At 35.4% G+C, this 72,089-nt stretch overlaps 4 protein-coding genes and 1 non-coding gene across 11 annotated transcripts in view; 2 read left to right on the top strand and 3 right to left on the bottom strand.

Moving 5' to 3' along the window:
• Positions 1-849, bottom strand: part of LOC147407305 (anthocyanidin 3-O-glucosyltransferase 5-like) — a 2,172-nt gene extending 1,323 nt beyond the window's left edge. Inside the window, exon 1 of the mRNA XM_086435792.1 lies at positions 1-849. This exon is cut by the window's left edge and continues 1,323 nt beyond it. Coding sequence (XP_086291918.1) covers positions 1-309 — 309 coding nt within the window. The 5' untranslated portion in view covers positions 310-849.
• A 23,308-nt stretch (positions 850-24,157) lies between these two features.
• TRNAA-UGC (transfer RNA alanine (anticodon UGC)) lies at positions 24,158-24,230 on the bottom strand. Its single transcript has one exon. It is a non-coding gene; the product is annotated as a tRNA-Ala (tRNA).
• A 3,606-nt stretch (positions 24,231-27,836) lies between these two features.
• On the top strand, positions 27,837-32,672 carry LOC147407303 (DNA glycosylase superfamily protein). 2 transcript variants are annotated; one of them, XM_086435789.1, is made up of 4 exons: positions 27,837-28,439; positions 31,557-31,698; positions 31,797-31,938; positions 32,127-32,672. In XM_086435789.1, the coding sequence occupies exons 1-4, from the start codon at positions 28,112-28,114 to the stop codon at positions 32,463-32,465; spliced, it is 951 nt and encodes a 316-aa protein (XP_086291915.1). In that variant the 5' UTR covers positions 27,837-28,111; the 3' UTR covers positions 32,466-32,672. The 2 variants fall into 2 exon arrangements, with proteins under 2 accessions (XP_086291915.1, XP_086291914.1); XM_086435788.1 differs by having other exon boundaries at positions 31,536-31,698.
• A 1,486-nt stretch (positions 32,673-34,158) lies between these two features.
• Positions 34,159-40,059, bottom strand: LOC147407302 (NEDD8-conjugating enzyme Ubc12-like). 2 transcript variants are annotated; one of them, XM_086435791.1, is made up of 7 exons: positions 39,902-40,040; positions 39,376-39,446; positions 36,735-36,847; positions 35,450-35,558; positions 35,174-35,252; positions 34,957-35,073; positions 34,159-34,678 (listed from the first exon to the last, which is right to left on the bottom strand). In XM_086435791.1, the coding sequence occupies exons 3-7, from the start codon at positions 36,841-36,843 to the stop codon at positions 34,541-34,543; spliced, it is 552 nt and encodes a 183-aa protein (XP_086291917.1). In that variant the 5' UTR covers positions 36,844-36,847; positions 39,376-39,446; positions 39,902-40,040; the 3' UTR covers positions 34,159-34,540. The 2 variants fall into 2 exon arrangements, with proteins under 2 accessions (XP_086291917.1, XP_086291916.1); XM_086435790.1 differs by lacking the exon at positions 39,376-39,446 and having other exon boundaries at positions 39,902-40,059.
• An 8,704-nt stretch (positions 40,060-48,763) lies between these two features.
• LOC147407301 (geranylgeranyl pyrophosphate synthase, chloroplastic-like) lies at positions 48,764-66,594 on the top strand. Of its 5 annotated transcripts, XM_086435785.1 has the most exons (8): positions 48,764-50,674; positions 51,747-51,848; positions 51,991-52,060; positions 54,190-54,716; positions 61,078-61,155; positions 61,269-61,344; positions 61,554-61,621; positions 65,520-66,594. In XM_086435785.1, exons 6-8 carry the CDS (start codon positions 61,314-61,316, stop codon positions 66,456-66,458), a joined length of 1,038 nt encoding a protein of 345 aa, XP_086291911.1. In that variant the 5' UTR covers positions 48,764-50,674; positions 51,747-51,848; positions 51,991-52,060; positions 54,190-54,716; positions 61,078-61,155; positions 61,269-61,313; the 3' UTR covers positions 66,459-66,594. The 5 variants fall into 5 exon arrangements, 3 of the variants coding, with proteins under 3 accessions (XP_086291911.1, XP_086291913.1, XP_086291910.1); XR_015176747.1 differs by lacking the exons at positions 61,078-61,155; positions 61,269-61,344; positions 61,554-61,621; positions 65,520-66,594 and adding an exon at positions 59,491-59,511; XR_015176746.1 differs by lacking the exons at positions 61,078-61,155; positions 61,269-61,344; positions 61,554-61,621; positions 65,520-66,594 and adding an exon at positions 55,871-56,209.
• The last annotated feature ends 5,495 nt before the right edge of the window (positions 66,595-72,089 follow it).

Here is a 72,089-nt window from a genome sequence, read left to right as displayed (position 1 = left end):
AGATCGAAGGGCTGGGAGAGACTCTCTCATGATGTTGAATATATTGGTCTCGACATTTCTAGTGGGAGAGACTAGGTCAGGGATGTTGACTGGAGAAAGGTCAACGATTTGTAGACCAGATGAGGGACAGGTTGAGGAGTGGAGGAGTTGGGTTTGAGCGGTTGAGGTGTCGGTGGAGACGAGGAAGAGACTGACGTGGACGTTGTGGATGGTGAGAAGGCGTTTGGTGAGTTCGAGGATTGGGATGAGGTGGCCCATGCCGGGGCTTGCGAGCACAGCTACTCGAGTCTTCGAGGTTGAGGTATCCATGAAAATTGTTAAGGGGATGAACACCAAATACAAAGTACAGTAGCTAGAATTTATCTATCCACTTTGTATAAATTAAATAGTCAATATAGGAATAAAATAATTCAATCAGAGTGCAGAAAATATAATCAAGTATGACACTAGAATTTTTACGTGGCAGACCCTCCAAGGAGAAGGGAAAAAATCAAGGGATATAATCTAGTCAAAACTTCTACTATGAATAATAATGGGATAGACAGGATTCTCTAGAGAAATATATCTAAAGGCTACCAGTTTATCAAGAATATATTTATTCTTGGATTAAAAATAAATTCATCACTATATAAAATGGATTCCAACATGAATAAGAAATATCTCACCAAACAACTGAAGAAGAAAATCAATGATCGACACCAGTTGATTCATATCACTTGTCGTCAGGAACAATATGCTAGAATTTGATCAAGATCGGACCACAAATGATCTTTCAATCTCTTATAGAAGGATTATATAAAAAATCATAATTCTCTCTTTAAAAAATGGCGGCTATTTCTCTCTTTTTTATTTTATTTTATTTGCTTGGATAGGAATTGAGTGGACTAGGATTTTTTTTTATTTAAAAAAAAAAAAAATTTGGCTCACGTGGTCCCCACATAAGAGGGACCACCTAAAAAAATAATATGAGAAACTGAGTCAAACTCAAAAGAGAGTGAGGGGAGCGGATCCTTTGTAGTAATTCTTTCCTTTACTTCCCTGTAGCGATTTGTTTTCAATCGTGATTGAGTCACTTTTGACGATTAATAACACCCAAATCCTCTAGTTTTGCAAGGTTAGATTAGATTTGAAAATATATATATATATCTAAAAAAAACTTTTCTAAATCAAGATCAAAGTTTTAAAAACTAACGGTCACTGAACTCCTAAATCTAGACGGTGTAGATATAATGTTGTATTGACGTAGTAATATTTCAACCATTTAAAACTACTACAAGGAACTGCAAGGAAGAAGTACTATAGAGGATCTACTCCTGAGTCTCGAAAAGGAGAGAGAGTACCAATTCTTTGGCTATTAGATTGTTGATTACTTAAAAGGTATACTAATTTTTTGGTGATTTACATATGAATTATTTGGGTGACATTAGTAAAATTTGGTGTGGTAATAGAATCTCTTACTTAAAACAATGTATTCAATTAGAAGTAGGTGAATTATTGTATTTATCATTTTCGGGAGTGATTCACTAATATCATTTCTAATCACAAGACTAGAATATTATTCCAGATATATGTGATATGTAAGTCAAAAAAATATATGAATAATGCTGAAGTGATAAAATCTCTTACTTAAAATAAGGTATTCAATAAGAAGCATGTGAATTATTGTAGTGATCATTTTCGAGAGTAATTGACTAATATTATTTCTAATCACAAGGCTCGAATATTAATCCAGATACATGTGATAGGTAAATAATAATAAATAAAAAAAATTTGAATAATGCTGAAGTGATAGAATCTCTTACTTAAAACAAGGTATTCAATTAGAAGCAGGTGAATTATTGCAGTTGTCATTCCCGAGAGTGATTGACTATCATTTCTAATCACAAGGCTCGAATATTAATCCAGATAGATGTGATATGTAAGTCAAAAAATATATATGAATAATGTTGAAGTGACCTTAAGATTGGAACTCACATCGCACACCCTGACGTGAAAGTATATGGGAATGTTTTTCCTAAAGATATGAGTGAAAAAACATATATGGTTCCTGTAAAGGGTAAAATCAGTATTAGAAATGTGGCATAAATAAGGTGAATATCGATGATCGATCACACGACAATTAATAGTATCTAAATGAATTGATTGATATATCTTGAATTAGATTTTATTTGATTAAGATTGTAATCTTATCCAGAAATAGAGAGTCTCCTAATTGAAAAGATAATATCTATTTCTAAATAATGATAGATTTTGTATACTTTCTTTTTAGGGTTTGATTTTTTATTTATATAAGAGAGTTATTAGGTAGAAGATGGAGGACTCTTCGGGGAAGGAAAAAGGAAGAAGAGGCTAGGTTTTTGTATATCTTATAATGGCTTCAAAAATAATGGAATGACTCTTTAGAATCCAGGGACATAGTCCGATTTTAGAATAAATCTCATGAACAAATCTTGTGTTTTGTCTTCTATCTTTTCATTCTCTTTGATTATTTTTATATGTGATTTTTTATCATTTGTGTGTATTAAGAACAATGGAGATTGATTGTTAGGAGTAAATCTTGAGGAATCAACAATATCCGAGATTTTACCTCACAAATTGGCATCACTGTCAAGGAGCAAATCAAGAACACTCATGAAAATCACAATGTGGGATTGAATAAGAAATCACTTTTAAGATGATCTCAAACTACATTAAAGACTATGGTGCACGTTCCAAACAATTAAAAGAAATCAATGGGTATGGTGGATTGATGAACAATGGGGGGTGAGAGGGGGGGGGGGGGGGGGGGGTGGGGAGGATTTTGGGCACCCCACCGGGTTTTGATTTGGTTGTTAGACCCTTTGATCAACATGGGTTTAATCATATCAAAAGTGATGGCACATCAACATGGATTTAATTGAGTCGCAACGGTGGCAATGGTGGCAACGATCGGTTAGTCATGATCAATTTAGAGTCTTTGTCAAAGATTGGTTGTACAAGATGATAGGTTAGTGTTGCTTTGGGGTAGAAGTCATTGGAAAATGAACAAAAGAAAGAAACGTCAAATTATGGAACTGAAAGCGCCCTCGATCCTCGGGGTGCGCGGATCCGCTTTTGACCCTTGAGGTTTGGGAGTCGCCACCTAGTTGTTAAGGTCTAGGAACCAAACTGACTCTAAAAAAGGCAAACTAATCTATGAAAGAGAAAAAGAGTCTGGGGATCACGTTACGGGGTTGGAAGGTGTTAGGCACCAATCCCGCCCGGCCAAAGCCGGTCTCTACTAACTTCCCAAATAAATCACATTACTAAAAACCTAGATAAAATAAAAATAAAAAATTTCATACCTTTCCGATAGTAAGGATTTTGTTCCCTCAGATCTGACAAAAATAGCTCCTTGTACCGTACTCCCTTACTTCGTTCTGTCTCCGGATTTGATTTCGGATCTCCGAGGCAAGGTATCTCCTTATTTTTGGATCTGAACTCTTCAAGTTTGTCGCAGATTTTAGGATGTTTTTTGAAGGCTTTTAGGCGTTTCTTATGCTAAAATCGAAGGGGGGATGTTAGGTAAGGAGTTGGGGCTCCAAAACTAGGGTTTATGGGAGGCTAGGGGGCTTTTAAACCTACTTCTCTTAGGGTTTATGATTTGATACGAAAATAGGGTGTGAGCACCTCTATTTATAGATTTTTTTAGGGGTTGATTTGGATAGAGTTAGTATTTAATTAGAGTTCTTTTAATTAGAGTTGTGTTTTAGTTAGACTTGTTTTAGGTAGAATTGTGTTTTAATTAGAATTGTTTTAGGTAGAATTGTTTTAAGTTAGAACTCTATTTGATTGAGTTATTATTTAATTAGAACTCTATTATGACTTTTGGTCTTATTTAATTGACTTTTAATGTTTTGACTTTAGTCTTAATTGATTTACTTTTAATATCTTGACTTTAGTCTTGCTTAATTGACTTTAATTTTGACTTTAGTCTCACTTGATTGACTTTAATACCTTGACCTCAGTCTTGCTTGATTTACTTTTAATTTTTGGAGAACCCCCCTCTATTATATCTTTAATTCTTTGGACCCCCAAATGGAGGGGTCCTTAAAGAAATATCTCACGAACTCTCAACAATTTTACTTGAAAGTCCGATTGATCGATTTCTTCAATTCAAAATTTTAAATTAATTTCATTAATGTTTCACTTTAATTATTTAATGTTTTATTTATTAATTTCGAAAATTTTAATTATGAAAATTGTGAAATTATCGTTTTGCCCCCGGAGAGGACTTTTCACGTTTTAAGTCGATTTTTAATGTTCTAGGATGTTTTAGAATCGATTTTTCGTAAGGAATTCAATGAAAATATTGGTTTGTGTCATTTATGAAATTTTTTGTGTGAAATGATCATGAACTTTATGAAGGGCATTTTCGTAATTTTGTCAAATTCTGTTAAAATTGGTGAAATGATTTATTTGGCTCCGATTTGTTATTTTATGTGTTCGAGAGAGTTTTCCTAAGCGTAACGTAGGCTCTAGGGTTGTTTTGAGGTTAAGGGTATTTTGATAATTTGGTCAATTTTTAGTGATTTTTATCGTGAAACTTCTTTTTGGTCTGCAAGATGATGATTTCTATATTTCTGGGGTCGTATTTTCCTAACGTAGCGTGGTTTCTAAGATTTTATCAATTCGAGATACCTCATCCAGATTTTTGAAACATATCGGATAACAAAATAAAGCAATGGAATACACATCCATCGTTGGGAATCATTGCAATCGGGTTGACGAGTTGATTAATCAGGTGGATGCAAAAATGGGGTGTCTACAGGAACAAAGTTTGTAAGGACAAAAAAAGTATCAATTAGTGGGCCCATCACAAAAAAAAATGAGCTGAGTGTTGGAGGTAGGTTTGTTTGTACAACTTTTAACGTAATGCTAATGATACTACCAAACTATTCTAACATGACTATGTGAAAGGTATGATGTACAAACAGGGTAAAAGTTAAAAAAATAAAATAAAAAAAATCAATGCATCTAAGGGTGGTGATATAGCCATGGCTATTATTGATATGGCCAAGTATATGTGTCATTCATGTATTGCACGTGGGGATGCTCACAGGAAGATGTAAAAATTTATGAGGTTGTTATCAACAAACTACTTTGGATATGGCTAAGCTTATGTGGGAGTGGTTTACATTGTGATATACTCCTAGAGGGCATGCATCATATGGAAATCACTAATTCGAATCGGTTAGTGTCAACTCACAAGAGTTGTCTCAGTTTATCTAGCTCTACTTAGTGCCTAGTGCCTAGTTTTGCTCAGTCTACCCAACCCTACTCGGTTTCTGCTCATGATGATTGGTTCATGCATAACATAGAGGCATAAAATAAGGCATGTTTTTATTTAAGTCATGAACTTGGCCGAGTCACAACACTCCATTGAGTTGAGTTTATAGTTCAATAATTCGATCAAGTTAAGAAATTATGTCAAATCACGTGACTAAATTGGGGACTCATTTTGTCTCCAATTTAATCAAGTAAAATGATGTACATTGGGGTTCATTTTTAATCCAATTTATGAGGTACAATTATTAAATTACCACTTGAGGGCTAATAATTGCGTTATATTCCATGTATATGCTATTATTTTTTGTTGGTGTATCATAAAAATTTCAAGTTGCAAGGAAAGCACTTAGCAAACCAATCTCATTGAGGAAGTTTGATTCATATTCTAAAAGGGTCCCAAGAAATTAAGTTTTTATCCCGAGTGACAAAATCGTCCTAAGTAACGATGGGTCCAAATTGACCATTTTTTTTTTCTTCTGAGTGGTAGAGTAGTCCCAAGTGGATAGGGGTCATGAGTGACTAAGATATCCTAAATGAAATAGTAGCCCTGAGTGACTTAAGGGTCTTGAATGACTAATGTCCCGAGTGACAGCTCTATAGTGAGAGAATGAGGACCCTGAATGACTGCTCTGTCCTGAGTGAGCACAAGGTTCCAAGGGACCATCACCTCGTTAAAGGAAAATAAGATGACAATATTTTCGTAAGATACAGAGGAGATACGAAAATAGTGTAATATTCTCATTGGGGATTTCAGCCTTATTAATCTCCACTTACGAGAAGGGGCTAATTGTAGAGGGTAAAATCGATATTAGACAAGTGAAATAAATAAGAGGAATATCGATGATTAATCACATGAAAATTAATGTGTATCTCAAGACATTGATTGATATATTTTGAAGTAGATTTTATTTGGTTACGATTATAATCTTATTCAGAAATAGAAAGTCTCCTAATTGACAGGAGAATATCTATTTTTAAATAAAGATAGATTTTGTAGAGAATCCTCAATGATTTTACTCTCTTTTTAAGATTTGATTTTTTATTTATATAAGAAGAGCTATTAGGGAGAAAATTGAGGGCTCTTGGGAGGAGGAAAAAAAGGAAGAGGAGGTTGGTTTTTGTAGATCTTGTAATGATTTAAAAAATAGTGGAATGGATCTTCGGAGCCCAAGGCCGTAATCCAATTTTGAGACAAACCTCGTGAATAAATATTTTGTTTTGTCTTCTCTGTCTTTCCCTCTTCTTTCATTATTTTTCTGTGTGATTTTTGATCATTTGTGTGCATCCAAAATAATGAAGATTGATTGTTAGAAGTAAATCTCAAGGAATCACGACATCTAAGATTTTACATGTACAATTCCTATTCACTTTTATGTCAAGATGTGTGATATGAGATCCAATCTTGAGGTCATTCCAACATGACTCAAAAAAATATATGTATAAAAAAATATGAATAATACTAAAGTGACCTCAAGATTGGATCCCACATCACGCACCCTGATGTGAAAGTATATGGGAATCATATATGCTTTTTTTTTGAGATACTAGTGAAAAAGCATCTATGGTTTCCATCCTCTTTCATGTTAACATGTGTCATATGAGGTCCAATCTTGAGGTCGCTCTAGCACGATTGAGAAAGTATACCTGAAATTAAGTACGTAGCTAGGATTAATTATTACTAAAATATTTGAAGTGTTACTAAGTTTATCGATCCAATTAAGATTAATCAATATTTTTTTTTTTCAAGCTCTAAATAGTATCTTCTTGAACTTGATTTTCTATAAGAGAGTGACGTGAATGTTCTGGATGGTGAGAAGGCATTTGGTGAGTTCAAGGATTGGGATGAGGTGGCCCATGCCCAGGCTTGCGTGCATCACTACTCGAGTCTTTGAGATTGAGGTCTCCATGAAAATAATGAGAGAGAGAGAGTGAGTGTGTAATGGTGAAGAAAAGGTTGAGACTTGGGATTTGGATGTTGAGCTGTTCATTACTTAAACAGTGCTTCTATGTATGGTCACAACAACTTTTACTAATGCCACCCAAAGATGTGTGATTTACATATGAATTGGGGTAACATTAGTAAAATTTGGCATGGCAATAGAATCTCTCTTAAAATAAGGTACTCAATGATAAGCAGTTGAATCATTGTAGTGGTCATTCGTGAGTGATTTGATTAATAGCATTTTTAATCACAAGGCTTGAATACTAATCCAGACTATATATACATATGAACAGCGTCCCGAAGACTCATATTGCGACTCACATTGCGACACACCATTTTGTCTTATATGGGCAAAAATATTTGGAATGGGCTGATTTTTTGTGAGGATGATCTCTATGGTGAGGAGATCATCCTTGCCAAAAATCAGCTCATTATGAAACTTCTAGACCGTCCAATTTTTGTTGAAAAATTATAGACCGTCCAATTTTTGTAAATCAATTTTGATGGGGTTAGAAGTTTTGGAATGGGATGATTTTTTTGCCAGGATGATCCCCTCATCACAAAGATCATCCTCACAAAAAATCAGCTCATTCCAACATTTTTTCCATATAAGACAAAACGGTGTGTCGCAACGTGAGTCGCAATATGAGTCTTAGGAACGCGACCCATATATATATATATATATATATGGGAAATGTTCAGCAACAAACATTTTGACAAACATTTTGGCATAACATTTTTCAAAATATGGGTTAGAGGTTTTGGAATGGGCTGATTTTTGGTGAGGATGATCTCTACGGTGAGGAGATCATCATCACCAAAAATCAGCCCATTCCAAAACCTCTTACCCATAAAAAATGGCTTACAAAAAATGGACGGTCCACGATTTCCCAACTTGTAAACATGGGGTTAGAAGTTTTGGAATGGGCTGATTTTTGATGAGGATGATCTCCTCACCATAGAGATCATGCTCATCAAAAATCAGCCCATTCCAAAACCTCTAACCCATGTTTTGAAAAATGTTTGCCAAAATGTTTGCCAAAATGTTTGTTGCTGAAAGGGACCCTATATATATAGGGAAATGTTCAGCACCCTAAGTTTTACCACACACTTTGACAAACGTTTTTTGTCCTACATGGGTTAGAAGTTTTGGAATGAGCTGATTTTTGGTGAGGATGATCTCTATGATTAGAAGATCATCCTCCCCAAAAATCAGCCCATTCCGAAATGTTTAGCCCCATGTTTACACGTTGAAAAATCGTGGACCGTCCATTTTTTGTAAATCAATTTTGATGGGGTTAGAAGTTTTGGAATGAGCTGATTTTTGGTGAGGATGATCTCCTCACCATAGAGATCATTCTCACCAAAAATCAGCTCATTCCGAAACTTATAACCAATGTAAGACAAAACGCTTTTGTTAAAGTGTGTGGTAAAACTTAGGGTGCTGAACGGGACCCATATATATATATATATATATATATATATATATATATATATATGGGAAATGTTCAGCACCCTAAGTTTTACCACACATTTTAACAAACGTTTTTTGTCCTACATGGGTTAGAAGTTTTGGAATGAGCTGATTTTTGGTGAGGATGATCTCTATGATTAGAAGATCATCCTCCCCAAAAATCAGCCCATTCCGAAATGTTTAGCCCCATGTTTACACGTTGAAAAATCGTGGACCGTCCATTTTTTGTAAATCAATTTTGATGGGGTTAGAAGTTTTGGAATGAGCTGATTTTTGGTGAGGATGATCTCCTCACCATAGAGATCATCCTCACCAAAAATCAGCTCATTTCGAAACTTCTAACCCATGTAAGACAAAACGCGTTTGTTAAAGTGTGTGGTAAAACTAAGGGTGGCGAACGGGACCCATATATATATATATGGTCCCGTTCGCCACCCTTAGTTTTTACCACACACTTTAACAAACGCGTTTTGTCTTACATGGGTTAGAAGTTTCGAAATGAGCTGATTTTTGGTGAGGATGATCTCTATGGTGAGGAGATCATCCTCACCAAAAATCAGCTCATTCCAAAACTTATAACCCCATCAAAATTGATTTACAAAAAATGGACGGTCCACGATTTTTCAACGTGTAAACATGGGGCTAAACATTTCGGAATGGGCTGATTTTTGGGGAGGATGATCTTTTAATCATAGAGATCATCCTCACCAAAAATCAGCTCATTCCAAAACTTCTAACCCATGTAGGACAAAAAACGTTTGTTAAAGTGTGTGGTAAAACTTAGGGTGCTGAACATTTCCCTATATTATATATATATATATAATATATATATATATCTATATGTGAGTAGCGTTCAATGGCCAACAGTTTGGCAAACATTTTGGCAAACACATTTTTCAAAACATAGGTTAGAGGTCTTGGAATGGGTTGATTTTTGGTGAGGATGATCTCTATGGTGAGGAGATCATCATCACCAAAAATCAGCCCATTCCAAAACTTCTAACCTCATCAAAAATGGTTTACAAAAAATGGACGGTTCACGATTTTTCAACTTGTAAAATGGGGCTAGAAGTTTTGGAATGAGCTGATTTTTGGTGAGGATGATCTCCTCACCGTAGAGATCATCCTCACCAAAAATCAGCCCATTCCAAGACCTCTAACCCATGTTTTGAAAAAGTGTTTGCCAAAATGTTTACCAAACTGTTGGCCACGGATAGGGACCCTCTCTCTATATATATATATGTATAGGGTCGCGGTCCTAAGACTCATATTGCGACACACCGTTTTGTCTTATATGGCAAAAATGTTTGGAATGAGCTGATTTTTTGTGAGGATGATCTCTGTGATGAGGGGATCATCCTGGCAAAAAATCATCCCATTCCAAAACTTCTAACCCCATCAAAATTGATTTACAAAAATTGGACGGTCTATAATTTTTCAACAAAAATTGGACGGTCTAGAAGTTTCATAATGAGCTGATTTTTGGCAAGGATGATCTCCTCACCATAGAGATCATCCTCACAAAAAATCAGCCCATTCCAAATATTTTTGCCCATATAAGACAAAACGGTGTGTCGCAATATGAGTCTTCGGAACGCTGTTCTATATATATATATATATATATATATATATATATGGAAAAACATATGTAAAAACAATGGTATTTCAAAATATGGGTTAGAGGTTTTGGATTGAGCTGATTTTTTACGAGGATGGTCACTATGATGAGAAGATCATCCTCACAAAAAATCAACTTAATCTAAAACTTCTAAATCCATCAAAAATGACTTACAAATTATTGACAAAAATTGACAAAAAAAATCAACGGTCCACATTCTAAATTATTTTTAATGGGGTTAGAAGTTTCAAATTGGACTGATTTTTTTTCAGATGATTTTTTTTTCATATGTCCCTTGATCCTGACCCTTTATATATATATATATAGGGGGGGGGGGGCGTTCAATGGCCAACTTTTTGGCAAACTTTTTGGCAAAAACATTTTTCAAAACATGAGTTAGAGGTTTTGGAATGGGCTGATTTTTGGTGAGGATGATCTCTACGGTGAGGAGATCATCCTCACCAAAAATCAGCCCATTCCAAAACTTCTAACCCATGTTTACAAGTTGAAAAATCGTGGACTGTCCATTTTTTGTAAACTGTTTTTGATGGGGTTAGAAGTTTTGGAATGGGCTGATTTTTGGTGAGGATGATCTCTACGGTGAGGAGATCATCATCACCAAAAATCAGCCCATTCCAAAACTTCTAACCCATGTTTACCAGTTGAAAATTTGTGGACCGTCCATTTTTTGTAAACTGTTTTTGATGGGGTTAGAAGTTTTGGAATAGGCTGATTTTTGGTGATATTGATCTCCTCACCATAGAGATCATCCTCACCAAAAATCAGCCCATTCCAAAACCTCTAACTCATGTTTTGAAAAATGTTTTGCCAAAAAGTTTGCTAAAAAGTTGGCCATTGAACGCCCCCTTATATATATATATATATATTTATATGGGAAATGTTCAGCACCCTAAGTTTTACCACACACTTTAACAAATGTTTTTTGTCCTACATGGGTTAGAAGTTTTGGAATGGGCTGATTTTTGGTGAGTATGATCTCTATGATTAGAAGATCATCCTCCCCAAAAATCAGCCCATTCCAAAATGTTTAGCCCCATGTTTACAAGTTGAAAAATTGTGGGCCGTCCATTTTTTGTAAATCATTTTTGATGGGGTTAGAAGTTTTGGAATGAGATGATTTTTGGTGAGGATGATCTCCTCACCATAGAGATCATCCTCACCAAAAATCAACCCATTCCGAAACTTCTAACCCATGTAGGACAAAACGCATTTGTTAAAGTGTGTGGTAAAACTTAGGGTGCCGAACGGGACCCTATTTATATTTATATAAAGAATACTTGAAATTAAGTATCCAGCTCGGATTGATTATCAACAAAATATTTAAAGTGTTACTAAGTTTAACAATCTGATTGAGATTAATCAAGATTTTTTTTTTCAAGCTCTACTAATATCTTCCTGAGCTCTATTTTCTATAAGAAACTAATAAAAATGACCTAAATTGGCTCAAAATGAAAATGAAGAAGATCAAAGAATCCAATCGATTCGGAAGCACTTTGATCCCACAAAATGTTTATTCTAATTAAGAAGATGAATTTTAACTTTTTTCTAGTAATTTTCAGTTGTATGGGAGATGAATTTTGGAAATTTTAAAAAATTCAAAATCTTAATTATTTCATCTACTTGTCAACAATATGTTGAATTTTGGTCAAATCCTACATTTGATGGGTAATATCACGTTCCCAATCAACATGAAATACAATGTTCAAGATTTATGCATATCACAATAGGAAGGGTTTGGAGGCCCCAAAGAGAGAGCCAAACATTTTGCCAAAAAACATTTTTCAATATATTGATTAAAAGTTTTGGAATAGATTGATTTTTGTGAGGATGATTTCACTTTATCTAATCAAAAGTGATTTACAAATAATTGATGGTCAACGATTCTTCAACTTGTAAACTGAAGTTAGAAGTTTCATAATGGACTGATTTTTTGAGAGGATGATCTCCTTACCATAATCATTACTCTCACAAAAATCAGACCATTCCGAAACTTCTAAGCCCATATATTGAAAAAAAAAATGGCACAATGTTTTAATCTCTTTAGGGCATCTGGACACTCTCCTATCAGAATATATCTCATCGATACTTATTTCAAAGATAAATCACAACCTTTGAATTTCTTATTTACACAATCAAGATCAAGGATTTTTACATGAGTCACCAAATCTACCTAACCCTTATAATTATATCATTTAAAAACAGATATTTAAGAGTTGTACTGAAGTAACCCTTGGGGGGGACCTCGACTTAATGGTGTGTGTATGTCCGTAGATGTTTACTTTGGAGAAAATGCATCTATAGATATGCGTGTACCACCACTTCAAGATATCCTCATATGTCTCCTCCCCCTCCCCCTCCCCAAGTCATTTTCCATGCGTATGCAATCACCTTAAAGATATCCTCATATGTCTCCCCTCCCCCTCCCCCTAATTAATGTTTTATGTTGGACGTGTCGAGCGTTCTAGAAGTTAACACCATCTTTTGTCAAGAAGATTGTCCTGGACAATAGCTATTGTGACAAATGACTTGACGGTAATTTTGTATTTACTTGGAGTGGAAGCCAATGTAGGTGGATGTTGGATTGTCTGTGAGAGTGAGACTGATGCGAGTAAAGTCATGCTTAAAAAAATTAAAAAATCTGTTGTCATTCTTTTGAGTCAATTGAGAGTTTTGACTCGCTCTTCAAGCTTCCAAATTCTACACAAGTGTGTGCGAAAATTCTTTTGAGAATGTGCGCCTAGGTGAGTTGGGGTGACTCGTAGGACATGAGAGTGGGTTGACTTGAATTAGATCATGGGGATTAACTTGAGTGTCAGACAATATTTCTTTTAGAGAGCTTCTATTAACACACCAACTTCTCTGTTTGATCTAAAAACATAGAAAATGATGAAATAATATGTTTGGCTGGATTCTTTTTCCATAGAGAAAGAAAATGATCCCATAATGACTCGTCTCTTTCGTAAGCCAACCATTTGTCTTGAAGAAGAATCAAAAGAGAAATTTAATTAAATCAATTCAAATACCAAGTAACAATAACAACGAAAAATGGAAAAGAATTAGAAAGTATTTAAATATTAAAACAAAAGGAATTCTTACCTGATCTTCAAAGCCTCCAACACAAACCTCAAAATTCTGAAATGGCTAAAGAAAAGTAGATAAAAAATGTGGGTAGTTCTTATTTGGCAAACGTTTTCCACCGTTGGATGTTCTCAAATAAATCTTACACTGTCCAATATATTGTGGAGAGAGAGAGAGAGAGAGGGAGAGAGAGAGACTGACTTGGATTGCCAGACAGAATTTGCTTTGGAGGACCACAGGTTTGTTCTTAATTCTCTTCCTCTTCTCTCCTCACTCTTCCTCTTCTTCTCCTCTCCCCTTTCTTCTCTTTATTTATTTAGAGAAGAGAAGGTGTTTTCAAAAGAGTAATGCTGGGGTGACATAGGCGTTACACTGTGATTCTCACAGTTCTGACGTGGCTTAGTATCCACGTCACCCACTTAATGAGTCAGCTGCCACATCATTAAGTGAAACATTTATAATAATAATAAGGGCACGGTTAGAAGTTTTGGAATGGTTGATTTTTGGTGAGGATGATTCTTAGGTGAGGAGATCATCCTCACAAAAAATCAGGTCATTCTAAAACTTCTAGTCCCATGTTTACAAGTTGAAAAATCGTGGACCATCCATTTTTTGTAAATCATTTTTTGATGGGGTTAGAAAATTTTGAATGGGCTGATTTTTCGTGATGAAGATCTCCTCACCTTAGAGATCATCCTCACCAAAAATCAGCCAACTCCAAAACTTCTAACCTATGTTTTGAAAAATGTTTTACCAAAATGTTTGGTGCTGAACATTTCCCTAATAATAAATAAATAAAAACATCTTCTCATCTTCTCTCCCTGTTAAGTCTTCTCCTCTTCTTCATCTCATCAAACATTCTACGAGCAGAGACAATGTCCCCTGATTTTACAAACCCATCAATCATAGAATTTCAAGAAACAACATTCTCACAAGACATTCCTTCAAACACCTTACGAGCACTCTCGATGTTTCCACACCGAAAGTACATTTGAATTAGATAATTCTGCACAAAGTGATCAGACCCAAAGTTGTTTTTTTAAATGAAGCAGTGTATCTGTTCGCCTTTTTCAATGGAGGATAGTTGGGCACATGATTTGAGGACGAAAGGGAAGGTGAATTTGTCGGGAAGAATTTTTTTAGGGTCGTGGAGCATCAAATAGAAGAGCAAGAAAGCTTGTACAGGTTGATCAACTTGGGTGAGGGCTCTTATGAGTGTTATAGAGAAAAGAAGAGGAATCAAAGGTTTGATGGAAAATGAAAAGAAAATAATTAACATCATGGATGGATTTGGGAGGAGAAGATTGGAAGGAAGAACAACATTATTCAACGATTTTTGTCGAGATGAAGGGGTCGTGATGGAAGAGACCAGTTTTAGTGGTGAGAGTGTGGAATGTAAGATTAAATCTGAAACTTAAATATTGATTCTCAAATACGGAAATAAAAATAAAGAGAATCAAAATCTGAAAAAAAAAATGCCCAAAATCCGTACCTCCGGCCATTGATTTCGCACACACACCTTCCACTGATTTTCTGTCTCGTTTGGCACTTCCAAACTCGGATACACTCACGTTAGATGGTGTAGACTGAAGGAGATAAAGGGAGAGTGTAGAGTTTGGGGACCAAAACTAAGCTTAAATAACCGATCTTGAATGAGGCTTCCATCAAGCACTCATTCACGATCGGAGTAGTTGCCACATCTAGATATCTTAGTGGGTCACGTCTCTAAGCCTTAAGAGACGTGATGAAGAAATCGTGGACGTGGACCACCTAAAGAGCTCCGAAAAATGGGGTTTTATGCTCTGCCGAGAAATTCGGAGCTAACATTCTCCCACTTGGTCCACAATGCGAATGTCTTATCTTAAACCCATCGATAATCTGTATTAAGTAATGAATACATGAATCATGGCGATAAGTCCTCTAATGACGAGTATTATCTTCCATGTATTACAATGTATTTATTTCTTAATATTATACTTAATGTGGAAACATTTCTTAATGAATAAACCCTATGTTTATTCTGTTCCAACACAAATGAAGTTTCTCAAAATAAATTAAGGTGCACATAAATATGAGAAACATTACAATTAGAAGAGTTTCATTAAATAACATTGTTTATACAATGAAAAACTATATAATGGAACCAAGTCCCATATTCACTACATGATCCTTGAATTTCAATGGTGACATGCCTTTAGTCAAAGGATCAGCGATCATCAATTCAGTGCTAACGTGCTCAATGACCACTTTCTTTTCTTTGACACGTTCCCTTACAGCTAAATACTTAATGTCGATATGTTTACTTCGACTTCCACTTTTGTTGTTTTTAGTCATGAAAACAGCAGCTGAATTGTCGCAATACATTCTCAATGGCCTAGAAATAGAATCCATAATTCTAAGCCCAGATATGAAACTCTTAAGCCATACACCATGCGAAGTAGCCTCAAAACAAGAAACGAACTCGACTTCCATAGTGGAAGTGGCAGTCAAGGTCTGCTTGACACTTCTCCATGATACAGCTCCACCGGCCATCATAAAAATGTAACCTGATGTTGATTTGTGTGAATCAACACAGCCAGCAAAGTCTGAATCTGAGTAGTCAATTACTTCTAGATTGTCCGTCCGTCTATACATAAGCATGTAATATTTAGTTCCTTGAAGGTACCTCATCACTTTCTTTGCAGCTCTCCAGTGGTCTAAACCTAGATTACTCTGATATCGTCCCAACATTCCCACAACAAATGCAATGTCAGGTATTTTATGCAGACCTAAGCATATATTAGGCTTCTGACAGCAGAAGCATATGGAATGTTTTTCATTTGTTCCCTTTCAAGATCGTTCTTCGGGCATTGGTTCAAATTGAACTTATCACCCTTCACAATGGGAGCAACATTTGGTGAACAATCCTTCATCCGAAATCTCTCTAAAACCTTATTGATATAGGTTTCCTGCGACAGACCCAAGATACCTCGAAATCTGTCTCTATGAATCTTAATGCCAATGACATAAGACGCCTCACCCATATCCTTCATATCAAAGTTCTTAGAGAGGAATTGTTTCACCTCATGCAGCAAACCCTTATCATTGGTTGCTAGCAAAATATCATCCACATATAAAATAAGAAAACAAATTTTACTCCCACTGACCTTCTGGTATATACATTGATCCATAATATTTTCAACAAAACCAAATGAAGAAATTACATTATGGAATTTTAAATACCATTGGCGGGATGCTTGTTTTAAACCGTATATGGATTTCTTGAGCTTGCAAACCAATTACTTACCATCACTAGAGGGGAATCCTTCAGGTTGTTTCATGTAAACTTCCTCCTCTAGATCTCCACTAAGAAATGTCGTTTTCACATCCATTTGTTGCAACTCTAAGTCAAAATGGACTACTAATGCCAAAATAACACGCAAGGAATCTTTCTTAGATGCAGGAGAAAAAGTCTCTGTGTAATCGATTCCTTCCTTCTGAGTGAATCCCTTAGCAACGAGTCTTGTCTTGTATCTCTCAATGTTACCTAATGAGTCTTTCTTTGTCTTAAAGACCCATTTACAACCAATGGCTTTTGCACTATTAGGCAACTCAACAAGGTTCCAGACTCCGTTACTCTTCATAGAATTCATCTATTCCTCCATGACATTGTACCATAATTCTGATTCTTTGCAACTCATGGCTTGCGAAAAAGATTCAGGATCATTTTCGACTCCAATGTTGTAGTCAGATTCTTGCAGATACACAACATAATCACCAGAAATTGCTGACTTCTTAGTTCTAACAGATCTTCTTAATGTCGCACCATCATCTTCCTCGGAAGTATGATGTTCAACTCGTTGTTCAGAAGTCTCAGGCAACTCTTGAACAACCTGATCTACCGGAATGTTGTCAACAGCTTGTGGAACTTCAATGATTGGTTGTTCAACACCAGTTTGTACTTGAGGGGCGCTGTGAACAATAACCAATCTATCACCTGAAGTGGAAGGTTGAGACTCTGAATGATCATTCTCAGAACCAATAGTCCTGATTTGATCGCTCCCACTGATCAAGTCATTTTCAAAAAACTTTGCATTTCTTGATTCCACAATCCCAGTGTTGTAAGATGGACAAAAAAATCTGTAACCTTTAGACCTTTCAGCATATCCAATGAAATACCCACTAATGGTCATTGGGTCCAGTTTCTTTTCTTGTGGATTATAAATTCTTACTTCAGACGGACATCCCCAAACGCGCATATGTCGCAAACTCGGTTTCCAACCTTTCCATAATTCAAATGGCGTTTTAGAAACAGCCTTGGTTGGAACTCGGTTTAATATATACACTGTCGTCTTAAGTGCTTCAGCCCACAAGGAATTAGAAAGATTAGAGTTGCTTAGCATACTCTGCACCATGTCCAATAATGTTCGGTTTCTTCTTTCTACTACACCATTCTGATCCGGTGAACCAGACATGGTGTATTGGGCAACAATTCCATGCTCTTGAAGAAACTTTGCAAATGGCCCAGGTGCTTGTCCATTCTCTGTGTATCTACCATAATATTCTCCACCTCTATCTGATCTCACGATCTTAATTTGTTTGCCGCATTGTTTCTCTACTGCAGCTTTAAAGATTTTAAAGGCATCTAATACTTCGTTCTTGTTATGAAGCATGTAGAGATACATATATCGTGAATAATCATCTATGAAAGAGATGAAGTATTTTTGACCATGTGAATCCATGTCTGGACTACATATATCAGTATGTATGATTTTTAATATGGCCGAACTCCTATTAGCATATTTCTTTGACTTGTTGGTCTGCTTTCCCTTTATGCAGTTCACACAAGTCTCAAAATCAGTAAAATCTAGAGTACTAAGTACCCCATCATTTACTAATCTTTTAATCCTCTCTATGGAGATATGACCTAATCTCCGGTGCCATAATGTAGAGGAATCCTCATTAATAACACATCTTTTATTACCAGTTTGAACATGCATAGCATTATAAGTGGTATTATTTTGTAAATTAATGCAGTAAAGACCATCAGACAAAATACCATTCCCAACACAATCAGATTTATAAAATAAATTAAATGATATTTCTGAAAAATGAAAGGAATATCCAAAAGGTACAAGTCTTGAAACTGAAATCAAGTTTCTAGAAAAACTTGGAACATAAAAGGTCTTTTCTAATTCTAAAACAAAACCACTACTTAAAGTTAAACAGCATGTCCCTACAGCCTCCACATGTGAGCCCATCTTGTTTCCGGATAAGTTGTTTTGCTCACTTCCCACTGGCTTCCTTAGATTTTGTAAACCCTGCAATGAATTCGAAATGTGGATTGTTGATCCAGAATCAATCCACTATGTGTTAAAATTTACATTAACCATATTAGATTCATAACAAACAAATGAGATTGAATTACCTTTATCCTCAAGCCATTTCTTAAATTTGGCATATTCCTTCTTCACGTGTCCCATCTTTTTACAGAAGAAACACTTGAAATTTTTCTTGATATCAGCTTGGGAAGGTATTTTACCTTTCCCTTTCTGATTAGCCTGAAATTTGCCATTTCCTCGCGTAGCCAGCATTGCACTCTCTCACAGTTCCATCATTAGCATTCCTTCCTCTTAAACACACATGTCATGAGTTCATTAATTGACCATTTATCTTTATGTGTGTTGTAAGAGATTTTGAAGGGCCCGTATTGATGCGGAAGGGTATTCAAAATGTAGTGCACCAGAAAGGACTCTGACATTTCAACCTCGAGATTCTTTAATTGAGTCGCAATATCCCTCATATGCATGATGTGCTCACACACACCTTTGACATTGGTGAGCCTTAGGGATGAGAACTTTATGATTAGGGTACTTGCGAGTACCTTCTCTGAAGTGACGAATTGATCATCAATGGCTTTCAGCAAGTCCCGGACATTATCATGCTGATCTACAGAACCACGAATACCAACAGAGATTTTTGTCTTAATGAACATTACGCTGAGGCGATTAGATCGCTTCCATTTTTCATATAGCGTAATGTCCACTGTAGAGCTGGTATCGGAAATTGCAGGTGGTTCGTCTTTTCTAATAGCATAATCAATGTCCATCCATCCTAAGTGAAGGAGAATTCTCTCTTTCCATACTTTATAGTTATCACCCTTTAATTCGGGAATATCACATCGGATATTAGAAAAATTCGCAGTTTGTGAAGCTGCATAAATTAAAAATTACATATTTATGTTAAAATTGAGACCTAAATAATTTCATGTTTTACCAATGCAAATCATGCTTAAAAATTGAGTCTAATGATTAAAAATTACCTGTGGACTAAATTTTTAATTCAAAAAATCATTCTTTATGATAGAATAAATCAAATTATTTACTTAATTCATAATTATACAATGTATATAATTTGATATATATTCTATCTTAGATTAAACTTTATGATAAAACTACAAAATTATTAATTCATAATTCTTGTGGGTAAGTTATGAATAATTTGATATTTTATCCTAATTAATTATATAAATATATTAAAATTTTCTGTCGGATAAAATTTATTATATTAAGTATAATTAATTACAATTAATGTCTAAATAAACTTTATATGATCCTAATTAATTATAATTTTGTTTAATTAAAGATGCTGTGGCAATTCTCTAATTAACTAAAATTATATGGATCACTTAGACATTATTCATTTATGCTTAAAAATTATTTTGCATAAAAAAATTAACTGAAACTAACATGTCATTATTATGCATAATTAATCCTATAATTTTAAGCATAAATTTTCATCTAAAATTTTGCATAATTAATTTAAGTAGAATAATTAATTCATGCAAACACATATAAATCTGAATAAATTGCATACAATTAAACAAACTGAAGATCATATGCAAAAATAAATAAATAAATAAATAAAAGATAAGCATGTTACTAAATAAATGCCTAAACAATTATAGAAATTATTTTATTTATTTATTTTATTTATAGAAATTTATCTTCTTCAATTTTCAGTCTATCCGAAATCTATCCGATTTGTATCCGATTTAGATCCGATTTCGATCCGATTTGGATCCGATTTCTATCTGATATCTATCCGATTTCTATCCGATATCTATCCGATTTCGATCCGATTTCTATCCGATTTGAATCCGATACAATTCATCAGATAAAAACCCCAAAAGATTATTTAAAAATTACATAGAAATTAGAAATCTAATTTCTCAACTGATTTCTATCCGATTTCTATCTGATTTGTATCTGATTTCTATCCGATACAACTCAGTAGTCAAAATCGGTCTCCAAATCAACATTTTAACACCAAAATATAGTTTAAAAATATAGAAATTTTAGAAATCCATTATCCTTATGATTTCTAACATTAATAAGCATTAAAATAGAATTTTCATCCAAAATCCGAGAATCGCGAATTTCGGAATGTAATAAAATAAAATAATAAATAAATAAATAAATATCAAGGCAGAGATTATGGAGGCTCTGATACCAAATGTAAGATTAAATCTGAAACTTAAATATTGATTCTCAAATACGGAAATAAAAATAAAAAGAATCAAAATCTGAAAAAAAAAATGCCCAAAATCCATACCTCCGGCCATTGATTTCGCACACACACCTTCCACTGATTTTCTGTCTCGTTTGGCACTTCCAAACTCGGATACACTCACGTTAGATGGTGTAGACTGAAGGAGATTAAGAGAGAGTGTAGAGTTTGGGGACCAAAACTAAGTTTAAATAATCGATCTTGAATGAGGCTTCCATCAAGCACTCATTCACGATCGGAGTAGTTGCCACATCTAGATATCTTAGTGGGTCACGTCTCTAAGCCTTAAGAGACGTGATGAAGAAATCGTGGACGTGGACCACCTAAAGAGCTCCAAAAAATGGGGTTTTATGCTCTGCCGAGAAATTCGGAGCTAACATGGAATTGTTGGATTTCTCTTGTGGTGTTCCATTGGTGGAGAAGGGAGAAAGGAGAAGAAGGTGAAGAGAACGAGAGAGATGGTTTGGATGGAAGAATTGTTTGAAGTGGCATCTCCATCTCAAATAGTTTCTTTCTTCTTTTTGCACTGTGAAGTACATTACATATGGAGAGAACCGTTGCATATCTTACAAGAAACAGGGAGAGAAGTGGAGAAGGCGTTGATTTTTTTTATTTTTATTTTTTAACGTTTCACTTAATGACGTGACAGCTGACTCACTAAGTGAGTGACGTGAATACTAAGCCACGTCAGAATTGTAAGAATCAGACTACAACGCCTGTGTCACCCCAGCAGTACTCTTTTCAAAATGACGGGTGCCCTTGACCCCAATCTCCTCTCAAAGAACAACAAAGTATTAAGAAGTCCCCCCAATACTTTGAAAAATGTTTAAGAAACCCCTGTATTTTGAAGTTGATGACATGCCCCTTGACATGGGTATTCTCTAAAAGATTAACTTTTAATGTCCCGGTGTTTCAATAATGTTTCACAAATTTTTCAGTATTTTTTTTTATTTTTGATAAAATCGAAATATTGATAAGAAACAAGATTTCAAACCATGATTCAAACTCCTAATCCCTTGAAACCATGTTTTTTCTGACATGATTTACTCATTTGGTCATTGTTCCATGTTTCATGGATCATGCCAACCTCTTCTCATATTGTGTTTGTTTAATGTGAGGATGTCTTATCCTTCTTGTATATGCAATTTCTTACATCCACCTCCAGATCTTACTCACAAATCATACAAATAACATAAAAAAAAAAGAGAGCACGAGAGATTTTTATGTGATTTAACAAAAATATCCACATTCCATGAGTTTCATGGGAATCTTTCCACTATAATCCGCCAATATTACATGACTATTACATGATAGTTTTAAATCTTCCTCTTGTCGAATCCCTCTCCTTCTCCTTCCTTTATTTGCAATGGTTCTATCCCCTTTAAATAGATAGAAAATCATAATTTAAAAAGGAATCACATTCCTTATTAGATTGTAACTGTTGATTATTATTATTCAAATATAATAATTATCTTTAAGGAAAGAATCTTTTTTTCTTGGGATTCTTTTCTGAACTAGATAGGATCTGGTCTTGATAATATCACATACAGGTCTCGGGATACATATAGATTGGTGCAACATGAACGATCTAGATGGGAGTGGATTTTATCCATCCACACTTACTTAATCAACGATTTTCACCAATTTTTCCATAAATTATGGTAGTTAGGTTGAACATAAATATGAATTTTTGTATAGTGGAGATTTGTTAGGTTGTCTGGATCTTCAAAAAATTTAATACACCTGAGTATCTCATTGTAAGATAATGTTGTACACATCCCATGTGTGTGGGTATGTGTGCCAATGTAGTTAAGCTTTTTGTGGGATTGGAGCACCTTTTAGGCCCCCGTATGCTCGGAATCAACTTTGACTAATGATAAAATGACTCGCTAAAACATACATGGTTGATGCGGCAACTGCATAGAACCATAGATTTTGCCCTTGTTTATCCCGGAGAAAAAGATTTATGATTTTGTGCACTTGCCACATCAAGCACGTATGTTTTGTGTGTGTGTGTGTGTGAGATTATCACAATTCATCAACTTTTGTTATTCCCTTTTGCCGAGTCCAAAAACAGAAAATATATTTGAATGAAAGAGTAAAGACTAAAGGCAAATAACAAGTCAAGCCTTGTGAGGCACTTAAATGGGTTTGGGTTCATCCCCTTAAAACTCGTATGGGGTTGGTCATGCTGGGCCCCAATGGAGATTAGTCAGTCACACTTACTTGAGAGTGATGATGGGATATTCCCTCGGTTACAACAAAAAAAAAAAAAAACCTTATCAGCAAGTACGTGCTTACGAGCTATCGAGCATTGCCTAACACCATTAACTAGCACATGAGGATACTTTTCCATGTAAATAAGTTCATGTACAATGTATTACCTCATAATTTATTTCTTGAACTTTAATTAAGGTTTCCTTTAGGGCTTTAAACCATTTGCCTCATTGTATCACGTGTGTGCGGCAAGTGTCAACTAGCTCAATTGGTAAAGTCTTTTGGTGATGATATGAGAGATCTGGGTTCAAATCTCGTCAGCATCAAGTAACTGAACTCATTAAAAATAGACTTACTGATATAACAAGAAAAAGAAAGAAAGAATAATAAAAAAACTCTTATGTGCGGATATTTTTTGTTTTGGTTTTACTTGTATGTCATGATCTACATGGTGCACAATCAAACTAAATATGGCCGTGATTCTAATCCAAGATTTAACAGCTGGTGAACAGGCTTGCCAATGATATCTGGGGTTGGGTTCCTCTGAACGCCATTTCTAACCTTATACCTAATGAGGACATGATACATAGGAGGATCTAAACTTGAGATATTCTTGTAGAATTAATTAAGAATTCTGAATCATACGTGGATAGATGCTGCTCTCTTTCACGGTGATGAAGATGAACTACCACTTCAGTAACTTTTCAAGCCATCAATTCTCACTATGGACGTTATCTCTATCTATAATATCCCAAAAAATTCAGTAAAGGACCAATTTGCAGGGTTTCCATATGGGAATTTAGAATTAGAATGAGATTTCAGAATCCCAAAAAGTAGAGATTTGCAATTGATCATTTATTAATCGTTGGTTTTGAGCATTTCTCATGCATTGGGTGGCACATTTCTGATTTCTGGGAATCTCAAATGGCATATTTAGGGAAAAAGAAAATAATGGAGATGCAGGGTATCGAACCCTGTACCTCTCGCATGCAAAGCGAGCGCTCTACCATTTGAGCTACATCCCCTTTTTGGATCATTTTACCTGATAATTTTATTAAATATATCTTCCAAAAAGATAAATCCTTCACTTACTAAAATTTGAATGAGTCAATAACCTGGCTCGAAAAATGTCACTCGAAATTCACTCGCCCGAGATGGCATGTTCACATAAGCATAAATCTTTTTCTTCGGGATACACAAGGAAAAAAGATCTATAATTGTATAAATTCCATATCAAGCTGAGTGAATTTGAGTGACTTTTTCCGACTCACATTAGCATTAGTCAATTTGAATAGTTTAAAAAATACTTGGTTATGATTTTTTTATTTTTAAGTTTTCCTTCATATTATTACCTATATAAAATCATTCAACTTAAAAAATGATCCATGAGCAAATCAAATAAAAATATATTAAATGTATGAATATTTTAAAATAATTCAAATATTTAATTTTTATTCTCTACAAAAATTTATATATAGCCGAATAACTTGGTCGAATTTCTGACTTGACTATGTGCATTGTCAAGTTTGCTCGACCAAGTTGGCTCTCTCATTTGTCAAGTTAACTCAGTGAGTAAGCTCCATCCAATTTTGGGGCTGGATTTGCTTGAATTCAAATATAGTCAACTTGGTCTAACTTGAAATTGACTCAACGAGTTTTTAAATCATGCTAAAATCCAACTCTCTTTTCAGTATTTTCTTAGGAGTATTCATATGGTGGAAAACTAATTCACACGGTATTCATTTTCCCATGACCATTTTCTCGAGGCATTCAAATTCCCTTGAAGACAAATTCCTTGCATCTAACAAATTTTAAGGGTTATCAAAATCAATTTTGATCACTTAGGTCATTAATAACCATTTATTTCACCTTTATACATGATCGGGGATCTTTTGATGATTCCATCACTTATTCATTTTTTTTTTCTTTTTTTTTATCGGTTACTTTCTTTTTATTCTTCTTTCTAATTGTGATGGTTCAATTCGTGGACTTGTGATAGTGCATGTGAAATACATTTCGAACTTAAAAAAATTGAAAATTGCATAATACTTTAAAGCATTGCCTATTTATAAACTTGACCCTTGGTTGCAGTGCGTGTATGACAATTGTAACAATATCGAGTCGATATCACCAGTCAAAATGAAAATTTCTCTTTTTAAGAGATCACATTATGCCAGGTCACATGTACTCTTATTTGGTGTGCAAATTTGGTAGGTGACATACTATCTTGACATTCTACAAAGCATTAGATGAGATGAACTTAACAAATCATTACTTGCATAGGGATTCAATTTCTCGAGTCTGGTATCGATCAGCTATGCGTGTAGACATGATTCTATGTTCTATTGCTCTTCCCCCTTCCTCAAATCATCATTGCTTGCATCTGGTCCATTTGCTCTTGGAATTGGACCTAGCTTCCTAATTGGTCTCAACACTTTCTTTTGTCTTGTAGGATCCATCTTGGTTCCAAATCTGACATCACTTACTTTAAACTCCACAACAATAATGTTCGAGTGAACTCAATGGGGGACACACGGGGACATCTTCATGTGGTGGCGCTCGCATGCTCGTAGATGTATTTCTCCTAGATACGAGTAAAGTCTATCTATTGACATGTTGCGCCCCACCACGTCAAAGTGTCGTGATGAGGTCACTCCAGCACGACTCTTCCTAAAAAGATACTCCCACACCCCTTGTAATGGGATCCATGATTAGCAACTAATTAGCAAAACTCCTAAAAGGACTGTAGACATAGCCGTTGCCCACCCACCATCACCTTTAGCTTTTGGGATTCTTTTTCGTAACGGTAGTGACCTCACCAAACCAACCCCATTCACCAGCTACAGAATACGACACATAGCCTACAGCCACTCGAACCCACTCGTCTGCACAACTCCTCCTAAATACTGTGTAAAATTACTACATTACCCTTGACATTCTTAAGGAAAGCAAGTTAATGAGCTTCACATTTGGCCATGTCCCACTTAACATTGAAATTAAAATTTTACAAAATACTAATGATTAAAAAAATATTAGCCTCAAAATGAGGTTGCCATCAAAAGTAGGGATGATATGGATGGACATTCCTTGGGATTCCATAGAAAAATGAATCCCAAGGAAATTTGTACTCTCAGGCTAGATTTGTTTGGTTCGTGAAATTGGTACTAATGAGAGTTTGACTTCTAAAGTTTAATTATCTGAAAGTTGAAAGTAAGAGTTACTTACAACTTCAATGTTTGTTCACCTAAGAAAATTTATCTTGGATTGCAAAAGAATTCAAACTTGGAAAATATATCAATTTAGACAATGCTTGGACCAGATGGTAGATGGTGCTTTTAGTAGACTTTTTGGTCCACATAGATCCATGGACTACTAGTATGATTTCTCTGTTAGGGAAAAAAAATACTTGGCCAAGGTCAAGTTCGGGTTTCTATCAATATAGCAATATATAGTTGAAAGATGATCATCATTTGTTTTCTCATATTGAGTTCTAATGTGAGTTATCAATTCTCACTAAATAGAAAACAATGATCCTCATTGGTTGAGTTTTTATGAAGTTGGGTGTTCCAAACATGCACAGGTATAAGGTATGTGAATTGCCAACTTTCACCCCTAACTCTCTCCTTCCAAATGGGTCCTGTATGTTGATGCTTTGTCATAGTTTGAGGATGGAAAAATCTTTAAATTTGAAATTTAATTTTTGTAATTTGCCTTTGGAATTTGTTAAATTTGAAAATATTTTTAGTCAATCCTAAATCTTTGGAGTAAAGATTTGTTGTTGTTGTTGTGGAGGTGGTGACGGTGGTAGTGAGGATGTTTTACTCCCTATTCCGTATATTATTTACTAATTACATCAATTTTAACTATCGGTCAAATTCAACAATTAGATCGTAGCAATGTTGATCATAGTCAAAATAGATTGATCTCTTAATTGATTGAGTTACATCGATCCATCAACATAGGAAAAAACTTTGAAGGGTCCATCCCATTTCAAAATTTTGGTAAAACGGACTTAGACCCAAAGTTAAGTTGGTTTGACACATTACAAAACAACTTTGAGGTCATGGGTTCAAGTCCAACTTACCTATAGAAAAAAATAGATAATTAAAAAAACAACCCCACATCATAGTTGAATTATTTTGTTTTATATGAGTTAAAAATTTCAGAATGAATTGAGTTTTGGTGAGGATAACTTCTATGATGAGGTGATCATCCTCATCAAAAATCAGCCAATTCCAAAACTTCTAACCCCATCAAAGTTGATTTACCAAAAAAATGAACAATTTTTGTGAGGTTATAAGTTTCGGAATGGTATGAGTTTGGTGCATTTATAATTGCATAAAAAATTGGTAAAATCATATTACACGTGGAAACGGATTTTCAATTCCAAGAAATCGGGAAATTTGTACTTTTCCTCCCATCCTAACCGTCTGTTTGAAAAAGAACCTCAACCGTTGGTTCTCCTTAAAGTAATGGCAAAATCGACAATTCAGCTGACATTTCCCACCCGTTTGACACCGCAATAGTAAGATTGACCGACACGTCATCAATTTCACTGGCTATGACCGGTTACTGATCGGATGTCGGTTTCCTTCCGTTTGAAGTTTAAATCTCCCAAACCAGTTCGTTTTTAAGTCGTTTTTCCTCTGTAAGCTCTCCTGTTCATCCCCCGTTCTGGTTAAACCCCAACAAACTTTCGAAAATTCACTATCGTTGGACTTCTAGGGTTCGAAAAATGCACTTCTTTCTTTCGAGTACAAAAATCAAGAGATGAGAGGAGTTACAGAGGTCTTCAAACGAAGATTTACATAGATTCAACCGAATTATTTTCTTGCTTTTGAGCTTAATCGAGACAAAGGCCGCTTATTTTTGAAGAAATCGAGGGTTTTCTTGGTTAAAATCATCGATGGAATTGGATTCTGAAACACGACCTGTTCTCGTACCAGCAGGAAACAGAATCAAGATTTTGGAATCGAAAACGAAAATGGAGGGTTTGAAGAACTCGCAGAAGACGAGAAAATTGGCTACTCGGTTACCGAAACCTGTTATCCAGAGCAGTGCTTCTGTTAACAGTTCATGTTCTTCGGATTCTTCGTGCAGTATTTCTTCTGTGAAAATGGCGAATTTCAGAGGGAGGACGAAACGTAACGGATTAAAGTCTGTGAAGGTTGTTCCAGATGGAATTGAGGTTCCAGTTATGGTGAAGCGGTGTGATTGGATCACTACAAACTCTGGTGAGGGATTCAAAGCTTGTATCTGCTTTTTCTACCTGATTTGGTTTTCAATATCTTTTATCTGTTCTATGGATCTAAACTTTGACTGTTACTTTTTTTAAAAGATAATTTCCTTAATTCATTAAATGTTACTTTGTTGATTTTACCATTTTTTTTTGTGCAAAAACTTTTTTTTTTTTTTTGTAAAATTGTTAAGGGCATTTTGCAAAAGATGCAAGCTTTTTGGTGATTATAATAGAATCTCAGCAGAAAAAAAATCTCCTTCTTGTTTAGTTGGGATGAAAGAATTTTACTTCTTTCATGGGGATAAGATTATTTGAAGAGTATCTTAAAACTGAGTTTATGCGATGGCTAAACGATGACAATCTTGTCCTAAGAGGAAACGATTTAAAATAATCTCTTCCCTATTGCTTTTGCTTTTTTAAGAGATAATTTCCTTAATTCATAAAATGTTACTTTGTTTCTGTATTTATCTCTTACTACATTTCCCGTAAAGTATGGCATAACAGCAGAAAACTGCAGAAGAATGTTTGTTTTTTCTGATCTTTTGTGGAAATACTTCATTTTTTTTTTTAAATTCTTATGGGTGTTTTGTAAAAGATTCAAGCTTTTTGGGGATTACAATAAATGTTAATAGAAAAAAATTCTACATGTTTAGTTGGGATGAAAGAATTTTGCTTCTTTCATATGTCATGGCTAAACAATGACTAATCTTGTCCTAAGAGGAAATTGTTCAAAATAAACTCGTTGCTATTACCATACACCCTCTTAGATTTACTGAAAACCTGATAGTTAATACTTCTTTCACTTATGGAACTCACTGTTACAGTGCTCTTTTCTAAATTTTTAATGAAAATGAAATATAATGAGCTCCCATTTTAGTCTTCTTTCTTCTTAATAGTGGCCACTTATTCTCCAAATGACCTGGTAAGGAAATACTGTCAAAGAAATTTCTAAGCTAGAGCATGAAAACCAAATTATAACAAGAGAATGAATAAATTAAAAAAACAAATAAAGCAGAGAAATATACTAAATAGTGCAGAGGCATTTTTTATAATATTTTTGAGAGAACTGGAGTTCTAAACTTGGATAAAAGTTCGCAAGTTCCTGTGATATATCATCCTGTATAGAATATCATAGGACTTGTGCTGTAAACGTAGCACATATATTCATTTTCCACATCAACTTTGATTTAGGCCTTTCATGGGTTGGGAAATACCCTAAAATTTTCATTAATCGACGCTCCCAATTGTCCAAGGTATGTACTTTTTTGCAATTCACTTACTTCTATCAACATCAGATTATCTGCTCTTAACGAGAGCAAATGCTCTTTCATACATGAAGGAAGATCCAAGAGTTATGTAGATCTATCTAGACAATCTGCAAACGAAACCCAAATTAGCAATGGCAGATGTGAAACCTCATTTTTCCTAGCTGAATCTTGTAGTCTCAGTTTTCAACTATATCTGTCAATCTTTATAAATAGAGATAAGACAGCTACAAAACCTTATTAAGAAGGATGAGAAGTTGCCTCTGTTTCTTTTAGGCTTCCAAATGACCTTTTTTTGGCAAGGCAAGCAAAGTGGTTAGGAGTCAACGTGAAGGAGGGTTCAACAAGGTTTGAACCTAGGTCGTGGGATCGACACTCCACGCTCGTTTACCAACTTAGCTAAGTTGGTTTCCAAATGACCTTGAAGACATATTTACAATGTTAAAAATAAGTAAAAAGAGTGCGTTGAGATTAGATGATAGAAGTAACTAAATGCTCCAACAAATTCAATAGCATATATACTGTGAGTGAGAGGGAGGTAAAGAGTAAAAAAAGGTTTTTTTTTTTTTTTTTTGGGGGGGGGGGGATGATTCCTTGTAAGCTTTGCACTTATAGTCAATCACTGGTTCATTGATGTGGTGTACTCTTTACCTCTTTACTTGCTAGTAAATTTCAAGTTTTAATGGAAAACAATGACAGCATGTAAGTCAGCATAAACTGGTGTCTTGTAGTCCCATTACTGTCTGTCCCCACAATTCATGGTGCTTGAAGTGTTTTATGTGATCATCCAAAAGTGTATTGCTTATATCAACACCATTCAAATACTGTGGTTTTACGGGTCCACAGTGTTTGAAGCAGTAAGATCTTTAAGTCAAATGTTGACGGGTACACGAGGTTGGTTTTTATCACAAAAGCCAAACAGTCATGAGAGTCCCCTTTCTGCTATTTTATCTGGCGTGGAAGTTATTTTAATCGTACAAGCAGTTCTTGATCTTTCATAATCAATGATCTACTACCTCATACATTAATTCCTTTCAAAGAGGAGCATTCTTTGTGACATTTATGGTAGAGTAGAAAATCATAATAAGCTTATATAATCATCATCAAAGCCTTGTCCCAAAAATCTAGGGTTGATTAACTAGTATCAATATCAAAGTGTTTAAGATGGGTTGACTTCGCACATTGTGTTATGCAACCTCTACCATTCATTTTTAATTGAAGGTTGAAGAACTCAATTCTCATCCATAATACTTCATTTAGAAAACATGCTTGGTTAAGGGTAAGCCAGCCTAACTAAGAAGTATAACAGAGTATGATTTGGCCTACTTCGGAATCTCTTCTTCCAGACTCCCCCAATCTTATTGTGGTACATGTTTTGAGACTAATTTTTCAAATATCAATTTTTGAACGGTTTTACATCTAGCTTGAGAGTTTTTGTTGGTGCTGTCCCATGGCCTTTCTGAGATTATAAACACAAGTCCTGTGAAGATAAGTTAGATATTTGTAGCTTATGGAGGTGCTACAGTCTAGTTCACTCTCACCCATAGAACAAGGCACAAATTGAACTGATCAAGCAGGGCTTCATTTTATTTGTATTTGTGAGCCATTGGACAACCACTCTTGTAGTGTTGAAGAATCAGCGTTCAAATTCACGCCTTAGAAAAAACATCATGTACGTACACCCTAATGATCTATCCCTTTAGTATGAAAAAGAAGAAACAACTTCCTCCTAGTCCATCTTGTTAATGGACAATTTCTTTGAACAAGTTCGTGGCCTGTGCTAACAAATCAAATACATACATCTTGCTCTCCATAATTTCCCACAGATGTCCATCTTTTCTTTACAGATCCACTTTATGCTTCTTTCCATGATGAAGAATGGGGAGTTCCAGTTCATGATGACAGGAAATTATTTGAGGTGCTTGTTTTATCAGCAGCATTGGCTGAACTCAGTTGGCCAACTATCCTTAACAAGAGAAAAATGTTCAGGTATATCGGACTCTACCGACTCAAGTCTGCTTTAGATTTGTCAAGAACTTCATCTCAATATATATATTTAGGCTTCGGTTATTGGATCCTCGTTGCAGGGAAACATTTGAAAATTTTGACCCAGGATCCATCGCAAAATTTACTGAGAAGAAGATACTGGCATTGAGAGCAAGTGGAAACACATTGCTATCTGAACAAAAGCTCCGTGCAGTAGTAGAGAATGCCAGGCAGATTCTTAAGGTAATAAATACATAGGTCATGACGTCAAAACCGCCAACCTTAATCCCTTTCATGTCAAGTATGCACATTGCATTTGTGCATATGAGAAGGACCCATTGATGCTCCACCTTGGAGATATCATTCATGGACTTGAACAAACCAAAGTAAATTGTAGTTCTCCATGTGATGATTCACTCTTGTATTTGCAGGTTCAAGATGAATTTGGTTCCTTCGACAATTACTGCTGGCGTTTTGTGAATCACAATCCAATAAGAAATGGATACCGTTACACTCGTCAAGTACCAGTCAAGATGCCAAAGGCTGAGGCCATGAGCAAGGATCTAATGCGTAGAGGCTTCCGATGTGTGGGACCCACAGTTGTTTATTCGTTCATGCAAGTAGCAGGGATGGTTAATGATCATATCTTAACCTGTTTCAGGTATCAAGAATGCAATTCTTCAAATGTCAAAAAGGTTTCTGAAGCCTTGGCAGGAGAGACAGAGATAATGGCTAAATCATTGGAGAATACATGCTTATCTTCTCTCTGAATTTCCATTTGACTATTTTTCTAGGAAGCCACACAAACTCAAGTGATGATTAACATAAAATGTAATAGATTTGAAAGGCAAAACAAAAACAATTTTTAGTGTAAGGTGATGTTGGTTTGGTCAGGATGTTTTGCTTGCTAGCTTTCCTCGTCGTCTGTGATGTATCATTTGTAATTTGTAACTAACCAAAAGATAATGGTTTTTTTTATTTTTTCGGTAATCTATCGTCCTTTTACATCAGATACTCAGCCGTTATAATTTGTTGGAAGCTATCATAAAATGTCTACAAGAAATCACCATAAACAAGTGAATGTATAGTTTAACTGAATTCTTTATGGTCCAAGTGTCGAGTCTGAATGTTGGGACAAGAGCTTCCTGTTTTTCATGCCATTGCCGGCTATACGTTTGATTGTAGAATTTTCTTCCAAGGACGCCCAAAATCCAGAATGAATGGCATTTGCTCAAAACAGACTAGGTACTTTTCCATCATACAACTAATAACCACCAACATATAATTTTGATCTGTTTTTGAGTACTCCTAACTTCTTTCTAACAAAAGGTCCAAAGAATGGCATTACCTGTGTTTTTGAATTGATAACATGACCTCCTTGACCTTGTTCTTCTCTGAGAGACAAAGAAAATGACATAAATGCCCTCATTTTTTAACCTCAAGTTTCCATCTCCTTCAACCTTCAAAACCACAAGAACAAGATAATAGTTTTGAGGAAGTTGAAGACAATGAATTTTTGGTAGAAAAATCAAGAATTTAGGCAAAAAAGGTTGGAGACTAAGGTCGGATAAGATAAAAAAGAATAAACCATAGCATTTGAAGACAATTGATTTGTTTTCTTATTGAAGACTAAGGGCATTTAGGCCATTTTCTGCTAGTCTGTCATAGAAGACCAAGGTCAAAAGGGTAAAATGTCGAGCTCAAGGGGTATGTCAATCACCTTCAATTTTACCAAAAAAGCTCATATTGGTGGGGTTAGGGGTGGAATTTTTTTTTAGTAACCATGAGGGATTAGGTCGCTTTAGCAGGTCCTTTAAAAGTTGAGGAATAACAAAAAATTTGGTGCATTATCAAATCAAGAATGAGAAAGGTCACAGGCTCCCAAAAGTACCTCTCACATGGGAGGGCCCCTCATGCACGTTCTGTTCGTAGATGATACTCTCAAAAAGCCACAATAGATAGCTCTGTGGAACCATGTAAAAAATTTACTTCGTTCAACAGCATTCGAGAGGATTGTAATAAATAAAAAATAAAAAAAGTTCCTTCCTTCGCCAACGAGACATGTATTGGAGATAAACAACTTTCAAGGTTTCGAGTTTTTGTGTTTCTTTCTCAGTCTATATGGAAACACAACTCTTTGATTTCTGATACCATTTCTACATTTATCAGTTTGATGACCACCACCCAAATTGGGTCCCAATGATCGTTGAAGGAAGAAGAATAAGGAAAGAAGATAAACTCCCAACAAACTGATCACCCACTCATGAGATTGAAGACAAACCAAATGCAAAATCTGCTATCCAATAATCAATTCACCATTCAATAGACCAGGAATTTTGAACCATTTGACTCAACCGTAATTCAGAGATTAATAAATTAAATCTAGAGTGCACCAAAGTTTAAAACCAAGTTCTCTCTTGACACAGAAAGGGAAGACCTACCGAAGAACCCCACAAAAGCTCGTCATAAACCTGTCAAGATTTAACATTCAAGGGTATATTTTACTAGTAGCTTCTCTTTATGGTAGTACCACAGTAAGTGAATTGACACAGTCACACACACACACAGATGGTTGATCTCCTTGTTCAACATTAAATTAAAATAAAAAAAGGAAAACATGTCTTTCCCTTAACAATAACACAAATCACTTCGAAATTACACTGGCATAGAATACAAATACCTTCCTGTGGGTCTCAGATGCTTGGTCTCTTAAAGAGTTCAGACCCACTCTGTGAGCATAAGAAAGCCAGATGACCACAGGATAGATGAGTTGCAACTAAATTTATGGCCCTGGAGCTTTTAAGGATCGAAGATATTAGCGGGCATTTGGTGCAGTCAGCAAACACTATATGCACCGTGAGAAGAAGGTTTGTCCCACATAACCACCAGACATAGCCCTTCTCACATTCGACTCAAACATCTTCGGGTTGTCCCTCAACACTGCAGCTGCATCATGATTGAGAGGATCCTCATGATTGGGTTGCTGCACACATAAACGAAAAATGGCTGAGATCAGAGTGCTATTGAGTCACAAAACCTCCCGCATGACAAGATATTTTCAAAGATGAGAACTTTTAAGTATAGCAGAAAGTAAAACTATCAAAAAACATGCCCATGCATTTTCATCCATTTATATGCTGAAAACATAAATGTGTCCCGCCAAGATTTATGACTCAAGAGGTGAAACTAAAATTGTAATAGCGGAAATGCAAGATCCTGCAAAAAAGCCAAGAAAGATGAGCAAGAATGAGAAGAAAGTACCGTGAAAAGATGATACAATCCATAAATAATAGTGTTTATATTGAGGACAGGTTTCCAGTCCTCGCGTAGAATGTTAAGGCAGACATTTCCTTCCAAGTCAATATTGGGATGGTACACCTGTGATTGGATGTAGTAAGGATCACAGTAGCAAATAAATTGATCAAGAACACTATGGAGCAACCAGAAAAGGAAATGGCCTTCTTAAATGGAAATCTACCTTTGTCTTGCACTTGACCTTTGGTGCCTCATGAGGGTAGATAGGGGAGACTACGAATGTAAACATGAATATGCCACCTCTGTGACAAGAAACAAGAGATTCCAGCAAAGTTACCACACTTTCAATCACTGAGAAAACACATACAAATTGCAAAAGAGATCAAATAAAAATTACGGCAGACTGTTTTGCCACAAAGGTAAATGAAAACAATAAATTATTGTAGAAGTGAATATTTTTATCCAACTAGAGTCAAGTGCATAGCCAAGGATAACTCACTGATAATATCCTTCATCAGGACGAATGGTGACCTCAAAGCTCATCAGATCATCCTTTCCATTAGGGAATGATATAGTAGTTGTTTTGGGTAGGTTCAACTCACTGATGTCTACAATATAAGAAATATGGAATATCAGAGAGTATAAATTAGGGGTCATCCTTTTTGGAAAAAAAGCCATCGTTTGCTTCTTTTTTTTAAAAACTCTTAAAATGTCTCTTCTTGGTACACAAATGGTGATCCAAACAGGTCCTTGATTTTAATTTTAACTGTCACGGCTGTATTCTTTCGAAGTGAGGTCGTGCAGCGCAAAGGGTGCTAATCCACAAGCAAGCCTGTAAAAATGATCGTACACCACAAACGTAGCTAGCAAACAAGTAAACGAAGCAAAGTCCGGAGGCAACTTTGTTGATATAATATTGAGATTACACGGTGTAACACGTAATAAAAGCAATAGATGTGTTACAAGCAATAGATGATCCTATGACACGCGGGACTTCCACGTAGATTGGCTCGAGGGCTTCAGTCAACGTGGGTGTAGGGAAAGCAAGTAAAGTGACAGAGCCTAGACCATCTGAACACACTATTTCACTATTACATATTGACCACAATACTTACCCTTTTTTTCAAAATATAATAGTCATAGAAGTTCTATGATAACTGATGTTGAAGGTTAAGCGACTACTACAAAAATATTGTAGTTAAGGTGGTCTTTGATCCAATCATGTGTGTAGTAGGTGGGAAGAGCAAAAGGACAAAAAAAGATTTCACATTTGAAGGAACACCGCAGTCAAGATGCTTCTCAAAACTACAACTCAGCCTTTTGTCCCTTGCCATCAGGAACTTGCTTAGAGATACAAGTAATAGTTAAAAGGGACATCCACCATTTCCTTTTTGATGCACTCAAAATTTATATAGTGCTAAAATATGAGAAGTAAGAGGCAACACTCTAGATCAGACATGGGGATAGTGACCTTGCGCAGGTGATGCCTGCAACCTACTATGTATTGTAACTTTCCTCTATTAATTGCGTCCATTAGATTTTTAAACTTCAACAGGAAAACGACAAAAGAAAACTCCTCTTTCAGCACATAGTAATGGGCTATTGGGCTGAACTTGCAATATGCAGAAGATGACGTAAGGCTTGTCATCTCAGCTGACATGTCTAGGGGAAACCCTCCATTCCAAAAAAAAAAATTATGTATATGACTTTACTGCGCAGCTTACTATTATACATATGAATAGCTGACAAACAAACATAATAGAGAGAGAGAGAGAGAGAGAGACCTTTATGAAGACGTAATTCCCCAGGACTTTGCTTCTTGACCGGTGGCCTTCCATTGGAATTTTCAGCAATTTCTCTCTGCTTCTCCTTAACCTTAAAAAGTTTGATCATTATTCTACACCAAGAGACTAGTATTAGTTTTCGAAGTACTCGACTTACACCACTATCTTAACATACTTTCCAAATGTATAAATAGTATATCAATGCCACAAATTATTTCTAAGATAAATAAAATAAAGACCCTTTTGCAAGTCAAACATAAAGAGTGTATAAAGACAGAAATAATTTTTTTCCTTTAACCATAATAGGGGGAAAAAGAACACAGGGTACACTCTTTTCCATACAGAGTTTTGTAATCAGCACTTCTAAATAATAATAAAAATATGAAGTATTCAGATGCAGGATTAGGTTTGGCAAGTCAGACCAACCCCAAAACAGGGATTTGGCTTTGATCCACATAGTTCGATGGGACTAATAACCCTGGCTCTCTTTCGGAGTTCCTTTTCTTTGTCCTGTGTGCCCGACCAAACCATCCCAGTGAATTTTCCTTCATTTCAAGTGAATTACATCAACTAAACATTCAAATAGCTTGCTTGACTCAACCCATCATTTGTTTATTAGATAACAAATTATTCATGGGTGGTAGGTGCAATTGCAGGTAATTCACAAGAGCCTTTAAGAGAATGTTACTTTGTGGTGTGCAAGCAAACGAGAAGTTTAAGATAGGTAGAGCGTCATGGAGAAATGTCATGTATGGCGTTAGGTGAAGCCTCACATTTTCTCAATAACAAATTAATAAATGAAAGAGCAGAAATGTTTAAAATCCTAAAAGGATATTTTAAATAACCAGTAGAGCAACTAATGTGCGACATTGGTTCCCAAAATCGTTATGATATGGGACATTCCTAACCAGTATGAAGAAGAAATTTCTAAATTACACATCCAAGCAAAAATTGCATGCATTTGCATTTGATCCACGCAAAAAATTAAAGGGATATTATGGTGTGCAAGTCTGCAAGGTGTAAAATTATAGGAGAGATTTTGGATAGTCTAAGAAAGTGTGGTGTAGTGTTTGGTAGAGCCTCAATTTTTTTTAAATATATTAATAAATGAGGTACCACATCAATAATATTAAATCTCCAAATAACTCTCAAGACAGACATCATGCATTACATTCATGATTATTCGCATATCATAGTTGATTATTACAAGAATGGGAAAGATAATAACACTTCACCAAGTTTGAGGAATAGGACTTGGGCATCTTGTCCTTTCTCATCTTTTTTTCTTAGATAAAAATAATAATTAGCTAGTGGTCAAAGCACAATTATAATCAGTAAAACAAAGTAGGCTCCATAAAAATTGAAGCAGAGGAGTGAAAGTGTATGTTGCATGGATACGGGTACGAGCGTTGAAGTCCAACACATGTATGTGTTAGATTCGGCAAAACCCAAAATATAAGATTCGTGGACTCAAAATTATATAAATAAATTGGAAAAAGTAATGATTTAATATAGTAAGAAGGATAAATGAATAAATAATAATAGGTCATGTGATGGGAATTTCATATATGTATTATATGCCTATAAATGAGAGAGATAATAGATAATTAATGTTATATTTGTTACAAAATAGTTCATTGGAAAGGATAGAACTCATCAGGGTTGGATTTATAGTGGGGGCACTTGCCCCCACAATTTTTTTTTAAATGACATTAACTACTTGATAATTTGATATATTTTGAGTTTGCCCCCGTAAACTTTTGGTAGTTGTCCCCATGCCCACCCCAATCCCCCACTCGAGTTTTTCGGTTTATTAGAGCCCCTTCTATTTGGTTGTTGCCCTCACCCCTACTAATAACATTGCCCCCCTTGACTTAGGTCTTCTATCATAGACTAATGAGAAGTGACTTAAATGCCCTTTTCTTCAATCTCTAACGAAAACCATTGAATCTTCTCCTCAAATTCACAATCTTCAACCTTATCGGACAACTATAGTTTGCCCCCTCAACAAGAAAATCCTGGCTTCGCCCCTGGAATTCATAATAGATGATAAATGATAATCAAAAACTTGTAGAAGAGAAAATTAAAGTATTTAATGTTAGGAATTTTCTAGCCTCAACCCACAGTTGAGGCTCACCATCAACATGACCATTAGGATTTGAGGTAAAGCACAGATTTCCTTGAGATTAGTTCCAGTCATCTAGGGATTAACACACTTTCCTAGCAATACATTTTTCTTGGGAATCCCCATCATCCCAACGGTCATGTTGATGGAGAGCCTCAACCCATTGGTGAGGCTTGCATTTTCCTTAATGTAATATTTGTTGCAAAATAAAATTTCAATTTGAATGGGTCCTCACAAATATCGTACTTATCCCAAACAGATGATAATACTAATCAATATCCTGCAATGGGAAAGAAAAGAAAATACATCACAAGTATCTCATTAGATCCTGTGGAGTGTGAACACATGTTTGACATCGATTCTTCACCCTTTTAGAATAACACATGCAACATAGGTGACATTTTGCCACATGTGTACAAGATTTCAATTCTTCAAGAGTGATCATAGCTAGACATATACAAATCAAGTACTAATTCAAGTTATTTCACTACAAAGAGAGGAAAAATGGAGCAGTACCAGATTATTTAATGTGTAATCAGATCTATGTGATTTCAATAATATAGACCAAACAACAATAATTGATAAACCTGCCAATGAACATCAAAATAATATTAGATGATCAAACAATAGAAGCCTAATAACATAAAAGTGATTAGAATTAGATGATTAAAATTATAGTCTCCACCTGACCAGGAGTACCCAATATACCCACAAACAATAAAATCCAAAAACAAAATTATTAACTACCATACAGAATAAGATCAACATAAAGCCCTAACAAAATCATAAAATTAAATTTCCAATCAAACAAACCACAAGAAAGTTACCATTAAATTAAATTGAGGCAGATAACATCAAAACACAACAAAATCCTATAAAATCCATCAAATGAATGAGATTTAAAGAAAAAAAAAAACGAACGAACGTGTAAATCCGGGTCGTTTTAGTTGCAGAATATCATCGGAAGCTAGGGTGCCCGAAATCCATAAACACTAAGAATAATCGAAAAGAAGTATCAGAAATTGAAATAGAGAGAGTCTACCTGTTTGAGAGAAAAAGGTTTCGGATTTCGGACAGCAGAGAAGAAAAAATAAAGGTGTAAGATCCGGAAAAGACCTCCCTTTACCTCTGTGTCTGCGTTTAAATATACTTTTCTCCTCTCTTTTTTTTCTCTTTTATTTTTATTGTATTGTTTTTTAACAAGCTCTTCTAGCCGCAGCCGTGAGCTGGGATGGGAGGAAAAAACACATCTCAGCCGTCCCCTCGTGCTCTAATTCAAAAATAATTTAAGGTTTGCCTTTATTTTACAGAGCTACTATTGACAGTCAAATTTTCACTTATTACACCCTAATTTCCTAAATTATTTATCACATCCAATTAAAGATTAAAACACGCTATTCAAACATTAAAAAGGTTTGGCACAAATTATTATCTCAACATTATAAAACTTCGTTCAAAAAACTTCAATAGTTGTATTTATAAAGGGTAAAATCGATATTTCATCGAGATCCTACACATGTTCTGATGAAGACATGAGTCGAAAGTCAGAGAAGCAATTGTGAAAGGTAAGTCATACTCAGAAGAGGCCAATGATCTAGTCATGCCTAGTAGAAGGGTAAGGCAAAGATAGAAGTTTGCCATGAGTAAATTAGTATATTCACGCAATCTCATACCATGCGTATCAAGTTTCAAGTTTCAAGTTTCTAGGAGAAATCCAAAGAATCCAAGGATACAATAAGGAAGATTCCAATTCGATTTAAGATCCCTATGATCATGGGATCTCTCATGATCAAATCTCAAATGAAGGGGAAACCTTGATCCTAGGGAGATCTTCTATATATTTGAGAGATGATCAAGAGCGAGGGATCTTTTTGGCTCCCTTTGGATTCGAGTTACTATTGACTAGTCATTTATGTGACTCTAACTTGATCGTTAGAAAGTTATTGGCAAGTACCACACCGATGCCATTGAATTTGCCTCTACAGTATTCAAGCTATTAAAATTGTTTCCCTTGCTTCTCAATTTGTTATCTGATCATGGATTCTTACTAGTAGGGCTAGGTCTTCCTTGCCTTAAGATCTTCCTACCTGAAATGCATACTTTTGAATCACTCTGATGCGATAAAAAAGAATAACGATAACTTTAATTCTTTCGCTTAATATCATAGTGACAATGGCCTACTTTATGCATTGAGTAAAAACCTTGCCATTGGTTTTTAATGGATCGAACAAGTAATTTATGTCAGTGTTAAGAATCCTAGCAACGTCATGAATTGTGCCAACGCCCCTGATAATTTTGTGTAATATGGCACAATTCCTCTATTATTTTCACTGCCAACGCAAACCCCCTAGACATGCAAAAGTCTAGTTACAATAATACATCTGAATGTACAAACAGATAAACTCAAGTTCTTGTAACTTACTTTCACTTTTTCTCTAAATTTCAATTAACCAGTTTTATGATTCAAATAATTGAACACTATAGTTCCTTTCATTTGAGTACTTGAAACACCACCAAATCTCTATTGCTTATGTTTGGAAGGCTTATGTCAGGTTTGTCTTTTGACCGGTATCTATTATGAGTGGTGACACAATTTTCAAAAAAAAATAATGAGATAAAAAAAAATTGAGAGAGAACTTCAATTAGCACCCTAACTTTTACTTATTCTCAATCATTTATTTATTTTTCTTTATTTTTAATTTAGGTGTAATAAGTAAAAGTTGGGGTGCCAATAACAACTCTTTTGTTTTATAAAAAATGCTGAAGTTACATTAACTGACATCATTTCACACATTGCTAATGTGCAGGTGCGGACATAACCATAGATGCATCTAGATTAATGCTAGAATGACCTGTTTTGGGAGGGGGAGGGGGAGGGGGGGGGGGAGACATCGTGATGTGGTGGTGTATGCATGCATTTTCTCAGAGATACAAATAAAACGCATCTATGTACATGCACATGCCAACACTTCAAGTTGTCCCCGACTGAAGTCACTGTAATACGATTCATGCGTTTATGATTTCGTACACAGATCCCCGTCACCAATTAAGAAACGATGTGAATTTTAATGTCACTAGATTCCGTTAAGACTTTTTTTTAATTTTTTTTTCTCACAAATACAAGTCTCACACTCTAACTCTCAAACAAGGTTTAACATCCTCCTCCAAACACACGTCTGAGATGGAAGGACGTCCCCTCGACATTCATTACTAAGATGAATCTGAAGAAAAACATGCTGATAAGCCTCACGAAAAGTTGCCTACAAATGTCACCATTTCTTTGGTATCTCATTCGAATGAAGAGAATCTGACTCTTACTTGCATGCGAGCAATAATTCTTAGTGTTACAGTGCTCCGCGTCTACGGTGCTCCCCAATCATGCATTGTTTTCATATTATCCATTTATACGACGGTGATATAAAAATAAAAATAAAAAGTTATATATAAGGCGTACACGACAAAACAGACGCCAACTTTCTTTGACGTGACACTAATGGGACGTGGGAGTGGTTTTTCACTCACTATATTTTTTTGTTCACAGTGCTCACAGATTCCTGAGTGCTTGCCACGTCTAACTAACAAGGTATTTGATAATTAGAGATGCATTCAAGACAAGACACGTGGGTATATATGATTGGTTGATTCCAGATTTTAGTGAGCAAAATTTTTTTCCTCTAATGGTGATTTGTGTATTTGATCATTAATTAAAATATTTAATTTTATAAAATTATAAAAAAAATTATTAATTATCTAGAGAAAGGGGACGCAACGTAGAATAGTGGTAATAATAATCATAATTCGATCGATAATAACAATATTATATATTTGAGTCATTCTAATTTGACTTCCTCTCTAATTGTACTCAACACTAGTCGATGTGGTAACATGCAAAAAATCATATATATTTTTTCTTGAGATACAAGACAAAAAATAAAATAAAAAATTATGCTTTTCTACCGACAACCACGTTAACAAAGTATTGACGCCAATGTCGAAAGAAGTTAGTTCAACAATTTCTTATGTATAATTCATGAAAAAAATTGAACTGACTTCATTCGACATTGTATTAATGTGGCAATGTGTAGAGAGTGGTTGATTTTATTCTTTGTATATTTAAAAAAAAACAAAAAAATTATGATTCTCTATATACTATGATGTCAGCACAATGTTGAATCCAATATCACAGGAATTCAGTTTAAAACAATGTAACATTAGAAGCTTCGACTCAACATCACCGTACAGTTTGATTTAGTGAAACTAGGGATAAGGATGAATAGGATTAATTATTTTCGGGTGTGTGGTGGTAACTTTATCTATTCTTTTGCAATAACCCCTTTGTGGGAGAAGAGGATTCGCTTTTATGGAGAATGGCTTGCTTGACACGTGCTGCCTTGGAAGAGATTTGTTGGCATATCTTCTTTTCAATTTGCAATGGCATGCTTTGAAGACTACGTCCTTCGCACATGATGTTGGGTGGCTATTGTGTAGATTCTTTCCAAAACATGTCCTTCTATTCTAAGGGCATTGTAATTTAGATGTATATGTGTAGGGTCCCGTTCGGCACCCTAAGTTTTACCACACACTTTAACAAATGTGTTTTGTCCTACATGGGTTAGAAGTTTCGGAACGGGCTGATTTTTGGTGAGGATGATCTCTATGGTGAGGAGATCATCCTCACCAAAAATCAGCTCATTCCAAGGGCATTGTAATTTATATGTATATGTGTAGGGTCCCGTTCGGCACCCTAAGTTTTACCACACACTTTAATAAACGTGTTTTGTCCTACATGGGTTAGAAGTTTCGGAACGGGCTGATTTTTAGTGAGGATGATCTCTATGGTGAGGAGATCATCCTCACAAAAAATCAGCTCATTCCAAAACTTCTAACCCCATAAAAAATGATTTATAAAAAATGGACGGTCCACGATTTTTCAACGTGTAAACATGGGGCTAAACATTTCGGAATGGGCTGATTTTTGGGGAGGATGATCTTCTAATCATAGAGATCATCCTCACCAAAAATCAGCCCATTCCAAAACTTCTAACCCATGTAGGACAAAAAACGTTTGTTAAAGTGTGTGGTAAAACTTAGGGTGTTGAACATTTCCCATATGTGTAATACGTGCTAAATGTTACCATGATAAAAACTCAAAAAAATCCTTGGTTTTGGCTTAGTCACATTTTCTTACTTATTAAGATAATTTTAGTAAATAAAAACATTATTTTTTTAATATTATTATTAATAAATTATTTTAAGAATAATGCTGAAAGTGATATTAAGATTATACCTCATATCACACATCCTGACGTAAAAGTATGTATGAATAATAAATTATTTTAAGCATCTATGATTCCTATACACTTTCACATTAGGATGTGCAATGTAAGATACAATCTTGACGTCACTCTAGCACAACTCTTATTTTAATTGCATTAATAAATTTAAAATTTAAAATATACTAATTAATATAGATTTGAATCAACAATATTCACCATGCTCCCATTATGATAGTAAAGCCATAAAAATTAATCATAGAAATTTCGAAAGTTCATTTAATAGAGATACACGTATAAAGTCTAAAAAAAATATTATATCATTTATTATTTTTTCAATTAGGAAGCATCCGCCTCGCACCTTATACGTTGAATAAAATAAATAATTGTAATCGTAAATGTACATAATGAGATCTCTGCCAATTAACAAAAGATGTCAAAATGAAGCAAATAAAACTTTTTTTTTTTTTTTGAATGATAAGTAGGGGTTAGGCAGACCCCCCTACCAGAAAAATGTTACACTCTATCATAGGCGTGCCCATAAGCATCCTTTTCAACGACTTTTAATCCATCAGGTGAATCACCTGATGGCAACTCCAATACTTCTATTATTGCTATTAGCTCTTGTTAAAAATAAATAAATAAATCAGTCAGTCTCAACGTACTCTCAACAATTTATGTTTTGAGGACCGCACGCGAGAGGGTTTCTTTTCATAAAATTAGTTAGCAAAATGATGTTAAAGGTCTAGACCCCAACACTAAGTGGGTGCTAGATCATCATGGATGAAGAAGAATTTTTTAAGCAAAGGTAATGATGGCCTTTATTACTTATATCAACATCAGAGCTACGTTTAATGCATGAATCTGGATTAGGGCATCATGTTACTCTCACAAAAGGTGAAGATGAAAGGTGCCCACTTATCAGACCAAAAGAACAAAAAAGTTGAAAGATGCACATCGCGTGATTTCAGAAATGGATATGTGTTCTCTCCTTTTCCGTTGTTTTAGCACATTCTGGGTATATTGGATGTCTCTGAAAAAGGAAAAAAAAAAAACATATTACATTAACATAGAAAGTACTATCCTTAATCAAGGTTTAAGACTCTCCATCATATGAGTGGATGAGATTAGAGGGCAAACCTATCCCTCGAAGATGGTTTTAAAACTTGATATTTCGTCACATATTGCTCCTCACTCTTGCTTCGTTGGAGTCGTGCGTTTTGGATGAGATAAACACTTTAACTCAATTTATAATTATTCATTAATAATATTTATAATCAAATAAGTATAACCATGTATAAATAAGATGGATTAGAAGATTATTATTATAAAAAAAGATTATTGTGATAAGAAATATATATAATAAAAAAAAAACAGTTGACTTGGCCAAAATTTTCAAAATATCATCCGAGTTATATCAGTTGTTGAACATATGCCGTGTGAGAGAATTCACATAGATTGCCTCACTAGGTCTTGAATGATACCAAGGAGACTCAAGGGAATCATCTTGTTCCAACGAGATTTGAAACCAGAGTAGGGACTTACAACCCAATTTCTAGGAAATTAAGCTATGTTTTCCCTATCATCTCAACCATATGTTTGATGAAGAGTCTCAACCTTGATTTGAAGTTATAAAGCTCTTTTAACATTTATGTTTATAGTTGGAAAATAAATGATTTGCACTGATTTTGGAATCATTCTTTGCTGCATTTGTTTTTCGTTCTTCTGTATTGACTTTTCCCATGGGTTCATGGATCTCTTGCAAGTTATTTTACCTAACAAAGATCAGTTTGATTATAAAATTTATGGTGTTTTTTTTTTTTTTTTGTTTTCTTCTTAAACTTCCAATAATGCAAATGTCAAACTTATGAACTGAGATGGGAGAAAAAAAAATTTATATCAATAAACAAAGGTTTCTTAGGGATACATTTTTACATAATCCCTAGAACAATCAACTAATCTCTGCTGTATATTTGATTTTCTTATTTTACATTTTAAGATTGGAGCAATTGGTCATTCATCAAAGACTTAGAATTGATAAGTGACTTCCTTTTCATGCTCAAATAAAACTGGTTTTCATGCTCAAATAAAACTGGCTAGAGTTTTAGCAATACGACAAGTAAGTCCCTCATGAACTGGACCAAAGAATCATGAGTGGCACAAATGTATGTGCCATAGGGGGCTTGCATCCCACGTACACATTAAGAAAACTGATCCCCATCAAGGTTAGTGGGTGACATGGTGTCTTGTCATTCCATAAGGTATACCATTAGCCATGTTGCATCGCATGGGCTGTCAATGGGCCGAATCAGGAATGCATATAAACCCCCAACAAATAATATAGTATTCGGATCAGGGTCGAATGTATGAGATGGTTTTGTATCCGACCCGAATCCAAGTTGGGTCAAGAACCCTTAAATCATATTTGATCCATTTTTTATTCGGGTCTATGCCATCGATCCAAACCCGTTAAATATTGGTTTCAGAGAACTTGAATATCGAATAAAACCCGACTCATTTTAAGCCATGAAAAGAGACATTAGCAAAATCAATCACAAGAAAAATAGAGCTCTAAGTATAGAAAAAGTCATGGGAAGATGAATAAGTACCTAAATCATAATATCTCTTTAATGAAGTGCAATTAGTAGGTTAAAATCAAGGTTTAAAAAAAATAAGGTTAGAGTGCAACCAACAATTAGTGGTGTGCAACTAGTTTGTCCCTCTAAAAAATTGGAATACATCTCTACCGATGCAAGTACAAAACTAAACCTAGAAGGCGTAGCGTACCCGACCCATACTTGAATTTTCTAGGCTATCCACCAAATTTCTTTAAGAATAATGTTGAAGTGACCTCATGGTGGAACCTCATATTGCACTTCTTGACACGAAAGTGTATGGGTTCCATAAATGCTTTTCAACTAGGGCTGGCAATGAATTGGTTCATTACCGAATTAGTGCCACTCTGATCCGATCTGAAATTGTTGAAGATGTACCGACCCAATCCAAATGGGATTAATGAATATGTGAACTAAATCTGATCCGTTTCATTTCATCTTTAATCCGAAATCAATCCAAACACATGCCTTATTTTTAAATTATCAATTTTCAAAAAAACAAAAATAATAAATAAATAATCTACTTCCTACTACAAATATAGAGGAAAATAAAAAAGTCTAAAAACGTTTTATCTATATGTATGTATTTATATGAAATTAAGAATAATTTTCTTTATTGAAATATGTTAGATTTTTTTCGGGATCGGTTTGAGTAGATTCAAATTCGATTTGAAAATCCAAATTTTCATATTTTTTTGGATTAGATCGGTTTGAACATTGAGTACATTTCGGATCATTGCCAACCCTATTTTCAACCAATGGACTCCAAAAGAGTGAAATGGTAATTTTTTTTATAAAAGTCAATTAATCATGGTTTCAAAACTTGTCCGAGACTGAGACGTATCGCCCGAGCCATCTCGGTATCAGTATCAGGCATGAACGTGATGGACGCACAAGTCAATTTTTAGAAAAAGATTTAACACCTCGTTTATTTTTTTGAAAATTTTGGATGAGATGCCTAAAACTAATTGAAAAACTCTTCCGAGAACGAGACGCGAAACCGAGTTTTAAAACCACCTGCAAGTAGACCCAGCCAAAAAAAAAAATGCGGTCTCTTTCTTTCGCGCCAAAAAATAAAATAAAATGCGGTCTCCTACTTCCCAAAAACCAAAATCCCTTCACAGTTGAGACTTGAGATACGAACTATAACTAGAATTGAAAGAAAGATGAAAGAAGATGAAGAGGAAAGCAAGACAGATGGAGATGGAGATGGAGAAGAATCCAATTATCTGACCATGAAGATGAAGAATTGGTACCCCACCTCCACCTCCATCTCTACTTCGAAGAAGATTTTGTAAAGGTTGAGATCCTTCCTCATTTACCCATGAAATTAATTTTCCAATCTAAATTAGTATCTAAGAAATGGAGAATTTTTATTTCAAATGATCCTCTCTTCGTCATCTACCAATCTCGATCTTCTTTTCCTAATCCTATTATTGTATATAAACCACCATATAGAAACTTAGAATTCATCTCTACCGATACCGATATGGATACAAAACTAAACCTAAACCTAAACCTAGTGGGCGTCCCTGACTCGTATCTGACCAAATTTCTCTACGCCTCAACCGATGCAGAAGGATCTATGATGTTACTGAATTCAATTTCTTCGTGTGCAACCCATGCTACTCATCATGATTTTGTTTTTATCACTTACCCCCGACAACCGACATCTCGTGGGATTGGCTTTGGACCCATCTTCCTCACATTATGTACACCATTTCGTACTCTTATATACACCACATACCTTCCTTCTATTTTTTTTTTTTTTTTTACACAGAGAGTGACTTTGAAGTCGAATTTTATGTCTTTTCTTCTAAGACAGATGTCTGGTGTCTGGTGTGTATCCAAGGCTAAACTTATCCTCTCGATCCAACACTCATTGTTTGCCCAATTATCCACTTTTTGTGTGGTGTAGCGTGTGACATGTTTCTCTTTGTTTTGTGTCTCCAATAATAAAAGCTCAAGAAAATTTTGACTCCTCTGCTTAGAAATCTTAACATGTACAAGGTACCCACATTTTATTGTAGTTTATGTGAGCTCTCCATTCACTATCATTTTTATGATTTACTTTACTCCCCTGTATGTTATTTCTCCCATGTACAAGGTACCCACATTTTATTGTAGTTTATGTGAGCTCTCCATTCACTATCATTTTTATGATTTACTTCACCCCCCTGTATGTTATTTCTCTCAAGAGTCTTTATTCTCCATGTCGGTTCATTATAGTTAAATCTACTTTTTATCTTAAGTTCATTTACCCATAAATTTCTGTCTGCCAGCTTTCGGTTGAATTAGCTATAATGTTCATTTAGTTTGTCATCCAAATTGATGATATGCACGGTTCAAATTATAGTTCCATCAGTTAGAGTGGTATTGTCTCGGCTGAGATGTCTATTTTCTATAAGGTATTGATATGATACATAGGGGAATTTATTGTGTCAGTAATGGAAACATATTTTAATTAATCAAATAACTCATTGTATCTTCTCATCATGGTTGGAGGTATTATTTGATCAAATAACTTTTCTTTAAGCATTAAAAAGAGCCTAGTTTGATTATCTTCATCATGTCTTTGTGTATCCAGAGTGCAAGAAATTTCTCTTTTTCCTGATATGTGGTTCCCTCCCATTTCAGATGTCTTATTTCCTTACCAAAATATTTTAAACAGTGATTATAAGGATATATTACTGTTTAATGCTCGTTGTTTATGCGTTTCGATGCGATACAACTTTTGCAGTATCTTGGATATCCTTGTAAATATTTCCCTGTCTACAACAAAAGAGAAGTTTTCTGTTCACCCTCTATGAAGAATAGCTGTACCTACACCCTTTTTATGCTCTTATTATTATGGTGGAGAGGTTTGTTGCTATGACTTTTTCATGACAGTTAACTGCTGAATTCTACTGTTCAATTTAGGTCATTAATGGAATATGGATATTTTTGGGTTGTATACGTATGTTTATTATTCTAAGAAGTGCATTAACCTCCTCTGAAATTTTCCTGCTATGTTTTGAGAGAATTTTGAGAAAACCCTAAATTGAAGCATTTACTGAAGAATTGAAAGCACACATGGTTTTTAGCAATTTCTTTCCTTTCATTTATCCCACTTTTCAGCATCATTTTTCGTTGGAGCAACAAACTATCACTGGGCTAGCAGGTTTCAAGGCTAGTCCCACCATTGGATGAGCTTGCACTTTAAGCATGGAGGGACTTATACTTTATTTTGAAGCCAGGTATTTAATGAGCAGAACAGACCTTAGTTTTAAAATTTACTGGAAAACATATTCATATAATGGAAGGTTCCACTAAAGATTTTTTTTAATAATGTTCTCTTATTGAGGAAAATTTCTAGGCTTTGGCTTCGGCCTGATCTAAGCTTTTGGGAAAGGATAAGTCTTGCAAGTGCAATTGTGGGATGGCGTGGGTCTAGGTTGTTCAGCCCTTGGCAGGTTGGGCCTTCGCCTGAGGTACATAGACATTCTTCTTCAGCTAAGCCCCACCCTTCCCTACGCTGATCCCCATTGACAATGTGAATTCTCATTTATCTGTTGTAGTTGGAAACACTTCTCTGCTAGATAATTTCACAGTGCTGAATCACGCAATGTTGGAGAATAATCTTCTGAGTGCAAGCGAGTTTATAACATTGATGATCTTCTGTGATTTCTCGTTTTGTGTGATTGCTTAAATATCCTTATCTAAGTGTTTCATATTAACTTACTGTTATTACATTTGTACCATTTGTTATCCTTGCATTATCATGTGAATGTAAGTTGCTAACACTCAAATTCTTTTGTTTGGTAAGCGTGTTTTAATGAGATCAGTAACTTGGTGCTGGCAGGAATCTAACTTAGGTCTATGATATTATCACACAAAGACTTTACCAATGATGCTAGCTGGTACCTGCTGTTGCTAACACTTAGACATGTATGATTCAAACTCTATTACCTAGACCCTTAATCCCCCCACCCCCATAGGACCCATCTTGCAGATCATGACACAAGTATGGACATAGTATCCTTCTATGTCTGATATAACTCAACCATACCCAAGTACTTCATACTAAACCCTGCTTTCACCTGTTTGCTACCAAATGCACACACACACACACACACACACATATATACACACTAATATTAACTTATGGTTATGGTGTCCTAATCACATTTAGAAATTTGGTGTACCAAAAAATACAGACTGATTACCATCTATAAAAAAAATCTAAGGATTGGTGAGATGGTCAAGACCACACCTCAGTAAGCCAAGGTCTTGAGTTCGAATCCCCCCTTAGGTATTTATCCCAGAAATTACCTGGTGTGTGTGGGGGAGGGGAGTGCATGTTCCCCGAGGAATAGTCATAAGAAGCAATTGGGGGTCGTAAAAAGCATAAATCTCCCCCTCTCAATATATAACTTCTTTGCTGGAGATCTGAAATAGAATTTATTCTATTTTTCTTGAAAATATAATTATTTTTCTTAATGGGGATTACTAGCACTTTTGTTGTGCTAGTCATTTTTGAATAATGTTATTTATGGGTATTTTGTACTTGTTTTGTGTTGTGTGTGTGTGGTGCATCAGAAAACATAAATCGTCCTAGCTAACAACAATATTTTGGAGCCATATGCAAGGACACAACCGTCACTATTTACAACCTTTGGTTTGCTCTTCTTTTTCTAATTAGAAAGGAATCTATTTTCTTGCATCTATTCACCTACTTAGTATGCAAATATTGTTTTCTACTAATTTAAAAAAAAAAAAAAAAAAAGGTGTTTTCTACCAGTTCTGTTTTACTTGGCATCACTTTAATTCATGATTAGAAACAAAAAATATGGTCATTCATCTAGGAGTTTTGAGTTTGACCACTGTAACTACCAACAAGGTATATAAATGCATCCAGGATTTTTCGTATGTCACATAGGTGGTCTACTCACTTTATTAGCCTATACACTCTATTTCCAAGGTTTCCAAATAAAGGCTGACAGAAAAGCTATCCCTGCAGTTATCGTGAAATGTAGTCGCTCTAGTAACCATCACCAGTCAATCTATGGCCTCATAAACTGTTTTAGATACTCGTTGCCACCATTTTAGCTTATGTGATCAGGTTCAATTTGATTTAAATCAGCTTCTTAATCTATTTATTATATTCTTCAAGTGTTTTTGACCTCCTTCTCTCTAGAATAATGAAATATTATATTTCAAGTACAATGGGAAAACCTAAGATCATCTCGATGTGTTATTTTCAGAAGCTTCGTTCTTTTTTTCCACCTCAACTGTCAACAACATTTGTGAGGAAGGGAACACGCAGTCTGAAAAGTAAGTTCTTGCTCTTTGACATGAACTCTAAGCTGGTAGTATGAACTTGAAATTCATGATTATTAATATTAGTTCAAAAATCTCTACACAGTAAAAAATACGTCTAATTGTCCTTGAAGGAGTTCGTTAATTGGTTTGTTGTGATATTTGAGGGTGGGGCCATCCCCTTGTCGATTTGGAAACTCCCATTTCTTACCAAATACACTGAGTTGTGATGAGAAACTTCCATCCATGGTAAGATGAAATAAATAAAGAACCATGAAGAAATACACAATAATTTGATTTTGATTCGATTTCAATTGCAAGGTTAAGTTTATAATAAACACACATATCAGTTTGAGAACTCTCTATTAAATTTGAAAGGCCCTTAAAGTTCTTTAAGACGGTAAAATTTTCAAGTTCAAGTGTGTATGAGGGTTCATACTACTAAACTTTCCAAGTTGAATCATATAAGGTTTCTCTTATGTGCGTTGAGTTGAAATAATTCCTTGGATACATCGGGGTAGATTACTAGATTGACTTATGTTGAGCAGATAGCTCATGATTTTCAACCTTGAATTTTGTTTTGTTCACGAATGATATAGATGACTTGGTTATCCAATGATGGCTTTTAATTCCAACTCTTGTAATTCTAGCATCTTTCCAAACAGATCATAAGCTAAATGTTTGGTGGGAGTTTTAATTAGGCATGGTTGTTAAACCTAATGATGATATTGGAATTAGGTCCCAAAGTGTGCACTCTAGTGAGAACCTAAGGTAAACATGATGACTATTGATTTGCCTTTGTAGAAAGAAGAATGTTATACTAAGACTTGAATGATACAGAGAATGAGTAAGTGTGTACAATTAGAATACTCTCTGTTGTACTGCTTACAGGACAAACGAGATGTCTAGTATGCTAGGTGGTGCACTAGTAATTGCTTGAGCGTCGCCTAAAAGAGATGATTCAATATCTAGAAAGTAGAAATAATGAAAATAAAGTTAAAATATTTTCTGGAGTTTGAAGCTTTATTACTGACACGATAAAGAAAATAGATCACAACAAAACCTGTAAAATAAATGCATAAAGCAAATAAAAAACGGACTAGTGATGAAAAGAAGCAAACTTGCCAAGTGCGAACGGCAACTGCAGTAATGGCATAATGCAAGGCCTGACACAAAACAGGTTGTGGTCATTGTTGAAGCTCAAGCTACACGGTGCTCTTATTAATCGATGGGCAGAGTAGAACCTATTGAGGGGAGCTAAATCTATTTTCCCCCAAGAGAATTGAAAATTTCACTGAAAAAAATTCTTATAATTGGATTTATATAGTAAAACCCTAGACACCAGTCCAATCCAGTTCTATATCTTCACAAGGAGCGCGAGTCCTTGGTACATCAAGTTTTTCATTCTATGCCCCTTGGAAGTAGATGTAGCTCAACTAGAGGGCCCCCATTTCTGATGTTTTGCAGGTTGGGTCCAACCACATCTCCAGGAAAAATAGCATTAATAAGATGAAAGACCTGAGGTATTTTGGGTTTTGATTCCCATACTAGGTCATTGGATAGGCACATCAAACTCTAGAAAGATGAACTTGCAGATCTTGAAGACGCAAAGAGACTACGGGACTATAAGGAAACTGTGATTGAATTTAAGATTAACTCACTCATACAAAGCACGAATTTCTTGCTTTTACCATTTTCTCAGTAACCAGAAAAAAAAGAGGCATGCAGACCTCATACACAAGATATATGGCAGGAATTAAAAAGAAAAAATACCTCATTAGCCATGTTTATCACACTACAGCTACAATTTAAATGGGATGAATCAGAACATTTCATGAAAATAATTAAATTCTATTCTTTAAACGAAATAAGTAATAAAAGGTAATCTTGTTCCTGCACATCACAATTTTAGCTTATGTACAAATTAAACACAATTGAATTTATCTTAATGTCTCAGTATGAATCAATGAACAAAAAAAATGTGATTATTTACTTTATTTAAGGTTGTAGGGTAGTTTAATTGCTTCAACAATCATGATTTATTTTATTTATGCATCAAAAACAGCTTTTGTTTTGAATAATGTATCTAATGTGTATTTAATAAATCAAGCACATAATAATCTTCAAGCATATCTGTTTTTCAGCTTAAAATCAACAATGAAACTGATATTTTTAGTTATACATAGCAAACATGGAATATAGTGAAGGATGGATAGAAGAATACTCTGAGAAGAAAGGCAATACAATCTTCGAATTGTTTCTCAATCTGATCCACTTCCATTTCACATCTGGCCTTGATAGTGAAAGCTGCTCCACCACCATATAATGTCCGCTATATGTAATAAAAGTCACGAGCTAATCCGAGGATGCTTTTGATCCAGTAGGTAATCAATGTCCAGAGTTCATGACTGATATGATAGAATCGTCACATCTTTTCAGTGAGGTCCCAGTATCAAGAAGAATCATGGAAGAAAGTGTTTTGAAGCCCCCTAAGGAAAGGGAGACAGTTATCCTACCAGCTTATCTGGAACAATAAAGCACTGTTCTTGAATAGACAAGAGGTAGGCCTTGTGCACTTCTATAACTTCATCAAGGGAGCCAGTTTATTCCCTACCTTCGCAAAGTTCAAGCCATGATCATTAGCTGTGAAACACTTGCTCATACAAACCAGGTAAATGATTTTAGAGTAATCAAATCCCATCTTCAATAAGAAATCAAGGCAAAATATTGGAGTTTTTCTAACGTTGTTCATGACATATTTGTGAACAACATCCACAAACTGGAGTAGCATTTGCTCCATTAACCAGTCATGCTTATGGTTGATTGTTGAAGTGACTTTACCCAGCAAGAGTGGAATAATTGTTTTAGAGCTATAGAGGACCTATACTATGTACTAAACTCTAAATATGGTTCACATGATCAAGGATAATTGTTGCAAAATCATGTTTCTAGGTCCCAATCTACAAAGTGAGGCTAGAGTAGAGCATTAGTCTGTGTAGAAATATGATTTTATTGAGAATTCTTGGATGAATATTACAAAAGCCCTAATAGGATACTAATAGACATTACATCAACCAAGATATATGAAAATTACCTAATATAAATATTCTAGAATATCCCAATTGATGTATTCTAAATATTAATATATATTCTAGAATATCCTTCATCACAACCTTCCATTTGTAATGAGATATACTAATTAATGATACAGTGTATCTCATGCATCTTAATACAATGCATCTTATTCTCTAACAGTCTGGCACAAAGAACCTTCCACATCCACCTTCGAGTTTTGCCAAGAACAAATTTTGCACTATTTACAAGCACAAATTCAAAACGTAATTTATTTCTAGTTATACTTATTAATTGCTCTCAATTAGCAATAAGTTCAAGGGGCCAAGCAACCTGGGATAGAACTCAATTTTTATAAAAAAAAAAATTAATGACAAGAAAAAAATAACCTCAAGAATTGCATTCCAAATTTCATGTGAATAATTTTTTTTTTTTTTTTTTTTTAACAAATTTCAACTAATCCTTGAGATAAACTTATTTACATTTTAACTTAAAATGCGAGAATTATTCAGAATAATTCAATAATTCGGATAATAATAATTTTATTGAAAAAAAAACTTAAAATTCGTGAATTTTTAAAGCATTAGATGGTAGATTGCTAACAAGGACTAGGTTTGAAAGTACAAGTTCATGAATTAGTGGTATGGCAATGGCAATTGGCTACAAAAGGTCAAGTGTGAATGTGTGCTTATGAAACTATGGCTGGTATAATTATGTTGGCTAATTGTCAAAGAGTTTACTATGACAATGCAGAGATCTGACTGAGTCAAAAGTCAAAACCCTAAAACCTGACTTCCCTTCCGTTCCGAACTTTATAGCTGATGATAATGGTGGATTCAACGAGAGAATCCAACTGCAACTGACTATTATCTCTTGAAATGCATTTCATCTATCAGATTTAGCGAAAGTAATCGATCCACACTTCACGAGTTCTTGGATGGAAACTTAGAGACGACAACCAATCTGAATTACTTGATCGAATCCGTCGAATATTACTTCTTGAACGATTTGACTCTATCGATAAACTCTTCTTCCATTATTCGGATGAAATTCTCGATGCCGTTCTCCAGAAGCTTATGTGGTTGATTTATCCAAATTTTGCAGATCTAGTGAAAGATTGATGGAGAGAATGTACTATGGTGGGGCACCCAGGGGAGATTTTCAAGAGCAAGCTCAAATATTTGAAAGAAAAATTGAGAGGGTGGAATAAGGAAGTAGTGGGGAGGGTAGAGTTGAGAAAGGGGGAAATCCTCAAGGAAATTGGTGTCTTAAATTTCAAGGAGGAAGTGGGGGGGGGGGATAGAAACAGAGGAAAAAGTGAAAAGGACTGAGCTCAAGTTAGAATTCCAAAGAGTGACTTTGATGGAGGAGATAAATTGGCGTCAAAAATCAAGGATCAAGTGGCTTAAAGAGGGCGATAATAATACTAAGTTTTTCCATAAGGTGGTCAATTTTAACAGAAAAAATAACCATATTACGAACTTGACGATCAATGGGATTAGGGTGGAAGGAGAACAAGGCATAAGAGAGGGTGTAGTGGACTACTACAAATAGCTTTATAGGAAAAGAGGGGACAAGAGACCTCGCCCCGACAATATCGATTTCAATGTACTAACTTATGAAGAAAGAGATTGATTGGAAAGGCAGATTGGGGAGGATGAAGTGAGATTAGTTATTGCATCCATGGGTGGAAACAAAGCGCCGGGGCCAGATGGTTTTACAATGGAATTCTTTAGACATTGCTGGGATATTGTAGTTGAAGATTTCATGAAGGTGATTTGGGAGTTACAAGATAATAATTGCTTGGATTATGGTCTAAATAGTACCTTTGTAGCTTTGATTCCAAAGAGAGTGGGGGCGGTTGATTTGTGTGATTTTAGGCCGATTAGCTTAGTGGGATCGGTGTACAAGATAATCTCCAAGGTGTTGACAAACAGATTGAAAGAATTCATGAAAAATTTAATTGGCATGGAACAAGATGTTTTCCTTAGGGGAAGACAAATCCTAGATGGCGTGTTAATGGCTAATGAATGTTTAGATTCTAGGATTAAAGATAAGAATGAGGGGCTTATAGGAAAGATCGATATGCAAAAGGCGTATGATCATGTGAGTTGGGATTTTTTAGAGTATATGTTGGGTAGGATGGGATTTGGTCCTAAGTGGATTGGGTGGATAATGAAGTGTGTTTCAACGGTTTCCTTCTTGATCTTAGTCAATGGTAGTCCGGCAGGGTATTGTAGGAGCTCCAGGGGTCTGAGACAAGGGGATCCGTTATCCCCATTTTTATTTCTTATAGTGACAGAGGCCTTGGGGGAACTGTTCAAAAGGGGGGTGGAGATTGGAAGGTTATCAAGTTTTAGAGTGTCCAATGAGGGCCCGTTGATATCGCATTTACAATTCGCAGATGACACCATTGTGTTTTTAGATCCTTCAAGAGAACAAGTGAGAACTCTTCGGATTTTATTAGGATGTTTTGAAGCAATTTCAGGGTTACATGTCAATCTGCAAAAGAGCAAGTTGTTTGGGGTTGGGGAGGTGTCGAATATTTCAGTCTTAGCAGCTACCTTGGGGTGTAGTAGTGATACACTCCCTTCTTCCTATTTGGGTTTACCTTTAGGGACTCCGTATTGTAGTAAAAACATTTGGGAGTGAGTGATCGAGATAATGGAGAAGAAACTGAGTACTTGGAAGGCTAAATATCTCTCCAAAGGGGGTAAGGTTACGTTGATTAAGAGTTCTTTAACAAGTATTCCGATTTACTTCTTATCACTGTTTACATTGCCTAAATCGGTGGAAGTTAGGATTGAAAGACTCATGAAGAATTTTTTGTGGAATGGTAATAATGGGGGCATAAAATATCATTTGATGAATTGGAAGATGATTTGCACTCCAAAGAAGAATAGAGGATTGGGGATTAGAGGGTTAAGACTAACAAATAAAGCTCTCCTGGGTAAATGGCTTTAGCGATTCGAGGAAGAGAGAGACAACTTGTGGAGGAGAGTGGTTCAGGCTAAATATGGAGAGAAGAGACATGGGTGGTATAGTGATGAGGCTAGAGGTTCGTATGGTTGTAGTGTGTGGAGAGGTATTCTGAAGGGAGTCGATGAGTTTGATAGGGAGATTAGATATAAAGTTGGGTTGGGGGATAAGGTTAGATTTTGGGAGGACTATTGGTGTGGAACCTCACATTTATCTACTCAATTTCCATCCTTGTACGTTTGCTCTTTGAAAAAGAATAATACAGTAAGACAATGTCTGGTTTGAAACAGGTTCACAGATTCTTGGGATCTGGGTTTTAGGAGGAATTTCAATGATTGGGAATTGACAGAGGTTTCATCTCTTCTTGATCTCCTCAACTCAATCCAATTCAGAGAGAACGAACATGACAGAAGGGAATGAATCAAGGCTAAGGATAAGAAGTTCTCGGTCAAGTTTTTTTATTATTGCTTACTTCCATTGTGTGAGGTTTTTTTCTCTACATCTATTATTTGGTCAGCTTTTGTGCCTTCTAAGGTGTCCTTTTTATGGCTTGCCTCTCTGGGTAGGATCCTTACCTTGGATAACTTGATCTATCGGGGGTGGATAGCGCCAAATTTTTGCTATCTTTGTTCTAGGATGGGGAGTCTATCAACCATATGCTTATTCATTATTCTTTCTCCCAGGCTATTTGGATGTTCTTTTTATCTCGTTTCCAGGTGTATTGGATTTTTCCTCTTTCTTTTTTAGCTCTTTTAGAGGGGTGGAGATTCAATATCTTCTATTCTAGAAAGAGGCATCTCTGGACTATCCTTCCCGTCGCCATTGCTTGGGGTCTCTGAAGAGAGTGCAACAACAGGGTATTTCATAATAAGGAGAGCTCGACTCATACAGTGATTTTAGATATTATGGGGTTTCTTTTCCTGTGGTCAAAGATGAGTAAGGAATTTGAGGGATTGCACTTCCAAGATTTTGTGTTTAAGTGGGAAGTAATTTGTTGTTAATTCTCTTCCTGTTGGGAATGTATCTTCTTTTATTTATGTTTATTTTGTTTTGTATGTGGGGGCTATCTTAGCCTCCTCTTCTTTTTTTCTCTATTAATAGAATTTATATTTATCAACAAAAAAAAAAAAAAAAAAAGCTTAGATTTTACCCGAAGTCCTGTTTAGTGTTTTTCATATTGGCTTCAAAGCAATAAAAGTTTAGGCCCAATATAAATTCTTACTGTAAGATTGTTCACATTTTGTCAAAAGCCCGAATGTTCGATGAAGTGAAAGGGCATTTGAATGAATTAGTTGGAATTTGTAAAACGAATCCTTCTGTTTCTTTAGTTTCGGTTTATATGGATTTTTCATTCTGTCCAACTGTTTTTGACATGCTTTTGAACACATATGTAGAGAAAGGGTTGATGAAGAAGGCCTTGTTTGTGTTTGACAATATGGGTAAGTTGGGGTGCTGCCCTACCTTGAGATCTCGTAACAGCCTCTTGAGCAATTTCGTTAGGAATGGTGAAGCCCACACAACAATTCATGTTTATGATCAGATGGTTAGGGCTGGGATTGTACCCAATGTTTTCACATTTGCAATAATGGTGAATGCTTACTGTAAAGAGCCCAAAATGTTTAAAGCTCTGGATTTCGTAAAAGAAATGGAAACAATGGGTTATGAACCGAATGTAGTGACCTACCATTCTTTGATTGATGGGTATGCTAACCTAGGAGATATGGAAACGGCTCGGGGGGTGTTGAAGTTGATGTCTGAGAGGGGAGTCTCACTTAATGTAGCTACTTATACTTTGCTCATTAAAGGTTATTGCAAACGAGGTAAGATGCACAAAGCAGAGAAGGTGCCTCGAGACATGAAGGAGGAGCCATCCTTGGTTGTCGATGAACTTACTTATGGTGTATTGGTGGATGGGTATTGTCGAATCGGCAAGATGAATGATGCTATTAGGTGGAAATGTCCGTGAAGCGGAACGGGTGGTTAATGGATATGAAAGTCTGGAATTTGAATCTAGATTCTTACAGCTACGACACTCTTCTAGATGGGTATTGCAGGGGAGGCCATATGAGTGAGGCATTTGAGCTTTTTAACAAGATGCTTCATAAAGGGATTGAACCAATTGTTGTCACTTATAATACGCTTCTCAAAGGCATTTGATACTGAAAAGAGGTGTGGCTCCTGATGAGATTGGTTGTAGTAGTTTGTTTGATGGGTTTTTAAATATGGGAGAATTTGACTGAGAAATTGGTGACTGAGGCACGGAAAAGTCGCTCTCTTTAAAATCAATTTCGCCTTCTTAAATTTTGAGATTTGCATCTCCTACATGCGTATCTCATGCGAACACTTGTACTAAGGTTTTCCGCATGTGAGGGCGAGGCCCACTCTCTTTCTCACTCACACTCAAGTAAGAGAGAGAGAGAGAGAGACTTTATTAATTGAAAATTATTCTTGTATTTATCCAATGTGGGACCGAAGATTTAAAAAGTTATTTTTACAACTCTTATAACTAAGAAATCAAAGAGAATATTTAATTTTCAATTTAAACAAAAAAGAAAAAAACTCTTTTCGCTTATGTTTCATCAATTAAGTAAATCTCTATACTTCACAAACAACACTTAAGAGGTCTTGAGTTTAAACCTTGTCCTCAACAAAATATATGATTAGAACTATAAATTTTACAATACCATATTGAAAGTGAGTTTCACTGTCTCAATCTATGTTCTTTTGGGTAGTTGTCTCCCTTTTAAAACCTACAACTTGAATATTTCTTTTAAGTTGGGTTGTAATTGACCTTTGGGGAACATGCCTAAATCATTTCAGTTGACTTTCCTTTAGTTTATTGTCAATTAGAGCTACTCCAACATTTTTTGAAGTGCACTTGTTTCTAGTTTTATCTTCGTAATCTTTTCACTCATCCATCTCAACATGTTCATCGTTGTTATACTCAATTATTAATATGATTTTTTTGTTTATATGTATAGGGTTAGTGGTTCGCAAATTGGAATTGGGTTCAAGTGGGTTTAAACCTAGGATGTGGAATTGTGACCGTTAGATATGAGGTGTATTTTCCTGACCGTCCATCAATGCTTAATAAAGAGCTCCTAGTTACTCAACCAGTTTTCATGCTCCACAAACGAAACTCACGTAAAAGTCAACCTTGTTGTGACTACAGACAAGGAAAATCTGGTTATGAGCAGTTCATTACTGAACTCAGCAAATGGGTATTCCAAGAAAGGGGTCATCTCAAGGTGAGGTATTTGAACCAGCTTTCTATTTCTCCTTCAATTTTAGCCATCCGATCAATCAACTTCTTTGGATGGGAAAAAATTATGACTCTCCAGAAGAAAGATTATAGATTAGATTGTCACCAAACCACATTGATTACAAGTTTCTACCTATATATTGATATTTATGGCTAGTATTGCACCATAATGATAGTCATGCTCTCGATTTTTAGGCTATGTTGGGCACCACAAAGTAGGGGGATTAGCTGAACCTGCAATGTATAGGATCAATGATGACCTGGTAATTCCCTCTCATTCATTTTTTATCTTATGCCCTACACCAGGTAAAAGTAAAAAAAGGGCAAAAAGAAAAAAGAAAACAAGGAAGAGATTGGCTTTTGGCTGCTTCTTTCTTATAGTTTAACTATGATTGAAGGCAGGGGGCGAAGCCAACATTTTCTTATAGTGGGGGCAAACTATAATTGGCTGATAAGGTTGAAGTGCTAGAACATGAGTGGTTTTGAGAAGAAAACTCAAAGGGTTTTTTTTGTTAGAAGTTGAAGAAAATGGCATTTAGATCATTTTTCATTAGTATATGAGAGAAGACCTAAGTCAAGAGGCAATGTCACCGATTTAAAAACATGTACCGGGATCTCAAATATGGACCAAAACAGTATTGTGACCTCGGTCTTCTCTACTTGACTGATGCAAAATGATCTCAATGCCATCACCTTTTACCTAAAATAAAATAAAAAAACCCTTTGATTTCAGTCCCCAAAACCACTTGCACCCACTTTTTAGTCCCTTCCCATTAACTCTATTCACCTACCTAAAATCTCTTCAATCTCAATATACGTCCCTTTTTTTTCGAAGTTACTCTTTGCACCCACCCACCAACCCAACCAAACCTCATTCTTCTTCTTCTTCTTCTTCTTCTCTCTCTCTCTCTCTCTCACACACACACACACACACACACACTTTTCTTCTTATTTGCACCTAGTCATCCACAAGGGTTTCAACTAGGATTTCACTATACAAAAATCAATACCCTTAGTACTTACAAAGTAGGTTAGAAGAAACCTAAACTCGTGGTCTAGGGATTAGGAAAACTCAATAATAAATAAATAAATTAAACTTCATTCGATGGTTCAATAACAAAATTGCCAAAAGGGATTTGGTAGATTCTATTGAATCCACGTGAAAGGCCTCGACATGTTCTTACAAATGTCTCAATTGGTAGGTTCCTACCTTTCATGAAAATTTGGTAGGATCCTACCAAGTTACAATGAAAATTTTCATGAACTTCCTACCGAACATGAAGTTGGCCTTTTTTTATGTGGGCAATGGAGAGTTTTGTTAGGACCAATTTGATTATTTCATATCCTCTTATCTCAGCTAATCCTTGCACACTTGATGGAGAACATGGTTTTACAATTTCTGATCCACCTTATTTTAGGAAAGAAATTTATAATCTTTTTGAAAATAAATATATACTAATAAATAATTGTAAATCGAGTTTAATAGTTGATCTCGTACGGGGCAAGTCAACCAGGTATTGGAGGAAGACAAGATGAGATAGAATACTGAATTTTAAAATCATGATGTAGAATTGTAAAGTTTTCCTTGTGAGATTAATTTTGTTGATTCTTGGGAATTTTGTGAATGCACTACTAAATAAAAATTTTAAAACCTTCTTTTGTTGCCTATTTATAAGATTTTATTTTGACTAGTTGTAGTGTACGATATTACGTCTTTTCACTCTCAGAAACGTCAAACATTTGTTCATGTTTGGATTGCCCTCGAGAAAATCAAACACTCGGCAACGTTAAAGTTTCATGCACAATCTTTCCTACACAATGGTTATGTGTCGATAAAACCACACTAGATATCTAGTTATGTTGTTTATGCACTTAATTGGAGATTGTGCGTCCTAGGCATTTAGTTCTCAGTCGAATTTATATTTGTTTAAGAATTTTTCTATCCGAATTACATCGTTATCTCTTTTTTTCTTCTTCTTCTTCTATCAATCTGGTAGTCAACGTCTTCCCGCAATTCCGGGGGATTTTTACCTTCTCGCATATTCCTTATTTGCATCATTCAAATAGTATGATTTGGAAAAATCAAATTCTATGTTTTAGAGTTTGGTTTGGCGATTCAGTCATATTATTTTTGAGAGTTGGTATTGGCACTCCAACTGGCGTCATTACCGATGGAAGTTCCCCACGCCGATCCCCGGGACTTCGAAATGAAGTTCACGCTCTCCTGAGGGAGAGAGTTCGTGAGCATTGTGAGAGGGGAAAAGGGCGGCTATCCGTTCATTTTCCTGAAATGACATCCATCTACTCCCAAGTTGCCGACAACATTATTACCGATCTGGAAATCTCTTCGGAGATGGATGCGGAAACCCTCCGCGAATGGGTGAAGGAGATTCAGGAGAACCCAAGTCTCCTAAAATCCCTCATTAGGGGGCGCCTTCCAGATTAGCGCTCAGTTGAAAGCTATGGGACTCTGAAAGATGGAAACATGGGAGTTGACTGATAAAGATGGACAATAACCATTTTAGGTCCCCCATAACGTTTTAACTACTGCGGACTGAAACGTCAATGGAAATTTATTCGTCACCGCACTGGGGTCAAAAAACCTTTTACTTATTACACTCTAATTTCTAAATTATTTCTCACACCATTCTAACATTACAAAAGTTTGGTTCAAGTTGTTACTCTAATATTACAAAGCATTATAACATATTCAACAACCTCAGCAGGTTGTTTACAATAAGGATTAGGCTCGTAAAAAAATCCTAAATCTAAACAAAAAAGAGAGAGCTCTTCTATTGACACCCCAACTTTTATGTATTCTCATTCATTGATTTACTTTTTATATTCTAAACCATTGACTTATTTTTTATTTTTTTAACTGAGATGTAATGAGTAAAAGTTGAGGTGACAATAGCAGCTTTTTTTTTTTTTTTCCGATACGTTGAACTTGAACAGACGACCTCATTGAGGTTGAACTTACCAACCGATTTATGCCCACATATCAGTTAGTTTCATAACACAGCTAACCACGTGCACAGTAATTGCTCACTCCTTTTTTTTTTCCTGGATAATGTTGGAATGACACAAAGGTGACAGAAATGATGTGGTGATGCGCACGTAATCGTAAATGCTTTTTACTCGTATCTCATGGAAAAACAACGACGATAATGTGCACGATAGCATGAGTTTTTGTCACCCTTGTATCTCCCTTTGTGTCACCCCAGCACGACTTTTTTTTCTTCTTATTAAAGAAAACGAAGGCAGCAACAACCTTAATAAATAAATAAACATAAAAAACCTCTCACCGCATCACATAGAGATAGAATTTCCCATTGGAAGAAAAACTCAAAAACAAAAAAGTAAAAAAAAAAAAAAAAACTCTATACTGTGTATACGACAATTAAGTCTATTAGCTATTTAGCTCTGTGGAACCTTAAAATGCATGCAGCGCTCACTCCATTCTTGGAAAGGAGTTCTTGCATTTTCGGGGGAAAAACAAAATTTATCCTCGTATTTTCTTTCCTCTTATCCACTTTTGGTATTTAAATAACACTAATGCTGAGGTGACACAGGATTTATTGGGATTCTCACAATTCTGACATCAGGCGCACACATAACCGTAGATGTGTTTCCTCGTGATACAAGTAAAAATCATCTACGGTTAAGCGCGCATCTCCACGTGAATAGCAGTAAATCCTGTGTCACCCCAGCATGCATGACTCATTTAATAACGGTGAGTAAGGAGGAGAATTGAATATTTTAGAAAGAAAACCCCACAGAATCTACTCTACAATACACTAGGCAAGAGCCATAAAGCCAGACAGACTAAGACGCCAGAATATCATTAACAGGTTTCCAAGTCTGTCCAACCCCTTCCTAATACTTCCAAAAAAAAAGTCAGACGTTTCATTTATATTCTCCTCTTCAAACCAAAGTATGAAGAAACAGGTACACAGAGAGATTGGTTCTGAGAAGATGACTTCTGCTGTTTCATTGCATTTGGGTTCATGGGTTCAAACCTATTCAATGTTTCACCATGATGAAATGCCCATTTCCCCAAATTGGTTAAGAAAGCGATCCATCTCTCTGTTATCTACAGAAAGATCAGGAAGAATGTCCATTTCTTCTAATATGTCCATCTCTTGTGTACATCACTCCAAGGTGGAGAAACTTAAAGAAGAAGAAGAAGAAGAAGAAACCCAGAAAGAGATGACCTTCAATTTCGTCGATTACATGCTTGAGAAAGGTAAAGCTGTAAATCAAGCTCTCGACAGCGCCATTCCCCTCAAAATCCCTGAGAAGCTTCATGAAGCCATGCGATACTCTCTTCTTGCAGGGGGCAAGCGTGTCCGTCCGATTCTCTGCATTGCTGCCTGTGAGCTTGTAGGCGGTGACGAATCCACAGCAATGCCAGCAGCGTGTGCAGTGGAGATGATTCACACCATGTCGTTGATCCATGACGACCTCCCATGTATGGATAATGACGATCTTCGAAGAGGGAAGCCCACAAATCATAAGGTTTTTGGTGAAGATGTGGCGGTCCTGGCTGGTGATGCTCTGCTTGCTTTTGCATTCGAGTTCATCGCCAATGCGGTAACTGGTGTCCCACCAGCAAGGATTGTCCGTGTGATTGGAGAATTGGCGAGGGTGGCTGGCTGCAACGGGCTTGTAGCCGGGCAGGTCGTGGACATACAGTCTACTGGGCTGTCTGATGTTGGTTTGGATCAGCTTGCATTCATTCATATTCATAAAACTGCGCTATTGTTGGAGGGATCAGTCGTTATTGGGGCAATTTTGGGAGGTGGATCTGATGAGCAGGTCGAGAAGCTGAGGAAATTTGCGAGATGTGTTGGGTTGCTGTTTCAGGTTGTCGATGATATCCTTGATGTTACCAAGTCTACCGAAGAATTGGGTAAGACGGCCGGGAAGGATTTGGTGGCTGACAAGATTACTTATCCAAAGCTATTGGGCATTAAGAAATCCATGGAGTTTGCTGAGAAGCTGAACAAGGAAGCTGAGGATCAACTGGCTGGGTTTGATCCAGACAGGGTGGCTCCTTTAATTTCTTTGGTCAATTATATTGCCTCTAGGCAAAATTAGGATGTTGTTTAAGCAATTGTCTTTGATAATAAAGGTGAAAATTTGATTACAAAGAATAGTGTACTGAATCACTTTAAAGATTTGGAAGTATGTAAGGAAATTAAAAGATTAAGAGATACTTAATGATTTTGCTTTTCTTCTACTTCCTCTTTAATTTCCTGAATACAATTTCAAACAAATGTGAAAGCATGCAGAGAGGAAAATATCTCATAAATCTTCTCTTCTTTTATTTTCCTTTTCTTGATCACCATGTACTAATTTTTCCACAACATTACTCATTTTGAGAGCCTTTCCATAAGCTGGGAAAGGAAGACAATGGTATAAAGTATTATCTACATGCTATAAAATGTGTATGAAATTTTCTTCCACGTAGCTAGTATCATAAAAAAGAAAGCTATATTTCGCCTTTTCTTCCTATGAGAGTTGTATATAGAATCCCATCTCAACACATTATTAAATCGAGTGGCATAGGCCTGTTTTTGTAAGAAAACATGTACAATCAAACAAAAAAACGAATCGAAAAATCAAACATAAGATGCAATCACACAAATAAATACAAAGATTTTACGTGGTTCCCTTTAGATTGAGTTATATCTACGGAACATACCGATTCCACTATGAAGGAAAAAACTTACAGTTACAAATTACACCTTTTCACTCAAAAAATGAGAAATATAAATATCTCAAAAAACCTAACTAGGGTTTTACATAATATTAGTAAAATTATGAAAATACACTTGAGAAAATTTCTTTCGGGGGCGGAACCACTGAATCTTCTTAGGGGAGCAGCTAACCTCTCTCAAACCCCCTCTCTCAAACCCCCTAGCGTGAAGGAGTGGCTTGATTTACAGTACCTCTTTGTTGACCAGTATTATCAAGCTCCACAAATGACAACAATTTCCAACAAATTTCATATAGGATGTTATGGTCGGAAGCAGATCCTCTATAGCACACGATTCTTGTAGCACACTTTAAATGGATGGAAGAGTGTCACATCAACGATAAAATTAGATCTTACACTTAAAAATTGGGTGAGTTCAGTAGCCGTTCATTTTTAAAGACATGGATCTGCATTAAAAACTTGTTTTTTGATTTTTATTTTTTATTTTTTATAGTAAGATCCAAGTCACGATCACAAGATATTGAGATGTTAATTTTTTTTCTTTTAAATACTACTCTTCCAACCATTTAAAGTGTGCTATAGGAGCCATGTGCTACAGAGGATCTAGTTCCATTCTAACTTGGGTATCGGTTGGAGTCTACAATGAAGTGGACCCAACACCAGCATGAGTGCAACCTCATATTCATGAAACACTTGAGAATCTTCAAAAATCAAGGGAAAGATCCGTTCTGTGATTCCTTAGAAAAGTATTAAATTGGTTGTTATCCACGTGGCATGAAATTAATTCATGGTAGGAAACTCCTAATAAAATATAAGCTCTGATTCAAAATTCTGATTTAAGGAGGATTCTTGAGGGAAATATATAAACATGGATTCAACATAAGGCAAAGGTATGGAATTTTAAGACTTATATTCATCACACAACCAAATTATTGTCTAACTTGAGTGTCAAAGTGTTTTTAGGGACCCCTCTTAGACCTTCAATTGGAGATTTCAAACAAGAAGGGTTGAAGAGTCATAAAGAAAAATACCCCCCACATTTCTCTCATGCACTTAGGAAGAAAAGGCAAAATATGGTTAAAGGAATTTATCATTGTTCGATACATTAAGCATACTATAGTTCCTAATTGTGCTTGGGGCATTGAACTAAATTTCATACACATCTTTTTGCACATTGATAATACTTTATGCCTTTGTCTTCCTTACCTTGTGTTCATCGTGGTATTGGTAGATGAAGAAGAATAATTATGAGTATGGTATGGGTAAATTCCTGATGTTGTCAATTTCTCGAGATTTATACCCAACATATACACATAAAAATCACAAACAATAGAAAAAAAAAGAAAAGAAAAGAGAAAAGACGATATACACGATATGTTCACAAGTTCATCGTAAATTCGAACTATGTCCACGGTCTCTAATGATTCATTCCACTATTCTTAAAGTTATTACACTAGTTTTCTTTATAATCCTTTTCCTACAACCTCCTCTCCCCTTTTTATATGGTAGTCCCCTTTAAATAGAAAATGATAAAACTAATCTTGAAATGAAAGAATCAATCTCCTCCCTCAAATTCAGGGATTTACAATCAATAATTGTCCAAATATTGAAACTATCCAATTTATTGGAAGACCTTCTATCTCATAATAAGATTTCAATCTTAAAAGAACAATTATCTAATTAAGCCAATCAAAGTCTCCGGATATGCACTAAGTTTACGAAGATTGATCATTAAGATGTGCCTCATTTGAACCATGTGTCTACTATCATTTCTTACAAACACAACTAGCTCCTTTCGTAAATATCCATTTACAAGAATATTATACTTACTAATTCTCATCCTATTTTATTTTAGGAAAATCTTTTTGCTCTTCCCGAGTACTTCTGGGGTATCTTACACCTACCATTTAATTTGCTAAGCAATATATGATGGAAAATCTTGTCCCCTTATCATACTTAGATGGGGTGATGGTCACTCGAGACCCTAGTGAATCTTGTCATCTTCTAGTCTTCAAACGAGGTGATGGTCACTGAATACCTTAAGGAATCTTGTCCCCTTCTTTTCTTTAGACTAGGTGATGGCACCAAGGATCTTGAGGTAACTCAAGACCGTGATCCCTCAGGATCTTAAGGGTACTCGGGACCGGGGTCACTCAGGACCCTTACAACAATATCCACAATCTCCATTGAGGTTCCCATGAGTTGCACAGCCTCAAAACTCGTGCCATCTGCATTACTTTGTTCAATCTACATTGACTTCCAATATTTTGAGAATTATATAAAAAAGTCAAAAGGGATAAAATTTAAACATTTTATGGCCAATGCACTTGCCAAAAATAATTTTTTTAACTGCAATTTGCAACAAATGTACGGTATGGGTATAAACTCTAAAGAAAATACTCTACTTGCAAGTACAAGTCTGATGCAAGCACACCTTAATTAGATTTGCTACTATTAAACTAATGAATGCCAAAACATTACTTCAAGCCAATCAAAACAACTAAATTGCAAATTAGTCATTAAGCATGTGCATTGAACCTTCGCCTTAATTACCTGCGTTATCAATGCTCATCACTTTCTGTATAAGGATATTTTTACTTTTCTCATCTACCTTATTTTCGATTCAAAGATCTCCAAATTCCAAGTAATCAAACATACATCCAAGATAAACATTTGTGCTTTATTATATTATAACTTTCTGCCTTTGTACAATCAAAATTGCTTTCTTCTTTGTACAATAGAAGTTGCATCATAATTCAATCCATAATCTTATCAATGCATGTTGCTATGTATAAGACCAAAAAAACAATGCCACACATTACAATTGTTGTGTGGAAGCATAACAAGAGTGAATATAAGAAAGTAAAACGAAGACACAAGATTTATGTGGTTCGACAAATTGCCTACGTCCATGAAGGAGAGGGAGAAAAAATATCATTTCCACATATTTTATGTGGAAGTGTATATTTTTCATTGAGATATGAGTATCTATGGTTCTTACACACTTCCATGTCAAAAATGTCCCCGCAATGTTTCTCCAACACGACTCAGTAAAACCCTACTCGAAAAATACAATATATTAAATGAAATATAATATATTTCAAAGACTAAGTCTATCATGATCTCTCCCATGAGCATACAAAGTAGGATCTTGTAATTTAAATGAAATAACTCTTGTTGGAGTGATTTTAGATAAGAAAAAAAAATGAGATCATAAGACATGAATAAGTGAACTTGAAAAATTTGTAGAGGCGTGGAAGGATGAAAGAAACTAGAATAGTAGTAAAGTGAAAAAAAAAAAAGATTTAGGTTCGATGATGGGAGTGACTCCATCGCCGAAGAACGGCACACTGAGATCGATGTGTTTAGTGGAGCTTTGGTTCTGATACCAAGTAGAGATATTGATTTTATTGAGAATTCTTAGATGAATGGTACATGAACCCTAATAGGGTATTTATAAAGATTACATCTACTAAGATATGAAAATATCCTAATATAGATATTATAATTTATTAATACTTCCAAATATAGAATATCTTAATTAATTTTGCTATATATATTATTTTTTATCACGACTTTCCTTTTGTGATGAGATACAGTGATAACGATACAATGTATCTCATGCATCATATTCTCTTACACTAACATTGAGAAAACCCCTTTTAAAATTTCAAATAAGTTACTTTTTTCTTTTCAGTCCCAACACGGTGGATGATCCATTCTGATCGATTGTAAAACTTGCTAAATAAATGCAGAGATAGAGATTAAGAAATGGACTTTGGGCAAGTCGAATTCGTTCCACAGGGACAACGAAGATTCAAGGATTCATTCGGATAAAAAGGCCAAAACAGAATTTAGAAAACAGATTTTTCTTAAAACAAATTGATTTGTAAAAATAAAACAAAGAAGAAAGTAGCAACTAATTGGTAAATGAAATTAAACTAACAATAGAGATTGAAGGTATAAGGAAAAGAGTTTAGAGAATTCAAGATTACCTTTGCAAGTTACCCAAAAATGCTAATTAATTCTAGAACATGACTCAATCCACGTAGCAAGTCATTGCTCGTGGATCGGAAGATGATTCGATATAAGCATTGATTGGAATCCAAAAGTCTTTATGAAGGTCTCTTGTTTATGCAAGATTATCCGACTTATGCTTCCATTCATCACAGAGCATGAATGTTCTTGAGCTTATCTAAGTAACACTCATCAAAGCTTGAAATGGAAGTCTAAATTGGAAGATCTTATCATGAAGAGATTCATAAAATTAGCATAAAAAATAGAAGTAATGAATTAAAATAGCATTAATGGAGTGAACTTGCTCCGGCATTCTTGACTTCTCTAATGAGAATCTAGCCGATCATTGCAAGGATCATATTGCAACAATACTACAAGCAAGAAGATAGATGGAAAGAAAATGTAAAATAGAAATGCAACTTGATTCCTTTCTTGATAATCTCTCAAAAGAGTTACAATAGAGCCAATGGCTTACTCTTGATGTTCTCACTACACTCAAAAGCTCACCCAAAGGAAAAATTACAGAGAAGAAAGAAAGAAGAATCATAAATTATGGAAGAAGAAAAGAGGAGAAGAGCCCCTTCCTTTGAAATCAACCTCCCAATTTATAATGTTCATATTCGGGTAATCGGAGTGATTTGGCGGATAATTCGATTCGAATGACCCAATCAGTTACAACCACCGAAGCTTCTGTGAAAATCTCGAGGGCCAATTCCTCGAAATGACCGCGGCGCGGTGACGTGGCGCCCAAAATCCTCGAGATTTTGCCGGATACTTCCTTTTTGCTCGCATGTTGTAACAGTAATTATTATTTCCTTTGTTGATTTCCGAATGAGCCCTTTTCACCTGAAATTAGTAACAAACTATTGTTAGCCACATTAATTTGGGATTAAAATAAAATTCATTATTATTTTAAGGGAACTAGTATTTATACGATAGTAATCTCGGTGAAATTACGGTCCCAAAGTGAGATTATTGGGACCTTATCACAT

The sequence above is a fragment of the Akebia trifoliata genome, chromosome 3 (assembly GCF_017979445.1).
Source record: "Akebia trifoliata isolate Shusen 1 chromosome 3, ASM1797944v1, whole genome shotgun sequence".
Lineage (NCBI taxonomy): Eukaryota > Viridiplantae > Streptophyta > Magnoliopsida > Ranunculales > Lardizabalaceae > Akebia > Akebia trifoliata.
Note: the sequence above shows the minus strand (reverse complement) of the source record. Positions and strands in the feature narration are given on the sequence as shown.

What these genes read in the sequence shown, in the direction of transcription:
- LOC147407302 (XM_086435790.1), bottom strand. Translation starts at nt 36,843, where the DNA reads ATGATCAAACTTTTTAAGGTTAAGGAGAAGCAGAGAGAAATTGCTGAA. An exon ending in GGAATTACGTCTTCATAAAG is followed by an intron (nt 35,559 to 36,734) that starts GTCTCTCTCTCT and finishes CTTATATTGTAG; the next exon opens with ACATCAGTGAGTTGAACCTA. An exon ending in GATTGTATCATCTTTTCACG is followed by an intron (nt 34,679 to 34,956) that starts GTACTTTCTTCT and finishes TTATGTGTGCAG; the next exon opens with CAACCCAATCATGAGGATCC.
- LOC147407301 (XM_086435784.1), top strand. Translation starts at nt 65,295, where the DNA reads ATGAAGAAACAGGTACACAGAGAGATTGGTTCTGAGAAGATGACTTCT.
- LOC147407303 (XM_086435788.1), top strand. Translation starts at nt 28,112, where the DNA reads ATGGAATTGGATTCTGAAACACGACCTGTTCTCGTACCAGCAGGAAAC. An exon ending in AACAAGAGAAAAATGTTCAG is followed by an intron (nt 31,699 to 31,796) that starts GTATATCGGACT and finishes TCCTCGTTGCAG; the next exon opens with GGAAACATTTGAAAATTTTG. An exon ending in ATGCCAGGCAGATTCTTAAG is followed by an intron (nt 31,939 to 32,126) that starts GTAATAAATACA and finishes TTGTATTTGCAG; the next exon opens with GTTCAAGATGAATTTGGTTC.